Here is a 72089-nt window from a genome sequence, read left to right as displayed (position 1 = left end):
GTAGACCTTGTCCCCAGGTAGCGAACCCTGCAACCTCTCTGGACCCTGGAAGATGTCAGAGATCTGAGACCTGCTAAGGATTTAGGAGTTGCAGGCGCTCCCTGGGAATCGTGCAGAGACCTGTAGGACGTGTTTGTGGTGGTCGCACATCAGCTGAACATTCAGCGAGTGGAAGCCCTTGCAATTGATATAGTTGACTGTTTGTTGCCATGGAGATCCGAGTGCCACATGAGTGGAGTCGATGGCACCCTGCACCTGTGGGAAACCTGAGATCTGTGCAAATCCCAGTGCTCTTACATCCTGACTGTCCTGATCCCGGGTGAAATGTACAAAGTTCTGTGCCTTTGTGAAGATGGCATCCGTGACCTCCTGGACACACTTGCATGTGGAGGCCTGTGAGAGTCACCTGTGGAGCCCTGGAAGGAACCACTAGCTTAAGAATTTTGCACCACAGTCACTTTCACGGCCACTGGCAGTGGATGCCCTCCATGTCCCTGTGGTGCCAAATCCTGCAGCAGGTGGTATATGTGACTGACCAGGTCCCTAGACATACACAGTCTTCGGCGACACTGGTTCTCAGTAATCTGCAGAAATGATTGGTGCTGCCTATAGACCCTGGGTTTAGTGAGGGGCCTACGAGCGACGAGGGGCCCTGCTGCCCCTTCATCTTGAGGTTCGTGCTCCTCCCTTTACCGAGCCAGGCACCCCTGCTGCTCTCTGCTTCTTCTTCTCTGCTCCCTGTAAGCCATGAGCCATATCGCTAAATCACCAGGCTCTGTGATCCTGATGGTCTCCTCCTGCAGGGTCAAAGAGAGAGATGCATGGGTTAGCATGGGCGTACTAAGAACCTTTCTTGAAGCCCCTTCATGCACACAGGAGAGTGCTGGCCACCGTTTGGATGGCCAGTGTGTAGTGCTCTCATTGGCTGTCCAAAACCCCACCCACTTCCGCCCCACTCCACCTGACCGATTGGCGAAGGTTTGCCCATTGGACTGCATGCTGTGCTGTCAGCTCAGGCACAGGCATTCTCCTAACCCACACTGCAAGGCTGCACTGTTAGCTTGAACCATGGGGGAGACTGGTCCAAACCTTAATAACAACATTACAAGGGGCTGTGAGCACCTCCACCGGTGACTGCTCCATGGCCGCCTTTCACAAGGGGATTGTACAACCTGCCCAGTCGGCCAATTGCTCTGCTGCCCCCTAAAACACACATTGATTTGTAGTCTGCGCCCAAGGGGTGAAAGTTTCTGGAGCGTTTGGTGGCACATTGATGCTTTTGTGTTGCTTGAGTGGACAGAAATGCTTCACGGGCCTGACTCCGAACACATCAATGGAGCTGCAGCTGAACGGTCTCAGCTGTGGAAGAATGCTCACTTTTGACAAGATTTTCCAAGCGCGTGGCCATTTCCCTCACCATCCCCTCCCCGCCTCGCCCCTCCCCACCTGTGCACTTCCTTCAGTCTGTACTGCCTTGCCCCCAACCATTCCCCACTCCCAGCCTGACCCGCACTGGAAACCTTGCCTCAGCTCTGCACTGAAGGCCAGCCGGGATAAAGCGACTTGCCTGTTTCCCTCCCGAATGCAGGCGCCTCTTCCTTGATATCCTACGGGTGATGCTCGCGAGCGCTGTGCAAGGTTGTGCGCACTCACCTCTGAGTTCCCCTCGAAATTTCAGGTCGCCAGGCGTACGCCTTTTTAAGGCAGTTGTGAAGCACGTCGTTCTGAAGTCACGCCGACATGGGCGGTAAATTTGAGGTAGGGGGATGATTCCAGTGAGCAGGGCTTATCATTAGATGCAAATCCCAACGTGCAGCTGTGGGAAACGTGGCCTGCCATTGACAGATGGAGCAGATAATCGCAAGCTGGTCCCATGATGGTGTAAAACCGTTTTCTGACCTTCTTGCCATATTGTTCCCCAAGTCTCCCACCCCACCCACCCCCGTCCACCATGATGCCCGATGCCAATGGAACGGAAAGTTCCGGCTGAGGTGTTGCTTGACTGAGAGCCAATGTAGGTCAACAAGCACAAGGGGCGATGGGTGAAAGACTCTTGGTGTGAGCAAGGACGTGGACAGCAGAGTTTTGGATGACTTCAAATTTACAGAAGATAGAATGTCGGAGACCAGCCAGGAGTGTGTTAGAATCGCCAAGTCTAGAGATAACAAAGGCATGGGTGAGAGTTTCAGCAGCAGATGAACTAAGACAGGAGTGAAGTTAGGTGAGGTTATAGGTGAGGAGATAGGCAGTCATAGTGATAGCGCAGGTATGTGGTCGGAAGCAAAGTTGAGGTTCAAATACGACACCGGGGTTGCCAACAGACTGGCTTAGCCTCAGACAGTTGTCGGAAATCAGTGGAAAGGGAACAGAGTTTGGAGCGGAGACTGGAAACAATGGCTTCCATCTTCCCAATATTTAATTGGAAGAAATTTCTGCTCATCTAGTGCTGGATGTTGGACAAGCAGTCTGATAATTTAACAACAGTGGAAGAGTCGAGAGATGGAGAGAGGTGGTGGTGGAACATTGAAAGGCATGTAATGAAGAAAAGGCCTTTTGTCCTGTGAAGGCCCAGGTGAAAAGCAGATAACCAGCTCTTCAGCTTCTTCCAGATAAGACTGCTTTCTTTTAATGTTATATATAGACAGACAGAACAGTGCATATTTAATAATCATCAAGACAACAATAGGAAGTTGGCAACTCTATCAGCAGTTCAACCTTGGGCTCTTTTACCTAACAAAGACTCTTTTGTTATGCACCCAACTTCCCCTTCTCCATCCTGATGGGTGGAAGGAGTCATAACTACACCTTCCTATAGCCCAGTCTGTCAGGGTCCTTACAGCCCCATCAAACCCAATATTTCCAAAGACCATAAACAATCCACCTCCATCACCTTGTGGGAGAACGTTCTGCAGAGACGCTCCTTTTCCTAAGAGATTTCAGGAAAACTTCAGCATATTTATCGATTCCATTATTCAAATCTAGTCTACTGTCCTCAGATATCACTTGACCTCATCTCACAGTACAGGAACAGTTGTACCTGCACGTCCCCTAACATTGTCAATCTCATTTCTAACTATATATTTATCCAGTCTATTGTTGAAGGAATTGATGCAGCATGAACTGTGCATAAATTGAAAAGTCCTACCAATCTCCAGCCTCAGTTAAAGGCAGGTCCGTACCAGTGTGAAAATCAAAGTTAAATTGCTTTCACGAAGCTTAGAAACAGATTTGGAGGCTTTCTATTGGTTCAGCCATTATCATTCTTGCCTCTGAGTCAGAAAGTTGAGAGTTCAAGTCCCACTCCAGGACTTGAGTGGAAAAATCAAGGCTGACACTGCAGTGCAGTGCTGAGGGAGGGCTGCTCAGTTGGAGTTACCTTCCTTTTGGTGAGAAGTTAAGTTGAGACCTGTCTACCACCCAGATGGATGTAAAAGATCCATTTTAAAGAAAAGCAGGGAAATTACCCTTCGCGTCCTGGCCAATATTTTCTCACAGAAAACTTATCTGGTGAATATCACGTTGCTGTTTGTGGGAGGTTATTGTGCACAAATTGGCTACCACGTTTCCCACATTGCAACAGTGACCACATTTCATAAGTGCTTCATTGACTGTAAAATGCATTGAGACGCCCACTGCTTGTGCAGGGTTCTGTGTAAATGCAGGCTTTTTCCCTTTTGTCAGCGTTTTACAGGAGTCCCTGGGGTGAATTGAATGCAGTTTTGGCGCCATCTACTGGAAAGGATGTAATGTAACACTTTAAATCAATCATCACCTGGAAAAAGAGCCCAAGGTTGAACTGCTGATAGAGTTGACAACTTCTTATCGTTGATATGATGAATATGAAATACACGCTGTTCAGTCTGTCTATATATAAAATTAAAAGAAAACACGGTTGCAGTCTTATTTGGAAGAAGTTGCAGAGCTGGTTAAATTAGTTCATTTGTAGCTACGTGTAAAAGAAAGCCCTGGATTTATACAGCAGCTTTCAAAACCTTGGGACATCTCAGTGCTTTACAGCCAATAAAGTGCTTTGGAAGTGCTGAGAGATTCTCCCATCCCTCCCACAGATGAGTGTTTATCAAGGAGACCATTTGTCATCTGATGTGTGGTGTTAAATAAAGTATTGATTTCCAGATCCGATTGCAAATATTACTCATGAAATCACTGTTGGGCAGAGGGCCTGGTGAAGGCACTGGCTTTGTCGGACAGAATTTTATGTCCCGTTGGCGGGCATGCGCCCAACCTGAACGGGCATAAAATTGCACAAGCAGACGTCGGGTGAGCGTACCGACGTCATCGCGCACTCGCGCGATATTTTGTTTGGTGGGCACAAACAAAAGTTGAAAGTGTGCCCGCCGACAATTAAGAGGGCAATTAAGTCCCTTAATGGTGCAAATGACTCCAATTTTTCATTACCCGTCCAACCTTACAGTTGTCAGACAGGCAAATCGGCCAGGCGACCTTTGCATTTTTCATCAAACCTCATCCAAGGGTGGGGTGAAATTTCTGTGGTGAAATAAAATAAAATGGACAGCATTTTTATCATCTATATTTTCATGTGATTTTATTATGATGCATGGATACTTTTGTCAGCTTTTAAAACCTTTATTTTAGCTTTTTCAGGTCTCCAGCTCCCTGAGGCAGCTGTCTGCCTTCAGGGAGCTTTCACACAGCGCTCACCCGCGCCCGTGGAAACGTCATCGCCTGCCCTCTTCCCGGCAGCGCTGAGCTTTTCAGCGCGCGTTTCACGCTGGCTGCCCATTAACTGGCCAGCCAGCGTGAAATCGTGGTCGGCGGACCATTTCCTGACCGCTCCCGGGCCCGCCAATCTGGCACGCCAGTCAAAGGTAAAATTCAGGCTACCGTGTGCTGGCTTGTCCTATAGGGACCTGACTCTGTTCTCTTCAAATGTTGAGAATGCTTGAGACTTCTCCATTTTCTGTCCAGGGTTGTTTTTCTCTGATTTAGTGGGGTCCAACTTATAGGCTCTGAGAATGGCAATCAGAATTCAGTATCTGAATGTCTATGGGAAAAATGATCCCCCCCTGTTGGGGGGGGAAGTGCGGGAGCGGGCGCAAGCAAGCACACCTCCGATCGGCACCCCCAATTGAGGGCGCGCCACCATTCTAAGTGGGCGGGCCAATTAAAGCCTGCCCAGCGTGATGTCCGCCAGGAAATGCTGTGCATTCCCTGTGCAGGCGGTGGGGGGATTCCCTCAGCCGGGAGGGTGCTCTTTCGCGCATGCATGTGAAAGAGCGCACAGATCTCCCTGAGGCTAAGTGCTGCCTCAGGGAGATCGGTTCGGACTTCAAATTTTTAATAAAAACCATCCTAACATTTCCCTTCCGTGTCTCTTCATGTGACATGACCAGAACTTTTATTAAAACTCAATGTGCAAATTTTAAATCACTCATGAGACCTCATCCCACCCGTGGATAAGGTTTCATGCTTTTTCCAATGCCCGCTAGGGTTCCTGGCCTGCCCGCCAACATTAAGGTTGGACGGGCAGGTCCACTAATTATCTAAATTGGTTTTTTAATGGCCTCAATAGGCCATTGACAGGTTGGCGGGCGCACAGCTGACTTGGCTGCGCCCCCGCCGACCTGAAAATGGAAATGACACGGGGTGATGTCGGAAGTACCACCCAACGTCATCCCGCGTCATTTTACGCATCGGCAAGCGTATCCCTGCCCCCGCTCGCCAACCAGAAGATCCTGCCCTATGTCTGGGATGTCCTATGTTGCGGGTTCCATGCTCATTTGGCTGTAGAAAACAGCTTTTTTTATGCTGACCCAGCGAAGCTGAGCTCCGAAGAGCATGCTGTCAATATCAGGTATGTGGTACCTCGCAAGAACTTCTTTGCTAGGGACGTCAATTCAAGAATTCAAGAGAAGTCCTGTGAACGGATCAAGGGCTTCTACATGGTGTTCATATAGCCACAATTAAAATGTAGAAAATGCAGCAGCCAATTTGCATACAGCAAGGTCCCACAAACAGCAATGAAACAGGGATAATAACCTGTTTGATGATAATTTATTTTTGTGATGTGTTTTGAGGGATAAATATTGGCCAGGACTCCCCTACTGTAGATCGCCATAGTACCATGGGATCTTTTACGTCCACCTGAGAAGACAGACCAGGCCTTTGTTTAATGCTTATCTGAAAGACAGCACCTCTGACAGTGCAGCACCCTCTCAGTGCAGCATTGGAAGAAGCTGTAATTTATCAGACAGCAGCTGGTTAGGGCCGTAAGTTTCTGGGCAAAACATCAGGAAGGTTATAGGTCAGTCCACAGGCCCCAGAGTGGTTGCTGGAAAGTAGAGGGTTTGAGAAGTGAGCATTTAGTAATGATTGGCCTCCACACCCCTTAATTAGGAAGGGGAAAAGTCAGCCAGACACCCACCAGTGCCAGTCCATCACCGATTGCAGAATTGGGTAAGAATGGCTGCCTCTTGTTGGAAAACACCAGAGACGGTTGAGACAGTAGGTCAATATGTGAATCAGGGTTCAAAAGAAAAGAACAGACACTCCTAAGAGGTGAAAGAAGAGACCAGACACATATCCATATCAATGCAAGAGTGCGTGTACGTGGCCTTGTTGGGGGTTCCTGAGCCTCTGCTCCCTCATTGAACATGGGGTCCCTAGGACTCTGTTCCCTCTCTGAATGTGAAATTGGTTGGAGGTCTCTGCACTGTTACTAGTCCAGTAACATAGCCACTACATTACCATACAGTCCACTTTGGTTTTTCATCCTTCAGATTGGCTTAGCAACCAATCGAATTGAGTCGGCTCAGGCCCGCTGGAGGCCTCCCACTGTGTCAGTAATGCTGCAGTGCTGAGGGAGCTTTGAGCTGATGCAAGTCCAACTGTAGCTAGTCTGAAAGAATATAACAATACAATATGAGGGAGGTGAGGAGCAGGGGCCAGAGGGGCATGGAAGAGCAGGCAATAGAGGAGGCGGCAGTACCAAACACCAGTCTCTATTTTGAAGACAAAGAGGTCCCTGGGCCTCTTGCATTTGGTATCAAAGGTGGAGGGGCCAACTCTGACTGGACATATTCCTGAAGGTTTTCTCATATGACCTCTTGTCTCCAACATTTATTTCCCCTACACCTCCCAACCCATCACCAATAGTTTTAAAACTAATTAAAAAACGTGTTCAAGGAAAATGGAAAAACAAACACAATGTTTTATAATGTCCCTATGATTTTACACCAGGTTTACTGGCGGCAGCAATATCCAGGAGGTTAATCTTTAATCCTGGAGACTCCCCAACAATGTTGCAGGGTTGCCAATCCTGATTCAGAGGTGAGGTTGGTAGCTGGGGGAGACGCAGGTCTAAGGAGGTGGTGATGGTGGTGTAGAAGAAAATCTTGTGCTCACTCCTATCTCCCAGGGAAGACTTGGCCATGAGGGGAGCAATCACCACAATCTTTACGGTGGTTAAGCCCTAGACTAGCGATGAATAGTCAGCCCAGTTGAACATCACATGGACTCACGTCTGTGGCTCATGACTTTGAGCCCTTGAGAACAAGGAGAAACATTGAAGGTGGCCCACAGTCCACCCAGGACTGAGTGGGATGAGCACGTTAAATGTGATGGGGCGGTTGTGGAGTAGTATTCGTGGCAGAGGAGGGGATGAGCCAGAGGAGCAGATTTCCAGGAACTGCAGAAGGCACCTGTTGCACAGTTCGAGGGAACTTTGTTTCGGGACAGACATTGAGGATGATGAGCTTTGAAATGGGTCGGAGTAGATGAGGATAATGAGGAAGTTTACAAAAATCACTGTCAGGTAGCTTTGCCTCCTCTCACCTAACCTCTGAGTGTTATTGGAGGAAATGTGATGAGGTTACATGAGCAGCAAAAAGATTCTTAAACTCAACTCTGTCAGCTGTATTGTTACCATATGAGCAGAAGAGGGCATAAGACTGTGTCTTTGGAGTTAGACCAGTTGAGCAGCTCTAAACAACAAGCTGTGTATGACTGGGTCACTCCACTTCACCGCTATACACCATTATGTAGCACCTTTAACGTACCAGGCACTTTCTCAGATTGTTGTCTGAGAATATTTGACAACAAGCCTCATAGGAAGATATTAGATCAGATAACCAAGGGCTGTCAAACAGATAGGTTTTAAGAAGTGTCTTAAAGGAGGAGAGAGGTGGCGATGTGGAGAGGTTTAAGGAGGAGGTCCAGCCTAATGGCCCAGGCAGCTCTGCCATTTATCTCCTTATATATACCTCGGTGGGCTTAGGGTTTGTCACTGTGGTGTAATAATTTTTGAACATTCTGCCTGGGAGCTATCCTGCAAATTCCCAGTGACGGCCTTGCCACCTTCTGAAGGAAGATCTCATCTGCTCAAACGGGGGCCATCACTGTAGCAAATGATAGAGGAGAATTGCTTCATTGGAGCGCCTAAGGGAATACTTGGTTCCCAGTTGGAGTGAAGCAGGAAAAGGGACGGAGGTCAGTTATACTAGCTCCCCTCCTGCCGCTCCAACATGCCAGGGCGTTCTCGGACAGAATGGCCCCAGGGCCAGTTGGAGTTAGAAGAGGGCATTCGCAAGTCTCCTACTTCACTTGGGCATGGAACAATCCTAATGATGGGGGAAGAAAAGAGCAGATGTTGGGGAGTTCAGCGGGACCCCCACAGAGTGTGGGCACCTCAGGGGAGAGGGGTCACTGAAGATCAACACAGGAAAGTTGATTCTTCTAATTTAAGCTTAACTCCCTCCCCCAGGACCTTCCTACCAACATCCCCTCTATTTTTTTTGTGGAGAGTGAGGGTGATTTATTTAAGTGCATAGCTCCTTTAAATCTTTAAGTGTGGCCACGCTCGCACGTTTATTTAAAGGGTACAACTTGTGCGTGGCCTGCACAGGGATATTCAGCTTGTCGCATAGCTACGCAGCTTACAAAGAACATTGCTCCCCATGGCCACAAACAATCTTAAGATGGCAGTCAAGATGGCAGCTGCAAGCCTCTCGCTTTTGCTGCCAGGCTCTAGGCTCATTCAAGGGCCAGGCCTGCACCGGGACTGTGTGGCAAATGGCTCAGGACGGGAAACATGGGTGCACCTCTTTCCTTGTACCCTGTGACTGCCAAACCTAAAGAAGAAAATCTGCCCCTAATGTGTCAGTAGGTCAGATGTGGCTTGGTGGGTAGGAATCTTGCCTCCGAATCACGAGAACCTGAGTTTAAAATCAAGGCTGACACTCCAGTGCAGTCTGCGATGCTATTTTGGATGAGGCATTAAATCCAGGCCCCATCTGCCTGATGAGATGGATGTAAAAGGTCCATGGCACTATTTCAAGGTGAGTTATTCTTGATGTCTTGGCCAATATTTATCCCTCTTTCAACATCACAAAAAACAGATCGTCTGGTCATTATTACATTGTTGTGTACAAATTGGCTGCTGTGTTTCCTATATTACAACAGTTACTATATTTCAAAATGCACCTAATTGGCTGTAAAGCATTTGAGGTGTCCAGTGGTTACAAAAAGTGCTAAATAAATGCAAATTCTTTTTAAGTCAGAATGATATTAGGGATGAAAGGTTTAAATTATGAGGATAGGTTATGTAGATTCAGGTCCCTTGAACATGGGAGTTTGAAGGGTTATCCGATTGAGGTATTTAAGATGATTAAAGGATTTAATAAGATAGAGAGCAACTATTTCTTGTGGTAGAGAAGTCCCGAACAAGTGGGCAGAACCTCAAAACCTGCTCAAGGTGAAATCAGGAAGCACTTCTTCACACTAGCAATAGAGGAAACCTGGAACCCTCTCTGCCAAATGGCTGTGGACGCTGGGAGATCAGGTTATCGTAAGTGAAATCAAAATACAGATCAGACATAATTAAATGGCGGCCAGGCTAGAGGGGCTGAATGGCCTACACTTGTTCCTATATTATCCTGCATAAGACAAGGGACGGATTCATCCCAGATTTGCATTAAGTGCAATAGCGGGCGGGTAAAATGTTGGATTTTCACACTGTATCGTCCCAAACACACCGCGTTAGTTATGTATTCCAGGGAAACACGCCATTTCGATGGTGGGCAGGCTCTCATTCACCCGCCACGCCATCAGCTTGCCACTTCATCACACCGAGCGCCATATTTAAAGTCCAGGCGTGCGCACACATCTCAGTGCTTCCAGCCCAGGACTACTGCAGGAAAGGCAATAAGACGACAGCCCCCAGGTTTAGTGACGGGTCACTGGAACACCCTTTGAACACTGTGGAGGCCAGCTGCGATGTCCTCTACCACTGCTCTGGCCACAGGATGGGCAGCGGCGAGACCAACCAGGTTTGGGAGGCAGTGGCAGTGGTGGTCAGTGCCAATGCTGCACAGAAGAGGTTGGCCATCCAATGCAGATAGTGGATGAATGACCTCACCCATGCAGCCAGGGTAAGGCAACCATCTCATCACTCTAAACTCACACACTCAAGCCCATCACACATTCACTGGCATCTCACTCACTGCCAGCTCAAGGGGCATCACCACCCATTCTCATACATACCCTCACAACTCCATCTGGCCTCATCTCCACTGGAGACTGCCTCCTCAGCCCTCGCCATCTTGAGACCACTTGCACAGATCAACATGTTCCCCCACACACACCCTGGGATACCCCCCTTCCCCAGTACAGCTCTCATCCTGCAATCTCTTCCCTGGCCTGAGGCTCCTTCTCCCCCTTCACCAAGCAAAGCCCTAGCCCTGCAGCCATTGAAAAGCCACATATAGTTGATCTGGTAGGTAGAGACCTGCCCGTGTGTCCCCCTAGAAGTGATGTGCTCCTGTCTGTAAAGCCTGGTGCTGATGACTACGAGTGCTGACTGAAGCAAGGTAGGCAAACAAACCTTGAAGTCCTGAGCGAAGTGCAGCCTGCCAGGTGCACGTTGTGTATGTGCTGTTGTGAAACACGTTGGTGTGTTTTCCCTCCAACATGGGAGGACAATTCCAGCGGGTTGGCCTAATAATGATACGCAGGTATATTACAATAAGGTTCCCGACATCTGATGATATGAAACGGCCTGCCATCGATGGGTTGAGCGGACGATTGCAAACTGGTTTCATCCCATTGTGAAACCGATCGCGCCATATTGTCCGCTCATGCCACCGAACATGCCCGACGTTGGCGGGCATGGATAATCCTGGCAAAAGCTGGTCTGTGTCAGATCTGGTGATCTAAACCAGAGCTAGCCTTGACATCCCTGTGTGAAGAATGGGGGGAAAGAAAGAAAAGTAGTCCAAGTCCTGCTCTTGGTTCCTGTCCAATAAACTCTGCTGGAAAATGATATGTGCAGCCTTTAATGTTGAATTGCCTGCTGTCATCACTGCCTGGACAGGCACAAGATGAAGAACAACCTGGCTGATTGCTGCAGTCCAGGAAGCCTTCAGAAGAGGGGTGGGGAATACTGAAGGACAATTAGGCAATAAATATTGGCCTAGCTAACAACGCCCATGTCCCATGAGCGAATAAAACAAAAGGGAAAATCCACAGCAGTTCTAGAACTTTCTCTACCCCTGCTTCAGAATAAGCATTTAGTCTGCACAACTTATGCAATTGCTCTTGAAAGAATTTAGATACATAGTTAAAGGAAAAGCATTTAATTATTTTAAATCATTGAAGGTGATAGGACAGGTTAAGAGAACGGCTAATGAAACATACAGTACCCTGGACTTTATCAATAGGGGCTCAGAGTACAAAAGCAAGGAAGTTATGTTAAACCTGTATAAAACACCTAGTTTGGCCTCAACTAGAGTATTGCATCCAGTTCTGGACACCACACTTTAGGAACGGTGTGAGAACATTAGAGTGCAGAAAGATTCATGAAAATGGTTGCAGGGACGGGGAACTTCGGTTACATAGAAAGATTGGAGAAGTTGGGACTGTTCTCCTTGGGGAAGAGAAGACTGAGAGGGGATTTGATAGAGATGTTCAAAATCATGAAGGGTCTGGACAGAGTCAATAGGGAGAAAGTGTTCCCATTGATTGAAGGATTGAGAACCGGAGGGCACAGATTTAAGGTAATCGGCAGAAGAAGCAATGGCGACATGAGGAAAAGCGGTTTCAGGCAGTGAGTGGTCAAGATCTGGAGCGCACAGCCTGAGCGTGCAGTGGAGGGAGGGTCAACTGAGGCTTTCAAAAGGGAATCAGATCCTTATCTGAAAGGGAAAAATTTGCAGGGCTACAGGGAAAAGGAAGTGAGTGTCACTTGGTGAATTGCTCCTTTAAAGGCCCAACACAAAGACGACAGGCTAAATGGCCTCCTTCTGCGCTGTAATCAATCTATGATTGCAGGAAATACAGCTATTAAATTATGGTGACTCACTTTTGCGGAGTGGATTATTTTGAGACACATTTTTTATCATCAAAATGCAATGTTTTCCCCTAAATGAAAATTCATTAACCGCCCACTCAATTTCACTAGAGAAATTAAATTAACATTTAACCAGCAATTGCAGAGTACATTTCTATTTGTCCCTCTTTTTCACAATAATTAAGTTGTTTTTAAAGGTCTTTTACACACCCCCTCTAACTCTCAATGAGCAGCATTTCCAACCACACATCATTAATGTGCAAATTCATTCAGGTGAGCCTATTTGTTTGGGAAACATGATGATATTATGGGGAGGTCTTGTGGCACAGTGGGTAGTGTCCCTATATCTGGGCCAGAAGCTCTGGGTTCAAGTCCCACTTCAGGACTTCATGTCCACAGAAGTTGTTTATAATGTGACCAAACAGGTTGATCATCATCCTGTAAATCCTTCCAATATGTTTGATGGCGGGTGGTAAGAGTTTCCTGGTCAGCCATACTGCAGAAAGCAATGGTAAACCACTGCACTAGTTTGCCAAGCATAACCATGGGCCAACCCAATGGAAACCCATGGTCACCAATGCTGTCTTAGGGCATGGTACCTGGAGGAGGTGATATTAAAATCACTGGTAGACTATACGAAGGAACAACCAAAACCGGCTGACTCGTGGAAGTTTATGTTTGTCATGTACCTTGAATCACAACATATAAAATCCCTAACCAAAGCATTCAATAAAACCTGGTAGTTAGATGTAGTAAACCATGTCTGCACCATCCCCCCAACCCCCCCACCCACCAACCACTTTTTTATGTGGCTCAGTTAGTGGCACTCTCGCCTCTGAGTCGAAAGGCTGTGGGGTCATGTCCTAGTCCAGCCACTTAAGTGCAAAATCAAGGATGATACTCCAGTACAGTACTGAGGGAGTGCTGTACTGTCAGAGGTGCCCAGAACTTGAGTGGCCATAGATTCTGAAATTGTCCACACATCACTGTGTAGTTACTGCAAGTAAATAAGCCCTAATTTACTTTGACTCCTAAATGTTTATCACTAAATGTGTATGTTCTCCCAGTGGATGATGTTACCTTGTTGCTGTATTACAGTGTCTCCATCTTTTCCCTGCCAACCCCCAGACCACCTTTCTATTCCTGCTTCTTTCAATAGAACGTTAGAACACTGTTCAAAATCAAGAGTTTTCAAAAAGTCTTTTCATTTGTTAACCACATGGCATTGACCACTTCAACTGGCAGGAATCATATACTAAGCACCCTATTGTATTAAATAATCCAATAATTAATTTTGTAACTCATAGGTTGCCTATACTCAGCAACTTGGCAACATATGCAGTGCTAATCCACGATCATGAAATTGTGGTATTTAAACCTATTATCACAAATTGTTGGGAAGTGTCAGGTGTGTCAGTTCACTCTGAAGTCAAGGGCTTTCCTGTCCACCAATGCAAAAGCAAAATACTGTGCATGCTGGAAATCTCAGCATCTGTGGAAAGAAAGAGAATTAACATTTCAGTCTGTAACTTTTCATCAGAACTGGGAAAAGTTAAAAATGTACCAGGTGAAAAAAATCTCATCTCCCCTCTGGTTCTTTTGTCAGTCATCTTAAATCTGCATCTCCTGGATATGTACCTGCTTGATATGCGAAAATCCACTCTCCCTACATCAAACGTTGCCACCTGCTTTCGGTGTGTCAGTCTCACAGCAAAAAGCACCATCACGGGAAACATAGATTCTGAAAAGGGTGGAGCTTGCAGTGGAAGCACCTGGTACATAAAGAGTTAATGTGGGAGTACAGTACCAGCCTAACAGTGATGTAAGGTAGCACCTGGCCCAGAGCCAGGAGCTGTCTGGATATGGACACAGTTGGGTTAACATCTAGAATGGGGCAGCTCCATACCGTACTTGCTTCTATATGTACATAGTTATGACTTGCTGTTAACATGCTTCAGACTGGAAGCCTACTTCATGCTGTCCAAAGCATGATTCTTCAGGGATTACCCAGCTTAGAAAAACTTTGGGCTTCCTGGATACTGAATGCGATGAATCTACAAGTCGCCTTTGTTGCTGCAAGCTGAGAGAGATCCGGACATTGGAAGCTAGAAGCAAGCCCTGTGTGGCTCTTAACCAATATAACTGTGCATCACTTACAGGATTCTCTTCAGCGGCTGCAGGTTTCACCACTTTGTGTATTGACATCGTCTCTCTTGTTTTAGATTGAAGAAAACTGACAAAACAATGGCTTTATCAATATAATGCTGGAAGGGAGAAAGCAGCATAAATGCCGGGAGAGCGATGTACAGTACAGATTTCCTAGTGTCAGAAAGTACCATGCCAATACAACAATCACATCTGGGATCTGAAACACTGTAGTCCTAAATATTACATGAGGTTGTCGGCACGAACTTTCTTGCATGTTTCTAAAATAAATGTCAAAGACTTACTATTTGAAACAAGCATAATTTCTATTCAGAATGAATGGTTTATTCATTGTGTTTTTCTTTACATTAAAATAAGTACAAACAATAAATACAGAAATTGCTGGAAATACTCAGCACATTTGGCAGTTCTGATGAAAGGTCACAGACCTGAATCATTAAATCCTCTCAACACAGATGATGCCTATTTCACCACAGGTAAATTATATCAGACCAAGAGATGTTACTGCTTTCTGGTAGGTCAGTTTATTTTCATTTCTCAATCAATGGACCAAGAAAGCAGACAAACCTATATATTTACATGAATGGATAGAAGTTCAACGTTATTAGAGGTAGAATTAAATATCATGGAATATCATATTTAGTTGTGAACAGGAGTTGAATCTTCTAGCCAATGCTGATTTTTGCTACTGTATTATCTAGTTTTCATAAACCTATCACTATTTCCTTCATTACCCAAGAGGATGAGCAGTTACCATTTCCAGTATATAGTTTGTGACAAGGGTTCCAGCCCTGCTCAATATTATGCAGATTAGGTTAGTTAAGAGTCAAACAAATGGTCAGGTCAAACAAATCTGATGAGCATACAGAAATTATAATGGGTGCCAGCTGATAATGCTGCAAAGGACTCTCCTGTGGCTCAATAAATTACCACCCAGTGTTTGCTAATGTATACAAGAGAACAGTCCTAATGGTTTGTGCCAAATTATTTTAACTCAGCCAGGGTAGGTTTGTTTTTTTTTCCATTCATGGGATGTGGGCACTACTGGCTAGGCCAGCAATTATTGCCCATCCCTAATTCCCCTTGTTCAGAGGGCATTTAAGAGTCAACCACATTGCTGTGGGTCTGGAGTCACGTCAGCCAGGCCAGGCAAAGACGGTAGATTTCCTTCCCTAAAAGGACATTAGGGACCAGATGGGTAGAGATGCTACAATGATACTGGAAGAGTGAGGGGAAGAAGACATCTCCTGATCAGTATTCAATGGTCATAGGTGTGGAGAGTGCAAGGACATAATGGAGCCTAGTTGTAATGATCGTCTAGTACTTCGCTACCCGGTTTTCTCCACATTTCCACTGTCTCAGCTCACTTGTAGGGCTGCTGCTTTTGATACAAATCATTCACTTTTGGAACAGGAGGCAGTGTATACACCACTTTCAGGTACATTTTTCCTCATGGTATTCAAGAATCAGTCACAAAACAGGGTCACTGGCAATTTTTATTACATAGAATGAGAAAATTAAAGCACATTTTTGAACAAAATTTCATAAATAACTAATCAACTTTCATAGATATGCCATTATATTTACTGCTGAACACTGTGCAGATGTGTATATACAGAACTCAAATGTTTAAATATCCCTGATGACTGCATTAAATTAAAGCTACTATTTACATTGTTTTTGAACATAGGTCACAGTAATCTAACACAATTACTTGAAAAAGCACAAGAGTTCTGAGTGTATATTTGTACTGTGACTGGGTTTATAACTGAATTAGGATAAATTTTCAACATATTACCTATAGATATTCACAGAGGAAACGTTTCAGAGTTTGGCTTGTAGCAGAAAAGCTACACGCAAATGAAACAGATGCTATATGCTCACTGGGCCAGTTTCCACCACCGAAATGAAGGACCAAAGAGGATTCAGCAGCTGCAGTCATCTATAGTGCATCAGTCTTATTGATGAAAACTTGCATTCCAGTCACACCTCACATAAAACCACTGGGAAATCCACATGGATTCGCGGATGGTCCAGTTTAACCATCCCCTGCAAAAACAATAAACATAGATCAGTCAACTGAAGAGGTAAAGAGTATCCAGCCTGTGCATTTATGGATTAACACATTGCTACCAATGCTACTATATTTAATTTTGAACGAAGCAATTCCTGTGATGTTAAATGAAAATGATAAATTGCTCCAACCACTACCACCTGTCACCTTGCACATACATGGCACTAACAGTTCAAACTGAAAGAGCTATCCAACTGAGACGAAGAGCTGGCGCAATGGGCCAAATGACCTCCTGCAGTACTGTACGAAGTGTCTCAGCCTATGTTCAGAAACATTAGGGATGGGCAATAAATACTGGCCTTCCCAGCAACTCCCACGTCCTATGAATTAAAAAAATGCATCACTCAGTGGTTTAAGCACTTCACATGCAAGTACGAAACCCTACAGGTATTCTTGGAGATAATACTAATGTCTCGAGGCTGCACAGAACAAGGTCAACCAAGAAAAATGTTTCTATGACTGACTTTGTGTACTTTGATTGCTACCATGGACACAGGAAGAGCGAGAAACAAGCTTCAGAAGTTGAGAGACATGAACCTCAAAGATGCTGTCCAATCTAGCTCTTTCCACATTAATTGAAAGTGAAAATGATAAATTAAATACTTTCACTAGAAGGATGCAATTTTGAAGTTCAGACTTTTTTTTTTGGACGATTCAAACTATCCATTAAAAAAGACAGTTCTGACTGGGTCTCCACCCTAATTAGTTTCTTTCAAAAACTGGTGGGTTTCTAGTATTTTAAATTTTGATTGCAGTCCAACCATCTTTACCAAATTAGCCTGGAAGTGGTTCTGTGTTCCAAAATCTCAATCAGGGCTCACACTTCTGACCAGCAGCCAATGAATGCTGCTTTAAATTCACAGGAATTTAAATGGATGAAGGGACCACAATGGAATTTGCCTGCCACACTCACTGTCGAGACTGCACATTACAAACAGGAGGATACTATCGGCACCTTTGGAATTATATTCCAATACAAATCATAGCATGTGACACAGGCAGCAAAAGAGAGGGAAGTGTACATGTTATGGTTGGAACTGGCATGCAGACATCAGTGCTTCACCTATGGCTACTGCAGACTGTCAAAGCTCATTTCCTTCCATTTAGCTTCAGTCTCCATCTACTCAGAATTCCAAGTAATTCGAACCACCCAACATATGGCTAAAGACAGCAAAGGGATGAAAACTTCCACATTGAGCGCCACTGGCATGGAACTTTGTCTAGGAAAAAAATCCTGGCATTTGCAGAGTTCTAATTCATTTTCTCTCCTCAAGAAGTCACTGAGCCTTCCCTTGTACAGTTCTGTAGTCTAGCAGCATTCCAGTACCTCACTCAAATGGCTATGCTTCAGGTGAGACCAGATGGTTTAGTGGTCTTTTGATACTGGTAGGTAGGAGAATGAGGGATATCACACCTATGCCCAATCACACAATATGCACTCAATAGCAAGGATCACAAGATGGTGGACAGGAATTAATTTTACAGTGAGGGAAACCATGCCAGTTGTCTGAAGGAAATGTGCAGCTTAATTTCCCTTCTCCACACCTCATGCCCTTTTAAATAGATTCTGTCTCTATCACTGCTTTTGATTTGACAATCCACGCCTAACAACCTTTTGTGCAAAAATAATTTCTCAGTTCCTTCCTTTATTCAAGTTACCAACCCATCAAGCAACGGAAAGAGTTTCTCCTTACGTATCCTGGTCAAACATCTCAATCTTGAACACCTTTACAAATCACCTCCTAACCTCTGCTTCTGCAGCTTAAAAAAGTCCCAGAATATTTAGTATCTCTGCAATCTCTTATCTCTACTACACTCTTACTGAATCCCTTTTGCAGCTTTCCCATGGTCTTCACATACTTCTGTTCAATGATTCCCCATGGCCTTTACATGCTTTCGTTAGAACCTTGGTTATTTTTGTTTTCTGGTTAATTGTAGTGCCCAGGCTACCACAACAGAGAGAACTGCTAGTGCTGTTAGGGAAGGGTTTAACTAGATTGGCAGTGGGATGGGAACCTGAGGGCAGATTCAGATAAGTCAAATTCAGAGCTGGAGCAGGGAACAAAATTCACGAGTGACTCTCAGTGACAGAAGCAGCAAAAGGTTAAAAGGTTTACAACACAGGAATTTGGCAATGTTAAAAAGATATTTAAATGCAAGGAGTATAGCAAAAAAGCCAATGAGCTGAGGACGCAAATAGACAAATGGCAGCATAGTATAACTGTTATAATAGAAACTTGGCTTAAAGAAGGGTAAAAGTGGCAGCTAAACATTCCTGGATGTAGGGTTTTCAGGCAGGATAGAGGGGGGACTAAAAAGGTGGGGCTGTAGTATTATTGGTTGTGGAATCAATTACAGCTGTGAGGAGGGATGACATACTAAATGAATCATCAAATGAGGCTATATGGGTTGAGCTCAGAAATAAAAAGGGGGCAGCCACACTACTAGGAGTGTACTCTAGACCCCCAAATAGTGAGAGGGAGATAGAAGAGCAAATATGTAGGCAAATCCGAGTGCAAAAACAATGTGCAAAAACAATAGGACAATAATAGTTGCAGACTTCAACTACACTTTTTTTTTTGCCAGCACGAGTGCATTACTAGATTTAGTCTTAGGACATGGAGCTGGGCAAGTGGATGAAGTAGTAGTGAGTGACCATAATACAGTTAGATTCAGCATCATTATGGAAAAGAATAAAGGTAGAACAGGAGTAAAAGTTTTAAAATGGGGAAAAACAAATTTTACTAAGCCGAGGGGTGATCTGGCAAAAGTGGGCTGGTTACAGCTACTTTGAGGGAAATCAGTGACAGGCTAATGGGAGGCATTCAAAAGAGAGATTCTACAGGCACAGTGTAGACATGTCTCCACAAAGTAAAAGGGCAGTACTGCCAAATCTAGAGCACCCCGGTTATCTGGAAGCATACAAAGTAAGATAAAGCAGAAAAGAAAGCTTATGACAGTCACAAAAAACATAATACTGTAGAAAGCCTAGAGGAGCATAGGAAATACAGGGGTGAAATAAACAAGGTAAATCAGAAAGCAAAAAGGGTATGAAAAAATATTGGCAGGTAAAAATAAAAAACCCAAAGGTGTTTTACCAGTACATCAAGAGCAAGACAATAACTCAGGAAAGGGTGCTGATGCTGAAGATGTGGGCAGGGTTCTCAACTAGTGCTTTGTCTCTATCTTCACTAAGGAGAGGGATGATGCAGACCTTCTAGTTAAAGAGGAATGTGAAATATTAGATACAATAAGCATAGTGAGAGAGGATGTACTGGAGGGACTGGCATCCTGGAAGGTGGATAAATTGCCAGGGCCAGATGGATTGTATCCCAGGCTGTTGAAGGAAGCCAGGGCGGAAATAGCAGGTGCTCTGAGGATCATTTTCCAATCCTCACTAGATACAGGCAAAGTACCAGAGGACTGGAGGTCTGTGAACATTGTACCATTATTTAAAAAGGGTGCAAGGGATAGGCCTAATAATTATAGGTCGGTCAGTCTGACTTCGGTGGAGAAATTATTAATCAATTCTAAGACAGGATAAACTATCACTTAGAAAGGAACGGATTAATCAGGGATAGTCACATTGGTTTTGTTTTGGGGAAGGCTGTGTCCTAATTTAATCAAATTTTTTGAGGAAGTAACAAGAAGAATTGATGAGGGTAGTGCAGTGGATCTGGTCTACATGGATTTTAGTGAGGCATTTGACAAGGTCCCAAATGGCAGATTGGTCAGAAAAGTAAAAGCCCATGGGATACAGGGAAATGTGGGCAGTTGGATCCAAAATTGGTTCAGCAAAAAGAAACAAGGGTTAATGGTTGATGGATATAATTTGGGAATGGAAATCGGTTTCCAGTGCTGTTCCACAGGGCCCAGTGTTGGGTCCCTCGCTGTGTTGTAGTAGATATTAATGATTTGTACTTAAATGTAGGAGTAGGTACATGATTGGGAAATTTGCAGATGGCAAAACTTGGCCATATAGCTGATAGTGAAAAGGATAGCTATTGTCTCCAGAATGATATCACTGGTTTAGTTGAGTTGGCAAAAAAGTGGCAGATGGAATTCAATCCAGAGAAGTGTGAGGTTATGCCTTGGGGCGGGGGGGCAAATAAAGCTAGGGAACACACAATAAATGGGAGGATATTGGGCAGGGTAGAGAAAATGAGACACCTTGGAGTGCATGTCCACAGATTCCTGAAGATGGCAGGACAAGTGGGTAAGGTAAAAGAAAGCATATGGAATGCTTTCCTTTATTGGACAGGGTGTAGAATACAAAAGCAGATGTAATGCTGGAACAGTATAAAATACTGGTTAGGCCACAGCTGGAATTTTGTGCACAGTTCTGGTCACCACTTTACAGGAAGGACATAATTGCTCTGTAGAGTGCAGAGGAGATTTACAAGAATGCTGCCAGGGCTTGAAAATTACAATGAGGGAAAATTGGTTAGGTTGGAGCTGCTGTCCTTGGAACTGAAGAGACAGAGGGGGGTGACTTGGTTGAAGTGTACAAGATTACGAGGGACCTAGATAGAGTTGACAGGGATGCCATTTCCCTAGCAGAGAGGTCAATTACCAAGGGGCTCACATTTAAGGTGATTGGTAGAAGGATTAGAGGGGACATGAGGAAAAACTTCTTCACGCAGAGGGTGGTGGGCATTTGGAATTCACTGCCTGGTTTGGTGGTGGAGGCAGAAACCCTCAACTCATTTTAAAGGGACCTGGATCTGTACCTAAAGTGCTGTAACCTACAAGGCTACATACTAGGTGCTGGAAAGTGGGATTAGAATGGGCAGCTAGTTTTTTTATTTTTCTCTTTTCCAGCCAGTGCAGACACGATGTGCTGAATGGCCTCTTTCTGTGCTGTAACTTTTCTATGGTTCTAATAGCTAATCCAGAACAAATTAGAGAAATCCTTACTGATCTGTACACAGGTAAGGACTTGTTGTTGGTTCAGTACTATACAGAGCATCGCTCTCAATAAGCCTATGGGATAGCTCAAGTGCCAACTTATATCAGGATTTTAATTTGATACTTCTGCAAACTTTTGAAGAAAAACTAAAGAGTCCTCTCCTCGAGACCAATTTTCATCTCACAAATGCAAAACTGTCATGATTGGACAGTTCACTGGACAGGATATTTCTGAAGATGGATGATGATATTTGGGTATCACTCCAGCATTAACTGGGAAACAGTGGATGGTGTGAGGTCTATGTGGGGGGGGGGGGGGGGGGGGGGGGCAGTTGTGGAATCATCCATCTCCCTGCCTCCCAGAACCATGATAAGGTTTCCCCTTGTCCTCACTTTTTACCCCACCAGCCTCTATAATCAAAGACTCTTCCTCCATCATTCTGCCACTTCCAGCACGATGCGACCGAACACATTCCCTTCCACTGTCAACATTCTGAAGTGACCATTCCCTCCGCAACATCCAATATCTCTTCTTCCCAAGGCATCTTCCCATCTAATCGCAAGTGGGGTAACACCTATCCTTTTACCTCCCCTCTCCTCACTATCCAAGGCTCCAAACACTCCTTCCAGATGAAGCTGTGATTTACTTGTACTTTCAATTTAATATTCTACATTCGCTGCTCACAAAATAGATTGGGCGTTTGCTTTGCAGAACACCTCCACTTAGCCCACAAGCATGACCCCAAGCTCCCAGTTTGCCATTTCAATTCATCACCCTGTTTTCACCCTCCCATTTCTGTCCTCGGCCTGTTGCAGTGTTCCAGCGAAGCTCAATGCAAGCTCAAGGAAAACACCTCATCTTCCACTTAGGCACTTTACAACCTTCTTCTGGGCTCAACATTGAGTTGAACAATTTTAGAGCACAAACTCTGTCCTCCATTTTGATTTTGTTTTTTGCCATGTGCCTGTTTGAATCTTGTTTTTTTACTTTTGGAGAGAGCTGTTCATTGTTCTGGCATTTACACTCACTCTGGGCAAATATCGCTCCTTCTGTTCCATGAATTTATGTATTTCTCCCACCCTTCATCCCAGACCTTCCCTTTAGTTCTTCCTTCTCCTCCCTTTTGACAGCATATACCCCATCACATTTCTACCTTCCATCTGCTCTGAAGAGTCACATTCGACTCAAAACCTTAACTGTTTCTCTCTCCACAGATGCTGTCAGACCCGAAAAGTATTTTGCTTTTATATTGGGGGATTTGTGTGACAAGATTAGTACCCAAGTCTCTGCTAGCCATACACTCCAGTTTTGAATGTGGGTAAGGCTGATTGATATCCCAGTGTCATTAGCTCACTTATGCCTCCAAGCAGCTAGTGACATGTACCAGCAGGCATACACTGCTACCTCACATGAGCTGAAATAAGGGATTCGTCAGCTTCGTCTGGTATAGATAGGATACATCACCCCGCCAAGTGCATGAAGTCTGGAAGGTTGGAAGAGACAGATGATCCTAACAAGAGGACAAGGGCTCTGAAGGCAAACAGGCAAAACAGACTTGTGGCCAGTCACCTCAAAAGTTTGGGACCTTATCAAACATCATCCCCTAGTTAGTAATGAAACCTAGTCGCAAAAACGCTATTGCTTATAGTGGAAGCATCTGGCATAATACCGCATCCAATCCCTGGTGACAGGAAGGAACTTGAAGGAGGTGGTGTAGAAGAAAGCATCTCTCTCTTGGTTCCCTCACCCCCTTAAAATGGAAACAGGCTGAAAAGTTTAGTGTCAGATCTAAGTAGAGACTCCACCATCATACTAGAACTATTGTGAAATGTTACTTGTACAGAATGATCACTACACCCAACTCTAAATGCCAAGTCACTACACTGAATTAGGTTCAAAAGTTTTGAGGCATTTCAACATTGACTATATAAATATATCTAATCATCATTAGGATTGGAGTTAAGACAGTCCTCCTCTACCGTAAGGAAATGAAAGGATATGCAAATTGCAGAACCTGTCTTTCTCTCACCTGAGGTATTAAATTTTTATGAATTCTTTTCAGTTTTGCTTTTTTTCTTCCATTCTTTGTGACAAATGTTTCTTCATAGAATTCATGAGCCAAATCGCCATCTTCATCATAGTACATCGAGCTGCAAGGGCAAAAAAATATCTTAGCTAAACTCTGAACAAACATGTCTCTCTGTAGTGAAATGCAGCTACGTTATTAAAATGAGCTTTTGTTTAATAATCTACAGCTGAAAATCCAAAATTCTCCACCTGTACTCAATGATCTTTTAATTAAAAATTCTGCTATTGATAGGTCTGCTTATGAAAGCATCTTTGCATCCAAGAATGACAAGGTTCTTAGTTGTGTAGCATCCAGATATATACAATTATCAATACAGAAAACTCCTCCAGATTGCAAACTTTCCAAAATGTATAATCAGAAAATAATATTAAGAGGTATTGATCTGACTTCGGGTTTAGTGACCACTTCCAAGTACTGTCACTATACTATAGTTCATGAGCTAAGTACCCAATTAAAGTCCTCATCCCAGGGGAATATTACTAACTCTCACAGAAGCCTTTCAGAGACACCAGCTCAATAGAAAGACAATTTGCTTGCTGGGTTGTGACTTACAAAGGGAATAGATCTTTGTAACCAGATCACCCATGCATTCACATTGTGCAGCTTGGTTTACTGGCTGAACTTATGTCAAATGGAAAATTCAGAAAGGTGGTTATAAAATCTATAATATACTTCGGAATTTCTTTTCATCGTTATGATTACAAAAGACAACCTATAGAGGACTGAGTATATGTGACTCAATGTAGCATTTACATCAAGCAGAATGCCCCAGATTAGACTCCTAGTCTGTGTTGGGTTAGCTGTTTACCACTGGTGCTTTTTTAATTGGCCTAAAAGTCCTTGGTATTTGGAGGAGGGGGGGGCGCAGAAAGAGGAAAAAATATCAGCCAGATTTCAGCTCATAATTGTTATCCAGTGGTTTATGCTAACTGAATGTATGGCTACCAGATGAGAACAGGAGGCTTGCCCAGTACAACCTCCTTTACTTCAGAACCTTGCTCAGATTATACTCCAGAATTTGGAGTATAACTCCCACTTATGCTTAAAAAAAATTGGGAACCTATCAACTACACTAAGTTAATCAGGCTTAACTGCTCAATACATGACTGGGCAGGAAAGTCATTGGAGGCCCTTAAGTTTGAGACCACTGCTTACATCTGAAATCCCCAAAAAGCTCAAAAGAGACAGACTGGAAAAATGTACAGTACCTGCATTCTATATCTAAAAATATCAACTTCATTGACAACCTAGTGCACAAAGGTGCTCACACAGGCCAGAAGATCCAAATCTGCACTGAGCTCGGGTATAACACTCCAAGTACCATTCTAGGGAATTGATAGTGTTAGGCTGGCCACTCTGGATCATTATCCTGAGGAAGCATTACTGAAAAATGTGGCTATTGGGTACAACAGGGATCAAATTCAGCTTCCCTCCCTAGTCAAATTACCTGTTCAGACATTATCTAGGTGCATACATTTAGAATGTCCACTGGAGCAATGTCCCAGAAGGTCGCTAATGCCAGTGAAACCCCACCTCAGCAGGGTCTGCTCTTTCAGATAAGCAAGTCTGAAAAGAAAGGATTATCCATCACCCTATTCAAGATCACATCCTCAAATTCTATGCAAAATAAAACACCACATCCTTTAAAATATGCCAGCTGCATTATATAAAAACAAAGCACCAGCAGTAGGATAACCATGAAAAAGCATGTTGCTGTTTGATGCTCATGATTCCCCATGACAATTTATCAATCTTAGTGAAGTCATCAGGCACATGGGCCAAAGGATATTAAATACACATGTGCACAGGGGAGCCACAGGAGGTAGGAAGGTGATCAGAATTTGTTAACCACATGCAATGCTAGTAACTGGCTCAATTATAGGATTAGCATGGCTTGGCATAGGCCCTGAAACATGTCACTTTCCCAATCTCTCAGGCATGGAGTAGTGTAAATTTGTTGAAACTCAAAAAAGTTGGAGAAAAACATTTTAAAATAAGGCTGAAACCAAATGAAAATGCCAACTCTTAAAAGTTGATTAAAATCATTTGGGGAAAGTTTCTAAACGATTAGACCTCATTAATAGTACAGTATCTTGGCCTACTGCTATGTTACTCATCAGATTCAGAACACAGCACCCCAGATGGGTGAACTGTTGCCTGAGTTTCAACAGGTTCAATCCTTGCTCCATGCCAATTTAGCTCATCTATTTTAGATAGGAAAGGGGCACAACAGGTTTCTGTGCCAAATGACACGAGGAATAAATCACTTAGGGCGCCTGTTTCAGTTCGAGTCTTGAAAATTGATATGAGCTCATACTCAGGATCAAGGGCAGGCATGATTCATCACAGGCAAGTATCCAACTGACACTCACCCTCTTGCCTCGTAGATAAGGAATGACCACTTTTCTGAAGGCCAGACCTCTGTGGTCATACTTCAACATGTCAACAACTTCAGGAGAGAAATATAGAAATAGGTCAAACATGGGGAAGGAAACCTCCTGATTACCATGTACCGCCCTGCCTCAGCTGATGAGTCAGTGCTCCTCCATGTTGAACACCACTTGGAGGGAGCACTGAGGGTGGCATGAGCACAGAATGTACTCTGGGTGGGGGACTTCAATGCCCATCACCAAGGGTGGCTTGGTAGCACCACTACTGACCGAACCTTAAATGACATAGCTCCTAGACTGAGTCTGTGGCAGGTGGTGAGGGAATCAATGAAAAACATACTTGACCTCATCCTCACCAACCTGCCTGCTGCAGATGCATCTGTCCATGACAGTATCAGTAGGAGTGACCATCGCACAGTTGTTGTGGAGACGAAGTCCCACCTTCACATTGAGGATACCTTCCATCGTGTTGTGTGGTACTACCACCGTGCTAAACAGATCTAGCAACTCAAGACTGGGCATCCATGATGCACTGAGGGCCATCATCAGCAGCTGAATTGTACTCGAACACAATCTGTAACCTCATGGCCCGGCATATCTCCCACTCTACCATTACCACCAAGCCAGGAGATCAACCCTGTTTCAATGGAGAGTGCAGGAGGGCATGCCAGGAGCAACACCAGGCATATAAATGAGGTGTCAACCTGATGAAGCTATAACATAGGGCTACTTGCGTGCCAAACAGCATAAGCAGCAAGTGATAGACAGAGCTAGGCGATCCCACAACCAACAGATCAGATCGAAGCACTGCAGTCCTGCCACGTCCAGTCATGAATGGTGGTGGACAATTAAACAACTCACTGGAGGCAGCGGCTCCACAAATATCCCCATCCTTGATGATGAAGGAGCCCAGCACAGTGCAAAAGATAAGACTGAAGCATTTGCTACAATATTCAGCCAGAAGTGCCAAGTGGATGATCCATCTTGGCCTCCTTTGCAGGTTCCCAGCATCACAGATGCCAGTCTTCAGCCAATTCGATTCACTCCACGTTATTTCAAGAAATGGCTGAAGGCACTGGATACTGCAAAGGCTATGGGCCCTGACAACTTTCCGGCAATAGCACTGAAGGCTTGTGCTCCAGAACTTGCAGCACCCCTAGCCAAGCTGTTCCAGTACACTGGCATCTACCTAGCAATATGGAAAACTGCCCAGGCATGTCCTGTACACAAAAAGCAGGACAAATCCAACCCGGCCAATTACCACCCCATCAGTCTACTCTCGATCAGTAAAGTTAACACAAGGGGTCATCAACAGTGCTATCGAGCAGCACTTGCTTAGCAGTAACCTGTTCACTGATGCCCAGTTTGGGTTCCGCCAGGGTCACTCAGCTCCTGACCTCATTACAGCCTTGGTTCAAACATGGACAAGAGAGCTGAACTCCAGACGTGAGGAGAGAGTGGCTGCCCTTGACATCAAGGCAACATTTGACTGAGTGTGGCATCAAGGAGCCCTAGCAAAACTGGAGTCAATGGGAATTAGGGGGAAAACTCTCCGCTGGTTGGAGTCATACCTAGCACAAAGGAAGATGGCTGTGATTGTTGCACGTCAGTCATCGCAGCTCCAGGACATCACTGCAGGAGTTCCTCAGGGTAGTGTCCTTGGCCTAACCACCTTCAGCTGCTTTATCAATGACCTTCCTTCCATCATAAGATCAGAACTGGGAATGTTCGCTGATGATTGCACAATGTTCAGTTCTATTTGCCACTCCTCAGGTACTGAAGCAGTCCATGTCTAAATGCAGCAAGACCTGGACAATATCCAGGTTTGGGGTGACAAGTGGCAAGAAACACTCATGCCACACAAGTGTCAGGCAATGACCATCACCAACAAGAGAGAATCTAACCATCGGCCCTTGACGTTCAATGGCATTACCATCACTGAATCTCCCACTATCAACATCCTGGGGGTTACCATTGACCAGAAACTGGACTAGCTATATAAATACTATGGCTACAAGAGGTCAGAGGCTAGGAATCGTGTGACGAGTAACTCACCTCCTGACTTCCCAAAGCCTGTCCACTATCTACAAGGCACAAGTCAGGAGTGTGATGGAATGCTCCTCACTTCGTGACGAGTGCAGCTCCCACAACACTGAAGAAGCTTGACACCACCCAGGACAAAGCAGCTCACTTGATTGGCACCCCTTCCACAAACACTCACTCCCTCCACCACCGACACACAGTAGCAGTGTGTACCATCTACAAGATGCATTGCAGGAATTCACCAAGGCTGCTTTGACAGCACCTTCTAAATGGTAGTGGTCATGTGTTTGGAAGGGCTAGGGCAGCAAATAGATGGGAACACTACCATCTGGAAGTTCCCCTCCAAGTCACTCACCATCCTGATTTGGAAATATATTGCCGTTCCTTCACGGTCACTGGGTCAAAATCCTGGAACTCCCAAACAGCACTGTGGGTGTACCTGTACCACATGGGCTGCAGCAGTTCAAGGCAGCAGCTCACCACCACCTTCTCAAGGACAACTTGGGATGGGCAATAAATGCTGATCCAGCCAGTGAAGCCCACATCCCATGAATAAAAAAATGCCGGCTATTTTTGACCAAAGCTTGAGGATAATACGAAAAATCCAATAGTTAAGCCTCACACGATAAGCATTTAAGGGAACTTTGAAGTTTCTAATTTTTATGCTGAAACGTAAGAGTTAACTGACAATAATGTATGTCCCAGAGGAGCTCCACTGCAAATAATTGGGGATGTGAACTTAAACAGCCACCCAATACAAGCAAACAATTCTACTGTTGTAAATTACCAATTAGCAGTCTGATTTCTCAGTCAAATGGCCTTAGGACAATTAACAGGTGACAAAGTCTTCTGTACCTACCACCTCACTACTTGGAACACCATTAGAACAGTCCTATACCTGATATCACTGCTTGACCTGCAGAAGGCCAAGAACCTACTCTAGGGTTTCAATGATCACACTAAAATTCAGATGCCTCCAAAGACACTCATTTTCCTTAACTATCAAGCAGATTCAACATCAATACTTTCACCTCAGAATCAGGTCATGGATCCAAACTCCATCACATGTGCCAACCTTGGCTCAGCAATAGCACCAATGTCGAAGTTAAAGGGTTTGTGGAAATCAAGCCCCACTGCAGAAACTTGGTCACATGGCTGGCCGACAGTTCAGTACAGTGCTTGGGGAATGCTGCAGTGTCAGAGGGGCCATTGCCTGACAAGCAATAAAATCAGTGATGCTGAAGAAGCCAAGTCCACCTGTTCAGGTGTAAAGATGCCATGGCACTATTTGAATGAAAGCTGGGGTTCTCCTCAAGCCCTGGTCAATATTGATCCCTCAATTAACCACCAGAACAAATTCATTTATCATTTATTTCATTGCTGTTTGTGTGCACAAGTTTTCACAAATGTATAACAGTATATGAAATGGGGCATCAACATAATAACTTGACACCGTGTGCAAATTTGAAGTACCTTGCCAGCAATTCCCACAGAGATGTTGAACAATCTACACGTGCCACTCTTCTGCCACCTGCCCTGGCTGGTGTGACTGCTCTGAGCCACAGTCCCTCCAGAGCCCTTTTTGTGCAGTGAGGTATGTTTGCAGTTTCAAACAACAAAACCATAAAACCATAAAACCATTAACTGAAGCACAAGAGATGCTTTACTTCAAATGAAATGCCAAACCGTGCTGTTTGCCAGTTTGGGTAGGTGCAAAAGATCCCATAGCACTAGAGAAAGAGCAGCATAAGAGCTGTAATGATAAACTTGGCCATCTCAGCAAACATTTTTTAAACAAAAATATAATCAATACTGTGCATCAACATGCTTGTATCAGGATGAGATATAAAGCAGGACAAAGTTAAGGGCCTGCTCAATGGAACATGGATTGCCCTCTGTACCTTGGAGCTAACTTGATGGTGGAAGGGGATTTTGCCAGGTTTTTCTCAGAAGCTTTGCCTCCCTGGAGACAACATTATTGAAACTAGAGAGGATGGATACACAGCGCAGCAATGACCAACTGAAAGGACAAATGCAAAGTCTTTTGATGCCCTTTTACATATGATAAATATATAATTACCTTTTGTAATAAACAAGTACACAGCAATTAACCTGCACAAGATATTTCGCACCAAACATAAAAACTGCCAGGCTTTTTCAAAATTGTTAGATAAAAGCAGCAATCGTCCTTAATGCAATTAACCAAATATAAGCTTGCTAGCACAGCAATAATCACACTAACAAGTTGTCCAGTTGCCACAAGGTAATGGGTTGTTTCTACTGGCAACAGGGCCTCAATTATTAATAATAAAAACAAAGTGCTGGAAATACTCAGTGCACCCGACAGCATCTGTGGAGAGAGAAACAGTTGAGTCAAACGTGACTTCTTTAGAACTGGATGCCACCAGACCTGCTGAGTATTCCCAGCACTTTGTTTTTATTTCAGATTTCCAGCATTCACAGTATTTTGCTTTTACCTCAATTATTAGCCTAAGACCAAGCAAATATATGAAATAGGGCAGAAGGGCAGAAACTAGACAAGGGAACGTAAGACTTAAGCCTGGAAACAGTCCCTTCCCACTGCCACAGGCAAGCAATTGGCCGACCAACACCCACCTTCGCCCCAAGAGGCGGTGGTAAGGATTGGGCTAACTTTTTCCTTTGGAAAACACAACTTGCAGTGGCCCCCACACCCTTTGGAAATGCCCCAAACATGTGTCAATATCACTCTCAAAAGTCACACAAGATCAGTTATGAGTTATGTGTAGAGTCACCCGCAGGACAGGAGCAAGGGGGAGATCATCAGGCAGCAGTAACCACACGAGAAGTGGATCCAGATCTGAGCAGAGGAAACCCCAGGTAGGGTAGAGCCAAGAGCCAATAAAGAGGGGAAAACCCAAAGCAGCATTGGGCAAAAAGACAGGAACCCCAGCTGGTGGAAGCTTCCAGCAAGGCTTCACCTAACACAGCACAGGTGAGATAATTCTCTTTTGCTGTAAGCTAAAACACCTATAGGTGCTGACTCTTTAAACTTAATGCTGCATCATAACAGAGTTACATCACTATTGGGAAGGGGTAAAAGTACCCAGGATACATTGAGTGCTGTTCCACTAGGGGCACCTCAATGTAAAAAGGACATTCAGGTACCATCAAAATGATAAGGTTAATGGCTTCATGAAGCATAGAAGTATTCAGATTAGATGCCACCCAAATGGGGGTTGGAGCTCAGAATTGCCCTGTCCCCACTGGCCATCAATTACACCTCATCCAACTTCCTCGGTCGCTATTGCCCCTTCTTCCTTCCAATTCCTCCTTAAAAATTTACTCTCCCATCCCAAACAGCTTACTTCCTAACCTTTCCCCTCTGTCTGCGATCCAACCCACACCCTGCTTCCATTCCCCAATCTCTCCAGCACTCTCTCACTCCTGGTCCCTCCTAACTCGTGTTTGCCCAACCTCCCTAGACCCACCTGCTCCTCTTCCCTGTGCCTCCCTCCCCTTCACCCCTTGGTCTCCACCCACCCCCCCCCCAAAATCCCCCATGGTCCGTTCCCACCTTCCCCCTGGTTTCTCCACACTCCCTCCCCCCCGCCCCCGGACACACACCTGCCCCTGCTCCTCTCCTCCAGCTCTCCGGGCTCTTACCTCCTGCGGCTGAAGACGAAAGGAGTAGCCGCCAGCCGGCTACTCCTGTAGCGGGCCAGGCTCTGCTCGTTGTCGCCGTTGGCCGAGTCACTGACGGTGCCCGATCCAAAGGGCCAGAAGGTGCGGCCTTTGGAGCTGCTGCCGCCCATTGTCAGCCGGAGACCATCTCCGAGCGGCGGGGCTCGGGGGACAACAGCCCTTGGGGGGGGAGGGGGTGGGAGTGAGAACTGGGCTGAGACCCGGGGGCCGCTTCTCTCGCTACCGGCCCCAGGGCGCGGGGCCCGCGTCTCTTTCTCTCTCTCTCCAGTCGGGTAGGCCTGAAGCCTGGGGCTCGCGCCGCTTCGACCGTTAGAAGCTGCAGCGAGGACCCAACCTACAGCCAGAGTCTGTCCGCGCAGCTGCCTGACTGGGCCACTTCCGCTTAGGTGGACGGGCCAACGGATATGACGTCTGGCGGAGGCGGGGGCTTGCAACTAGACTGGCAGATCAGGTATGACAGTTGGTTTATTGACTTTTTAAAAATAATCTTTGATTTACGGATTATACTCTCCCCTCTTTATAGAGAGAATACTGTAAATAATTTACAACCCAAAAGCCCTGCAGGTCCAACCCCAACATTGTCATTTAGCCTTTGGCCAAGGAGGGCATTGTTCTCTGTTGAACAGATGCCTTTACCTTGGGGAAGGTGAACACCAAACCTCTGACACCTCCCCCAACCTCCCTCTGGACCACACTCATTCCCACCCCACCACCAAACATCAAGCTATCCTTTCCCAGACTGTCACCAACCTCATTTCCCAGACTGTCACCAACGTTCTGATGAAGAGTCATATGGACTCGAAACGTTAACTGTGTTCCTCTCTGCAGATGCTGTCAGACCTGCTGAGTTTTTCCAGCTATTTTTGTTTTTGTCACCAACGTCATCTCCTCTGCAGGTCTTCCCTCCACGACCAGCAACCTCCAGAAATGCCAACCTTCACTGCTTCGTAAATCAAATCAAAGAGCTCTTGTCTCTTTGCAAATGTGGACTAATATCGATTGACAATTGGTTTACAGACCTCATGAGTGTAACAGGTCAGAGCTCTTTATGAAGGCTGTATCACTGCACCTGAAAATGCTTTACCAAAACACCCTCTGGTACCTGAGTATGATGCTGAGGGGAATGATCCAATGCCACATTTGTGCTCTAAGGCAATGAGCCTGCACGAAAGGCACTGGCTGCAGAACTTGGGCCTCACAGTTGATGAATAAAAATATAACAACATAAGAAATAGGAACAGGAGCTGGCGATTTGGCCCTTTGAGCATGTTGCGCCAGTAAACAATATCATGGATGAATATCTCTCTCAAATCCACCCCCTGATTTATCCCGTACCCTTTAGTTCTTTACTATACAAAAGTCTATTGACCTCTGTCTTTGAATATGCTGAACAATTGAGCATCCAAAGCTCTCTGGGATAAAGAATTCCAAAGATTCACAAGCCTGCAGTGCAAAAATTTCTCTTCATCTCAGTCCTAAATGGCTGACTCCTTATTCTGAGACTGTGACATCTAGTTCTGAACTCCTCAGCTAGGAGTTCAGGTCTCAGGTTTACCCTATCATGCCCCTTAATAATTTTATATATTTCAAGTAGACCCCCTCTTACTCCTCTAAATTCTAGGCAATATAGGCCTAGTCCAGTCAATCTCTCCTCATAGGACAATCTTGTAATTTCAGGAATCAGTCCAGTAAACCTTCATTGCACTCTCTGCAAGGCTTGTGTACCCTCCCTTAAATAAGGAGACCAAAACTACATAGTTTTCCAGGTTTGATCCCACCAAGATCCCATATAATTGCTGCAGGACTTCCTTTACTCTTAAACAACAATAACTTATATTCATATAGCGCTTTTAACATAATAAAATGTTCCAAGGTGCTTCAGAGGAGCATTATAAAACAAAGTATGACACCGAGTCACACAAGGAGATATTAGGTCAAATGACCAAAAACTTGGTTCCATTCTTACCCAACTAAACATAGTCAGAGAATCACTTGCACATTGGAGGGGCAGCCCCGCTAAGATAGTACCCCCACTTTCTTCTCACCCATTTGGGAAGAAACCTGTTCATGTTCCCTCAGCATCTAAATTGCTGGTCCTATACTGCAGAGAAAGTAAATGCTTAAACTCACAAAGGGTGGGCTTGTCACATGACCATCTCTCTCTAACTGTGGTCTGATTCAAACATAGCCATGGCTAGTGTATTTCATTTGTAACTTAATTAGATCATGTCTTGGAATCCCTCTCTCAGCCAGGGACCCATTGTCCAAGTGATTAGGTTTAATGGTTCGTCTCCATCCAGCTGAGTACCCCAGGATTGTCTTGATGCTTTGCTAATGGGACAGGATATATGGTTCTGAGGCTATATTTGAATATAGTCCCCCTCTTCATCTCTTGCAGATGGAAGGATGTCAGAAAGATGCTTTCTCACCTCCCACTGGGAAAGGCTTTGTTAAGCATGCTTGTGGTGAGGGGAAAATTTCTGCATTTTGAAGTACTGAGACTCAAGATCAGGTTGGATGGTGCCATGGCTTCATGAGATTGGACTAGGACAAGGAGCAAAATGACCATCAGCAGCAGCCAAAGGCCACTGTGGAGAGACTTCCAGGTGGCCAGCAAAGAGGGGAGCGACAAAGAGGATGGTTGCAGCAGAGAGGAGCAGCAGAGAGGAAAGCAGCAGAGAAGGGAACAGCAGAGTGCTGGGGCCTCAGCTATTTACAATCTATATTAATAACATAGACAAAGAAACAAAGATTAATGTATCTAAATTTTCTGAAGATATAAAGCTAATTGGAAATGTAAGCTGGGAGGAGGACACAGTGAGGCTGCAAAGAGATATAGACAGGTTGTGAGTGGGCAACAAGGTTGCAGATGGAGTATGATGTGGAGAAGTGTGAGATTATTCACTTTGGTCATAAGAATAGAAAAGCAGAATATTTTTTAAAAGGTGCGAAACCTGTAATTCTTGATGTTCAGAGAGACTTGGATGTGCTTGCACAAGAAAGTTATCATGCAGGTGCAGCAAGCAATCAGGAAGGCAGATGGCATAGTGGCCTTTATTGCAAGAGGATTGAAGTACAAGAATAAAGAAGTCGTGCCAGAATTGTGCAGGGTTTTGGCGAGAACACATCTGGAATACTGTGTGCAGTTCTGGTCTCCATATTTAAGGAAAAATATACTTGCATTGGAGACAGTAGAGCAAAGGTTCACTCGATTAGTCTCTGGGATGAGACAGTTGTCCTTTGATGACAGGCTGAGTAAATTGGGTCCATACTCTCTGAAGTTTAGAAGAATGAGAGGTGATCTCATTGAAACTTACAAGATTCTGAAGGGACTCGACAGGGCAGATACTGAGAAGTTGTTTCCCCTGACTGGGGAATCTAAAGCACGGTGACACAGTCTCAGGGTAAGGGGTTATCATTTAGGACTGAGATGAGGAGAAATTTCTTCACTCAAAGGTTTGTGAATCATTGGAATTCTCTACCCCAGAGTTGTGGATGCTCCATCGTCAACTATATTTAAGGCTGGGATAGACAGATTTTTGGTCTCTCAGGGAATCAAGGGATATGGGAAGCAGGCGGGAAAGTGGAGTTGAAGCCCAAGATCAGCCACAATCACATTGAATAGGGAGCAGGCTCAACGGGCGGTATGGTCTACTCCTGCTTCTATTTCTTGTGTTCTGGTGTGACATTAGGATAGAACCATTTCAGTACTTTCCAGCATATGTTAGGGAGTCCCACAAGGGCAACCTTTTAATTATGGAGTGCTGTGCGGGCCATACCAAGAGCTGTTGGCAGTGCATCGCACCTCAGCAAAACGGAAATGAACTTTGCATCCCTTGGCGTCCAACAACTCGGTTGTCCTTCTTTCTTTATCGTTGGATTCCTGCCACTGGATATCATGGTTTTAGAAATTGTAAAATTGTGTGTTGTACACTTGCAGTACTGATCACTACCCACAGATGGCAAACACAGTCTTTATAAATCCAGCTGTCAATTGCTGCTGGATCGGAGCTGGTTGGCCAAACATTTTCTCTTCTGGTGTTTTATCATAAAGGTTAGGGGAAGTGTACAAAACACGGCACAAGCACCTAATTCAGGTACAGTAATACTGCACAGCACTGAGGACAACAGCACTTAATTTATTGTATTATAAAATGAGAGTTGCGGGCAACATGACATGGAGCATGGGTTTGGTTCTCAGCTTCAACCAAACTCTGCGCACATGACAATCAAGTTAGAAATGGTAAATAAAATGCAATAAATGAGGTGGAGTTGAAGCCCAATGTAAAAAAAAATCTAAAGTGGCTTTACAATTGTGTCAGCTGTGACTCAGTGGTAACATGTGTGCCCCTGAGTCAGAAAGTTGTAGGTTCGTAACCCACTCCAGAGACTTGAGTATAAAATCAAGGCTGACACTCAGAGGCAACACTTCTCAAATGAGACGTTAACTGAGGCCTCATCTACCCTCTCAGATGGATATAAAAGATCTCCTGGCTCTATTTGAAGAACCAGTGAATTCTCGATGATGTTCTAGCCAATATCTTTATCCCTAACATTAGTAATAAACTGATTGAGCTATTGTCACTGCTGTGTCAGCCAATAAGTTGGAAGCATGGTGGGACTTGCAGCTAAACAGTGCACATTTCAGCAAAGAGTAAGCAAATAACAGATTCCATTTAAAAAGAGTCTCTACGAATGCAACAAACAGAACAAATGTAAAAAAATCAACCCCAACGATTCCAGGCATGATTTTTAGCAGCATTACCCAATTATCCCCATTCTGCCAGAAATAGTGCTATCACCATAGGCAGATGCTTGTGTAATCTTGCTGTGTGGAAATTGGCTGCTGTGTTTAAATTATGTTATGACACAGCAGTTGGTAAAGGCTGAGTTGTTTAAATCTCAGAGGGAAACTTGAAACAACTGCCATAACCTATATTTTCAATTGGTATGTTTGAGATGCAACCCTGAATTCATAAATAAAACCACCAAGCCTCAGGAGGTTTTTTATACAAAACTAAATTAAACATTTATTCATTTAACAATGAAATAAACACATACACATGTCTACAAATTACTACCATAATAACTTTTAAACAAATCCCCAAGAGATAGTGTAAAATAAAGCATACTATTCTAAAGGGTGTGTGCAGGAGAAGAGAGCCTTGGGTGTATACGTACATTAGTCATTAAAGGTGGCAGGACAGGTAGAGAGAGCTTTTTCTAAAGCATACAGTATTCTAGGCTTCATTAATGGGGGCATAGAGTACAAGAGCAGGGAGGTTATGATGAACTTATATAAGACACTGGTTAGACCTCAGCTGGAGTATGGTGTCTGTTTAAAGTCTATGGGTTATTGTTGCCTTGGTGGAGATTTACCTGGGAGCAATTACAGAATCACAGAATTGTTACCGTGTAAAAGGAGGCCATTGGGCCCATTGTGTCTGCACCAGCTCTCTAAGTATGGTAATTTAGTACCAATCTCCTGCCTGTCCCCCGTAATCCTGCACATTGTTTCTATTTAGCTAATCATCCAATGGCCACTTGAATGCCTCAATTGAACTTACCTCCACCACACTTCAATTGGTATGTTTGAGATGCAACCCTGAATTCATAAATAAAACCACCAAGTCTCAGGAGGTTTTTTATACCAGTTCTGGGCATCACACTATGGGAAGGATGTGAACGCATTGGAGAGAGTGCAGAAGAGGTTTACGAGAATGGTTCCATGGAATCGACACTTCAATTACGAGGAAATATTGGAGAAGTTGGGACAGTTTTCCTCGGAGAGGAGAAGACTAAGAAGAGACTTGATAGAAGTTTTCAAAATGATGAGGGGCTTGGACAGAGTAGAGAGGGAGAAACTGTTCCCACTCATAAACGGATCAAGAACCAGAGGGCACAGTTTTAAAGTGTTTTGCAAAAGGAGCAAATGCGAGGTGAAAAAAACCTTTCTCACACAGTGAGCAGTTAGGGTTTGGAATGCACTGCCTGGAAGTGTGGTGGAGGTAGGTTCAATTGAGGCATTCAAGTGGCCATTGGATGATTAGCTAAATAGAAACAATGTGCAGGATTACAGGGGACAGGCAGGAGATTGGTACTAAGTTAAAATGCTCAGAGAGCTGGTGCAGACACAATGGGCCCATATGGCCTCCTTTTACACCGTAACAATTCTGTGATTCTGTAATCACTCCCAGGTAAATCTCCACCAAGGCAACAATAACCCATAGACATTAAACAGACACCAGGCAAAGCACATTTGACCTTACAAATTCAAAATGAGGTTCCTATGCAGACACAGTGGGAGGCTTACAGGCTGTTTAGACATTAAATGTCTCTACCTTACACACACACACACACTCCTTTCTGTTTGTACCTAGCTTTTCTTTTGAACGTAAAATTTCCATTCTATCACCAGGCTTTTAATGTTACATCTCCTAACAATAATATCCTTTCATTCCACCAATTTTATTAGTAAGCTGAAAAAAAATAAACACATTGCTTGGCATCTTCTAGCTAGGTGCAAGATTTTGCTCCCACTCTTGAATGCTTTATTCAACAAATGCAAATTTACACTTTACCTTCTATCCTTCTTACGTTTATCTAATTAACATCTCAAAACTACCATACATCAAAGCACCCAGACTCGCTGGCTTTAATCCAATTAAGACACACACAGTCAAACACATAGACACAGACCCCACTACAATTCCATTTTAAAAATAATTTCTAATAACATTATAGACATTAATTTCTCTTCATGATAATTACAACAGTGATTATGCTTCAAAAGGTATATGATTAATTGTAAGGCGCTTTGGGATGTCCTGAAATCAGGAAAAGTACAGTATTATATAAATGCAAGTTCTTGTATTTACTGCCACTGCTCCTACTCCTCATCCTTGATTCTGCCCTGCTGTGCTGTGCTGCTGCTAGCCCATCTTGCTGTTGCTGCCTAATATTGTTGTCACCATTGCTGATACAGAAGATAATTTTGCAGCCCCAAATACCCTCCATGTCGAGTGCTCTGCTTCTTTGACATTTGGGCCAAGATAGATTTAAAAATAATGAAAACTGTTCTCTCTTTTGGCAGGTTCACACCAAGCAGAAAGTGTGCTTTTTAAAACCTATCTGGCCTGTATTTAAGCATTCGAATCTCCATAACTCAAAATGGCAAAACAGTCAACCTTTGAGTCTGGGTGCTGGGTCTGGATTCGTGGCTGTAATTTGAACAGCCCTGGATTTGAGAATGGCTAATGATCCATACTCAAATAAAATTCAGCCAGCATCCTGTCTGGGAAATAAGGAGAAATTAAAACTGTAGATTTGAAATAAAAGCAGAAAATGGAGCAATACACAGCAAGCCTGTTAAACATCTAACAGGTTAACATAGAGACACTTGTGATGAAGTTGGCTTGACCTGAAAAGTTAACTTGTAATTTATTTTTCCATTTTGATGCTCACAAATATTTTCGTCATCTTACGTTTTCAATCCAAATTGCCAGGCGACACCTCTTTCTTCATCTGTACTGTGCACTTCCCTGAAGAGAAAACATTATCTGCATCTCCCACGAGGTGGTACTATGCTCACTGAATGTTTAAATACGTGTATGTTCAGTGATACACACATTCAAAATCATACATTTACACAGATGTTACAAAACAGAAACACTGCATTTGGCCCAACCAATCTGTGTCACTACTTACCCTTCACACGTGGAAATAGCTCAGCAGGACAAATCACAGAATCACACAGTGCAGAAGAGGCCCTTCGGCCCAACGAGTCTGCACCGACATGTGAGAAACACCTGACCTAGCTACCTAATCCCATTTACCAGCACTTGGCCCATAGCCTTGAATGTTATGACGTGCCAAGTGCTCATCCAGGTACTTTTTAAAAGATGTGAGGCAACCCGCCTCCACCATCCTCCCAGGCAGCGCATTCCAGACCGTCACCACCCTCTGGGTAAAAAAATTTTTCCTCACATCCCCCCTAAACCTCCTGCCCCTCACCTTGAACTTATGTCCCCTCGTGACTGACCCTTCAACTAAGGGGAACAGCTGCTCCCTATCCACCCTGTCCATGTCCCTCATAATCTTGTACACCTCGATCAGGTCGCCCCTCAGTCTTCTCTGCTCCAACGAAAACAACCCAAGTCTATCCAACCTCTCTTCATAACTTAAATGTTTCATCCCAGGTAACATCCTGGTGAATCTCCTCTGCACCCCATCCAGTGCAATCACATCCTTCCTATAATACGGCGACCAGAACTGCACACAGTACTCCAACTGTGGCCTCACCAAGGTTCTATACAACTCCAACATGATCTCCCTACTTTTGTAATCTATGCCTTGATTGATAAAGGTAAGTGTCCCATATGCCTTTTTCACCACCCCACTAACATGCCCCTCCACCTTCAGAGATCTATGGACACACACGCCAAGGTCCCTTTGTTCCTCAGAACTTCCTAGTGTCATGCCGTTCATTGAATACTTCCTTGTCAAATTACTCCTTCCAAAGTGTATCACCTCGCACTTTTCAGGGTTAAGTTCCATCTGCCACTTATCTGCCCATTTGACCATCCCATTTATATCTTCCTGTAGCCCAAGACACTCAACCTCACCGTTAACCACCCGGCCAATCTTTGTGTCATCCGCAAACTTACTAATCCTACCCCTCACATAGTCATCTATGTCGTTTATATAAATGACGAATAATAGGGGACCAGCACAGATCCCTGTGGTACGCCACTGGACACTGGCTTCCAGTCACTAAAGCATCCTTCTGTCATCACCCTCTGTCTCCTACAACTAAGCCAATTTTGAATCCACCTTTTCAAATTACCCTGTATCCCATGTGCATTTGTCTTCTTTATAAGTCTCCCATGTGAGAACTTGTCAAAGGCTTTGCTGAAATCCATATAAACTACATCAACTGCACTACCCTCATCTACACACCTGGTCACCTCCTCAAAAAATTCAATCAAATTTGTTAGGCTTGACCTCCCTCTGACAAAGCATGACAAAGGCCAAAGTGATAAATTGGAAAAAAGCTGATTTTAAGGGGATGAGAATGGAACCATGGAAAATAAACTAGAAAATTTTACTGACAAATAATGAAATAGAACAGTAGTTGGAAACATTTAAGTGGTGATCAATAGAGTCCAGGAGAAATATGATAGGAGAAGTAATGACTTATTATCCATGATGAGTGTGAACTTGTGTCCATGTACATACTTGTAAAATGTTTTCTGTGCAAACACGATGGCCAAAGCTTTGAATTCTATCTGAGGCTATTTCCATTCAGTCTTTGATGATGTTCTTGACGCAACCTGTAAGGGCCTTTCATCTCCTTCGGGAAAGGTATGTGAAAGAACCGCTCCTAACTCAACAGGTTAGGATTTCACTATTTCATCAATAGTAGTTGTGATCAACAATTCTGGGTCAACATGTGTCAAAATCCCAACTCTCTAAGGAACTGCTTCAATTGCACGAATACATCCTCTGCATCTTGTGACCTCTTATTTCTGAGTCTTTTCTAGGAGTGCAGTCAATGGCATAATTTTGTGTGCTAGATTCAGTACGTATTTCCAATGTTATGACTGGGATTGGGAGGAGTGCGCGAATGATCAAGCTCCACTTCTCCGCAGGCTGTCACCATTAATTTAAATATTTAATTTTTTCACCAAAATGGCCAATTGTGTACTTATACCTCTAGTACCCAGAAGGAAAGAGACTCTGACTAGGCTTCTTTCAAAAACTCAGGTTATTTTATTTCAAAACAAAACTTCTTTTAACAAATTGCAAGTACTGGTTAACACACAATTGTAATCGGGAAGTAAAACTATCTATCACTTCCTAAAGAATTCCCCCAGTGCACACAGAGACACACACACAGATAAACAAAGGACAAACAGATAGAGTGTCTCTGCAGAAATGGGCTTTGGAGGATGGGCATTATAAAATAAAGGATAAAGTTCCGCAGGTTCTTGACCGTCGACCTGGAGTTCTGTCATGTGCAGATGGGCCGCTGGTCCCGGTGGATGCCTGGAATTTCTCACCACTGGTCAGCTTTGCAGGTCTAAATACAGACTAGTTACACTTAGATGAGGGTTCTCTGGCTACAGGTTGCTAGACACACACAATTTTAGGCAAAGTAGAGAGGAGAAGCCAGTCAAGGTAGCCTTCCTTTCTCAGCTTGTTCTCCAACAAGACTGCTTTCAAAACAAGCAGGTTCAAAGTTTTTTTCTTCTCTCCATGTGATTGCCTTTTGTCTCCCAGCATTTCATTCATTAAAGTGCTTTTCAGTTCAACACAAACAACTCCTTCTCAAGTACCATATAGGACAGGTGATTTCTTGGAAAAGGCCTGCTTGTTGACAGTTCCAAGGTGAACATATGACCTTTTGAAAAAAAAAATCCCAGGTTAGTATCCAGATGACCAGATCATGCCAGGTTCTTCCATTGTGTAAAAGAAAACTTCAGTCTTGAGAGATGTGATTCTAACACCAATAATAATTAAGCATATCCTCGTATGACCTCAACTGAGACACATCTGTAGGTCTAGGCATGCTTTCAATTTGCTGCACCTTCTCTTCTGACTTGTGCACCCCTTGCACATCTATCCTCTGTCCTAAGAACATGACCGAGTCATGCATACATTCGTACTTCTGTTTCTTGTTCCTCCAAGCGTCTTAACATGCCGAATAGGTTTGTCATGTGTTTCTCTTGCCACCAACCTGTGCCCAAAATATCATCCAGGTATACCTGCACCTCAGGCAGTTTTTGAAGAATCTGTTCTATTGCGTCCTGCTAAGTAACTGGTACAGTAGTAATGCCATATGCCAATCTATTCTGTTGGAACAGACCATTATGGGGGGAAAGGATCAAGTACTTCTTTGTTTTTTCTTCCAGCTCTAACTGATTGTAGGCACGCAGTAAGCCTAACTTGGAAAATACTACTCGTCCACTCAAACTTGACAGTATGTCTTCAGTGTTTATGTTCAGGGCTGCCACTGCGCTCATTATTGGGTTAGTGGTCATCTTGCAATTGCCACATAGTCAAACCGCTCCATCCTCTTTTGGGACCTCGACCATGCCTGAACACCTCCTGCTGTGTGGGACTGGTGTCAAGACACCACACTTTTGGAGATGATCCAACTCCTGTTTCTCTTGCCCTTTCATTGCATAAGGAACTTTATTTGGTTTCATTCTGTCTAGAATAGCACCTTTTTTCACAGTCGCCTTTGCCTTGGCATGCAAGAGTTCACCTAACTTCCCATCAAACAACTTTAAGTACTTCTCCAAAACATGCTTATTAAGCCTATGTACTTCTCCCTAGAGAGCTCTGATCTGCTGACCTGCCTGGAAATTACTTCCAACCAATTTCTACCCAGTAATATATATAGACTACAGCTCCTCACACCCCGCTTCCTGTAAGGACTCCATCCCATTCTCTCAGTTCCTTCGCCTCCGTCGCATCTGTTCTGATGACGCTACCTTCAAAAACATCTCCTCTGACATGTCCTCCTTCTTCCTTAACCGAGGTTTTCCACCCACGGTCGTTGACAGGGCCCTCAACCGTGTCCGGCCCATCTCCCGCGCATCCGCCCTCACGCCTTCTCCTCCCTCCCAGAAACATGATAGGGTCCCCCTTGTCCTCACTTATCACCCCACCAGCCTCCGCATTCAAAGGATCATCCTCCGCCATTTCCGCCAACTCCAGCATGATGCCACCACCAAACACATCTTCCCTTCACCCCCCCGGCGGCATTCCGTAGGGATCGTTCCCTCCGGGACACCCTGGTCCACTCCTCCATCACCCCCTACTCCTCAACCCCCACCTATGGCACCTCCCCATGCCCACGCAGAAGATGCAACACCTGCCCCTTCACTTCCTCTCTCCTCACCGTCCAAGGGCCCAAACACTCCTTTCAAGTGAAGCAGCATTTCACTTGCATTTCCCCTAACTTAGTCTACTGCATTCGTTGCTCCCAATGCGGTCTCCTCTACATTGGAGAGACCAAACGTAAACTGGGCGACCGCTTTGCAGAACACCTGCGGTCTGTCCGCAAGAAAGACCCAAACCTCCCTGTCGCTTGCCATTTTAACACTCCACCCTGCTCTCTTGCCCACATGTCTGTCCTTGGCTTGCTGCATTGTTCCAGTGAAGCCCAACGCAAACTGGAGGAACAGCATCTCATCTTCCGACTAGGCACTTTACAGCCTTCCGGGCTGAATATTGAATTCAACAACTTTAGATCTTAAACTCCCCCTCCCCCCATCCCCACCCCATTTCTTCCCCCTCCCCTTTTTTTTCAATAATTTATATAGATTCTTCTTTTCCCACCTATTTCCATTATTTTTAAATCTACAACTAATACCTTGTTAGTCTTTCCACCCCACCCCCACTACAGCTGTACCTTGAGTATCCTGCCATTATTCTTAATTAGCACTTTTCTTAGATAATATCACCACTTTCAACACCTCTTTGATCCTTTTGTCTGTGACATCTTTTGATTATCTGCTCCTATCACTGCTTGCTTGTCCCCACAACCACCCCACCCTCAACTTCTCTCTCCCCCCGCCCCCCACCTTAAACCAGCTTATATTTCACCCCTCTCCTAACTATACTTCAGTTCTGTTGAAGGGTCATGTTGGACTCGAAACATCAACTCTTTTCTTCTCCACCGATGCTGCCAGACCTGCTGAGTTTTTCCAATATATATACTTTGTACACTCTACAACATACTTAGCTCACCTCTGAAGTTGGCATATCAAACCTTCATCGATCGAGTGGGCTTTATTCTGATTTCCTGTAAAACTGACAGATAACTTGTCTGCTTCTAACACAGGTAAATGAGCTAAGTTGGTTTCATAGAAGGCCAAAGATATTATTGTTACACTGGATCCAGTATCAGCTTCCATGGTAACAACCTTTCCCTCTAGCTCTATTGAAGCACCTATTGCCCCTTTGCTAAAACTTGCAATATCACACACCTTCAACTTGGTATAGGCATATTCATTGGTACCATCATTCACACTCTCACTACCACCTGTACCCAATTGGTGAATGTCTTTATTTGTACTTTGCTTACTCTGTCTTTGCCTCTGATTACTTGTGTGGTTCTGTGTGGATGTGAATCTTTTCTTGGGCCTCAACATTTCCTTTCAATGTGTCCAGCTTTTGTTTGCAAGTAGCTGATTTAACCAACAGGTTAGAGTGGTGATTATTTCAACATCAAAAGCACGATTTTTGCTTGTCACTGCTCTTCTCCTTGCTCTGTGAATACCTTTGTGGCTTTCCATACACAGTGTTCACCATGGCATCTGATTCTCCCTGCACGAGCTCAATGTCCACCAGTGGTGGTTCAGTTCTCATCGCCCATGACCCCGCCATTGTCATTTCACATGCTAGTGTGTATTCCACCTCCTCGCGAAACATCTGCCTTGGGTCTGCGCTCACTCTTTCCATCAACTTGATTAATGTGGATTCACTTACAAAACGATTCCACAGGTTTTCATCTAATTTGTCCCCATAATGTCAATTTTTAGTAGTGGCAAATTTGACATGTTTTTAACATTTTTAAATTCTTTATTTATGTTACTAAAATCTTCATCTCCCTGAGGCAGCTCTGTGCCTTCAGGAAGCTTTCAGTGCATGCACCTGTGCGCATGGGCAAACCATCTGCGCTTGCCCTCCTCCCCCCCCACCAGCCCAGCGGTGCTCAGCGTTGCAGCACGCGATTCACGCTGGCTGCCCGTTAACTGGCCAGCCAGTGTAAAATCGCAGTTGGGGCCCGATCGCAGGCCGCAGTCGGTTTCACGACCACTCCTGGGCCCGCCCGACGAGGTAAAAATCCTGCCCCAAGTGTTACACTACTCCATAGTCGTGTGGTCCTATTAATTCAGCACAATAGCCACTACCTGTGTGTTGTTTGCAATGTTATCTGCATTAGGCACCTTTGAACCATTCAATATAATAATGCCAGTCTTCATTATCACTGTAATTCACCAAAAATGGTGGCAAAAATTGATTGATTTGCACCTGCTGTGTCCTGCATTTTGTTCAGTTCATCATACTTCTATTTTGAATCCCATTCTTTGCCAATTTGTTGGCTTTGTACATTTTCAAGAAGGATACAGGACATTGGCTTTAAAGACAGTTTACTAAGAACCAACCAACCAGCTCCTACACAGACACCAGAATGAAACCTGTTTACCCAGAGAATGATTAGAACATGGAACTGGAGTAGTTTAAATGAGTAGCACAAATGCATTTAAGGGTAAGCTAGATAAACATGAGGGAGAAAGGATTGGAAGGATATGTAAATGAGGTTAGGTGATGAAAGGTGGGAGGAGGCTCATGTGGAGCATAAACATCAGCATGGACCTGTTGGGACTAATGAACTGTTTCTGTACTTTAAAATACAATACTATTCTAATGATCATCCAAGACAAAACAGTCTACTTGATTGACAGTCCATCCGCCACCTAAACATTCACTCCCTCCACCATTGATGTACTGTGGCTGCAATATGTACAAAGTGCATTACAGCAACTTGCTAAATGTTCTGCAACAACACCTCCCAAACCTGCAACCTCCACCAGCTAGAAGGACAATTGCAGGTGCGTGGGAACATCACCGCCTCCAAATCACACATCAACCTGAATTGGAAATATATCACCGTTCCTTCATTATCGCTGGGCCAAAATCCTGGAACTCACTACCCAACAGTACTGTGGGAGTACCTCCAACATACAGACTGTAGCGGCTCAAGAAGAAGGCTCAGTACCATCTTCTCAGGGCAATAAAAGCTGCCGTTGCCAGTGATACTGATTTACTGAAAACAAATTAAATGGATTTCCCATATCCCTTAAACTCCTTTTCCTTCATCAGTTTATCCAATATAATCTTGAATGTTGACATAGTTTCTCCATCAACAAGAACCCAAACAGATCAAAAACCTTAAACATTGCAACTCACAGTCAGTTTGAGCGTAAGCAGGTTAATGACAGAGAGAAGGGAAAAACATGAGAGTTCACAGATACACGAATTACTACTTAGAGATTGGCAGGAAATTAACAAAGGTGAGATGAAATGCCCCTCAGTGAACCAGCCTGCAGCTCAAATTATGTCAAATAGTCAATGCTGTATATCTGTCAAATTCAGCCTCAAAGAAACAACTATGGCACCCCACATGATCTTGAGTGCTCAGTCATGGGGGTCACATATTCGAAAAATATACATATAAAAAAAAAATCTATTTTCTCCTCCACAACATTGCTTACGTTAGCCCCTACCTCAGCCCATCTGCTGCTGAAATGCTCATAGAATCACAGAATGAAAAAGTTCCGAAGGAAACCATTTGGCCTATCTTGCCTGTGCTGGCTTTTTACTGGAGTTAACAATTAGCCCCACTCCCCTGTTCTTTCCCCTTAGCTTTTAAGTATTTTCCCTTCAAGTATTTATCAACTCCCTTTTGAAAATTACTAATGAATTGGTTTTCACCACCCTTTCAGAAATTGTGTTCCAGATCTTAACCTCCAGTCTTCTCATCTTCTACCCTCCATAAATTTGAGCTGGTGACTGTGCTTTCAGCCACTTGGGCCCTAAGTTCTGTAATTTCCTCTCTAAACCACCAATGATGGGGTGAAGGGAATGTGGGATACACAGGAGGCCAGGGTTGGCGGAATGAAGCATTGTTGGAGGGTTGGAGGGCACTGAAGTGGGAGATGCTAGAGAGAGAGGGATGTGTGAGGCCGTGGATGATAATGAACATGTAAATGAGAATTTTAAGATCAAGCTGTTACCGAACCAGTAGGTCAAAGAGCATAAGAATGATTGGTGAACAGGAGTCTTTTAAGGCCCCCCTTAAAACCTGTCTCTCTAACTAACATCATAGTCACTGATCCTAAAACCTCCTTCATTGGTTTGGTGGCCATTTTTGTCTGATTTTACTCCTTGAATTCCCATGTTAAAGGTACTATACCAATGCAAGTTGTGATTAAATAATTATGCCTGGATTGTTATAAATTCTGCCTTGGATGTTTTCTCAATCCAGGAGTGTGACCATACTGAACTGTGACAGTTAGTGAAATTTACCACATTTCAATAGAGATCCTTCCTTATAAAGAGAAATAGGAAACCATTCTTCCCTGTTCCAGTCAGCATACTAGGTACATGCTTTTGATGGCCATCTGTGAGTTAGCACTGCATATTATCAATTGCAACATTAAACACTTGGAAAGCACTAGCACTGTGCATTATCTGAACTCGGTAATGTAAGTGAGGCACTTTGCCTGAGTGTTAGTGCTGTGTATTCTCTGAACCCTAGAGCGTTTGCTATGCATTGTCTGTATTGTACTGGTTAATGTAAGCGATGCACCTAATCTGAACTCAGTATTGTTCATGTTATGCTTTCTCTGAATACAAGTGTTAGTGCTGTCTGTTCCCTGAAAGCAGCAATGTCAGTGTTTTGTGTTCTCTGAAGTCCAGAGTGGCAGCACTCTGTCTTATTTGAACTTATCCTGTCAGATAATGATTAGGTCATTGCAGAGAAGCTAAATTTCTCTATTACAAACTAACACATTCCAGGCAAAGTGTTGGATGTATATTTCCTCCCACTTCCTGCATACTGAGACTATAGCAAATGGTTTATTTGTAAAAGGGCTTAACAAATCAGTTTATTGTCGATTGCTCAGTGCTTTCCTTGTAAGCATTGCCAGCTCACAACCCACATGAAACCCTGTAGAGGGCCTTCAGTCAACTGACTCATACTTTCCCCTTTGAATAAAGAAGTCTTTCCCAATTTTGGTTTTAAATTTTTCACTACATTTTGGTTCTGATGGTTTGACCTATTTTGAATGTTTTTCTGGCTTAGTTTGTCTGCACTATTTGATACTCTCTGCTCCTCAATGAGACTCTTCCTCTGGACCCTCCTCCCCTTGGATGGTAGAACTTCCTCATCTCTAATCATTCCTCCTGGCTTTTTCCCCTATTAACATGGGGGTCATTCCCAAGGGGGAGGGGGTGGGGTGGTCTCCTGCTCTCATGCCATAATGTCAGAGGAAGCCTGGAGGAATGGCAAGATTTACTATTTTTAGCTGTTGATGTTGTTTCAGTGAGAGAGTTCCACTAGAGAACCCCACTCCCACAGAGATTCCAGGCAACTGGAGCAAATTCTTGCTGATTAATTGCGTTTATTTTTGTATTGAGTAGAAGTGAACATGGTTGTTTCTGATTATGAGCATAGCTGAGCCCAATCCAATTTAAGGAGACTGGTGAATGAGATTCCACTGTCTAACACAGTGTTGTTCATCCTGCCAAAGGGGTGGCTACTGCAATACTGTTTTAGCCATACGCACTAATTTTAGTTAAAAATGCCACACACACAATACAGGTAAACGTAATTCACACATGAATCTTTACCTAACTTCTACCACCATTCAGTAAACAAGGAAGGAAATCAGTCACAACGATCAAAAGACACTAGCACACTCCAATTTTTGTTTTACAAACACGCCAGAAGGGTTAAAATACACATGTGTTATGCGAGCAAGCATTGAGATCACATGACCAACAATCTTGTCTAATGTGCATTCTGTATTGCCTACTCAGAAATGCAGTTATAGCCCCATCTGGATTCCTAATTAGTCATATGACTAAGGTATCGGACAACAGTTGCCTATTGAGTAAGGTGAGGACTGATGGGTCTTTCTCACCCTGTTTTTCTCTATACTTATGATCCTACACCAGCTGATGTCTACATCAGGCACTTTATATGGGGAGGAGGGGTCATTGGATAATACTCAGAAGCAGCAAACCTCCTGGGCTTCTGTTCCTAAATCCAGGATCACAATCCTAATTGCTCCTCCAGCAGAGGGCAGCTAACTCAGCATAGGTCAAGTGTCAAGCTTGGGGCATTTTGATGTATGTGACTCTTACCTCTTTTAGATTGTATCATTGATAGGTGGGGGCAGGAGTTCCACTGCCAGGCAGTCCTCCACAAATGGCTCACTGCAAAAGGTTCAGAGAACAGCAACTTTGGGTTATAAGGAGAGACTCGCAGAACTGAGCTTATTTTCACTTGAAGAAAGGTTGAGAGAGGACCTGATGTAAGTTTCTAAAATAGTCATGTAACTTGGGCCAGAAATTTCCCTCTGTCGGAGGGGGTTATGCGGGGGTGGGGACGGTGGATGATGCAAACCCGATCGGCGCCCCTGATCGGGTCCATACTGCCATTTTACATGGGTGGGCCAAGAGTGACGTGCTCCTGGAAGCGCTGTGCACTCCCTGTGCAGGCGGGTGGGGGGGTGCGATTCTGAGTCGGGGCCTGCGTGCACGAAAGAGCGCCAAAATCTCCCTGAAGCACAGAGGTGCCTCAGGGAGATTTGTTTAAGTTATGGAAATTTGAATAAAGGTGGGAAAAAAATTTAAGGACATATCCCCTCATGTGAAACTGTCACATGAGCTGGGACATGTCTATTATTTATTTCAAAAATTATTTTAAATAATAAACCCTTCATGAAACCTCATCCTGCCTGTGGATGAGGTTTCATGAGAAATGCGAAGGCTGCCTGGGCTCTTTGCCTGCCTGCCAATCTTAAGGTTGGACGGGCAGCTCAGTGAATTACTTTAATTACTTTTTAACAGGCCTTAATAGGCCTTTGACAGTTCAGCGGGCGTGCCCGACGTCACCGCGCATCATTTTACGTGTTGGTGAGCAGGCCCCGCGCCTGCTCGCCAACTGGAGAATTCTGCCCGTGGGAACAGAAAAAAAGAAGAGTATAAAAAGAAACACATCTCAATAAAAGCTTGAGTTGAAAAAGACTTTGGTTTCTTAGAGGGCTGGACTTTTTTTGATTCATTCATGGGATGTGAGCTTTGCTAGCTGGGCCAGCATTTATTGCCCACCCCTAGTTGCCCGTGAGAAGGTGGTATTGAGCTGCCTTCTTGAACCGCTTCAGTCCATGTGGTGTGGGTACACCCACAGTGCTGTTAGGAAGGGAGTTCCAGGATTTTGACCCAGCAACAGTGAAGGAACAGTTATATATTGCCATGTCAGGATAGTGAGTGACTTGGAGGGGAACTTCCACGTGGTGGTGTTTTCGTCCCACTGCTGCCCTAGTCCTTCTAAATGGTAGTGGTCATTGGTTTGGAAGGTGCTGTCGAAGGAGCTTTGGTGAAATCCTGCAGTGCATCTTGTAGATGGTACACACTGCTGCTACTGTGCCTCGGTGGTGGAGGGAGTGAATGTTTGTGGATGTGATGCTAATCAAGTGGGCTGCTTTTTCCTGAATGGTGTCAAGCTTCTTGAGTGTTGTGGGAACTGCACTTATCTGGGCAAGTGTGGGGTATTCCATCACACTCCTGACTTGTGCCTTGTAGATGGTGAACAGGCTTTGGGGAGACAGGTGGTGCATTACTTGTTGCAGGATTGCTAGCCTCTGACCTGCTCTTGTAGCCATAGTATTTATATGGCTAGTCCAGCTCAGTTTCTGGTCAATGGTAACCCCCAGGATGTTGATAGTGGGGGATTCAGTGAAGGTAATGCCATTGGACATCTAGGGGAGATGGGTTGGATTTTCTCTTGCTGGAGATGGTCATTGCCTTGTGTGGCATGAATGTTACTTGTCACTTGTCAGCTCAAGCCTGGATATTGTCCAGGTTTTGCTGCATTTGGACCTGGACTGCTTCAGTATCTGAGGAATGGTGCTGAACATTGTGCAATCATCAGCGAACATCCCCACTTTTGATCTTATGATGGAAGGAAGGTCATTGATGAAGCAGCTGAAGATGGCTGGGCCGAGGACACTACCATGTGGGGCTCCTGCAGTGATGTCCTGGAGCTGAGATGACTGACTTCCAACAACCACAACCTTTTAATTTGTGCTAGGTATGACTCCAACCAGCGGAGTTTTCCCCTGATTCCCATTTACTCCAGTTTTGCTCGGGCCACACTTGGTCAAATGCAGCCTTGATATCAAGGGCTGTCACTCTCACTTCACCTCTGGACTTCAGCTCTTTTGTCCATGTTTGAACCAAGCCTGTAATGAGGTCAGGAGCTGAGTGGCCCTGGCGGAACCCAAACTGGGTGTCTGTGAGCAGGTTATTGCTAAGCAAGTGCCACTTAGTAGCACTGTTGATGACCCCTTCTATTGCTTTACTGATGATCGAGAGTAGACTGATGGGGCGTAATTGGCCGGGTTGAATTTGTCCTGCCTTTTGTGCACAGGACATACCTGGGCAATTTTCCACATAGCTGGGTAGATGCCAGTGTTGTAGCTGTACTGGAACAGCTTGGCTGGGGGCACGGCATGTTCTGCAGCACAAGTCTATTCAGTACTATTGCCAGAATATTGTCAGGCCCCATTGCCTTTGTACTATCCGGTGCCTTCAGCCGTTTCTTGATAACATGTGGAGTGAATCGAACTGGCTGAAGGCTGGCACCTGTGATGCTGGGGACCTCCAGAGGAGGCCTAGATTGATCATCCACTCAGCACTTCTGGCTGAAGATTGTAGCAAATGCTCCAACCTTATCTTTTGTACTGATCTGCTGGGCTCTCCCATTGTTGAGGATGGGGATATTTGTGGAGCCTCCTCCTCCAGTAAGTTGTTTAATTGTCCACCATCATTCACAACTGGGTGTGGCAGGACTGCAGAGCTTAGATCTGATCCGTTGGTTGTGGGATCGCTTAGCTCTATCACTTGCTGCTTATGCTGTTTGGCACGCAAGTAGTCCTGTGTTGTAGCTTCACCAGGTTGACATCTCATTTTTAGATATGCCTGGTGCTGCTCCTGGCATGCCCTCCTGCACTCTTCATTGAACCAGGGTTGATCCCCTGGCTTGATGGTAATAGTCGAGTGGGGGATACGCCGGCCATGAGGTTACAGATTCTATTTGAGTACAATTCTGCTGCTGCCGATGGCCCACAGCATCTCATGGATACCCAGTCTTGAGTTGCTAGATCTGTTTGAAATCTATCTCATTTAGCACGATGGTAGTGTCACACAACACAATGGAGGGTATCCTCAGTGTGAAGGCAGGACTTCATCTCCACAATGACCATGCAGTGGTCACTCCTACCGAAACTGTCATGGACAGATGTGTCTGTGGCAGGCAGGTTGGTAAGGACGAGGTCAAGTATGTTTTTCCCTCTTGTTGGTTCCCTCACCACCTGTTGCAGACCCAGTCTAGCAGCTATATCATTTAGGACTTGTCCAACTCAGTCAGTAGTGGTGCTACCGACCCACTCTTGATGATGGATATTGAAGACCCCACCCAGAATACATTCTGTGCCCTTGCCACCCTCAATGCTTCCTCCAAGTGGTGCTCGACATGAAGGAGCACTGCTTCATCAGCTGAGGGAGGGTGGTACATGATAATCAGCAGTTTTCCTTGCCCATGTTTGACCTGATGCCATGAGAATTCCTGGGGTCCGGAGTCGATGTTGAGGACTCCCAGGGCAACTCCCTCCCGACTGTATACACTGTGCCGCCACCTATGCTGGGTCTGTCCTGCCGGTGGGACAGGACATACCCAGGGATGGTGATGGTGGTGTCTGGGACATTATCTGTAAGGTCTGATTCCGTGGGGATGACTATGTCAGTCTGTTGCTGTTGCTTGACTAGTCTGTGAGATAGATCTCCCAATTTTGGCACTAGCCCCCAGCTGTTAGTAAGGAGGACTTTACAGGGTCGACAGGGCTGAGATTGCTGTTGTTGTTTCCGGTGTCTAGGTCGATCCCGGGTGGTCCATCCGGTTTCATTCCTTTTTTGTGACTTTGTAGCGGTTTGATATAACTGAGTGGCTTTCTAGGCCATTTCAGAGGGCATTTAAGAGTCAACCACATCACTGTGGGGTCTGGAATCATGTGCAGGCCAGACCAGGTAAGGACAACAAATTTCCTTCCCTAAAGGGCATTAGTGAACCAGATGGGTTTTTACAACAATCGACAATGGTTCCATGGTCATCATTAGACTTTTTTAATTCCAGATTTTTTATTGAATTCAAATTCCACTTTCTGCCATGGCGGGATTTGAACCTAGGTGCCCAGGGTCTCTGGATTACTATGCCATCGCCTCTGAACATGGCCTCTGGCTGTGCAGCCTCACCCTCCCGAATATTCTGAAGCTGCTCGGTGATATCCATGACCCTTGCACCAGGGAGGCCATGTACCATCCTGGAATCTCATCTGTGACCACAGAAGCGTCTGTGTGTTCCCCTAACTACAGAATGCCCTACCACTATTGCTCTCCTGTTTCTTCTCCTCCCTCCCTGCATAGCTGAGCCACCCATGGTGCTCTGTCATGACTCTTGCTGCTCTCTTCAGAGGAACCCTCTCCCCCATTGGTGCTCAGAAGTGAGTACCTGTTAGAAAGTGGGATGTCCTCAGGGGTCTGCTGCACTACCTGACTTGTCTTTCTTGTCTGTCTGACAGCCACCCAGTCCCTGCCTGCCTGCTCTTTCTTAAGCTGCGGGCTGACTACCTTCTGAAACGTTCTACCCACATAGCTCTCACCTTCATGAATGCACCTCAGTGACACCAGCTGCTCCTTGAGTTCCAAGATGTGGTGCTTGAGTTTTTCCATTTGGTAGCACTTTCTGCTCAAGTAGTTGTCGAGGACATGGGTAGCTTCTTGGAGTCCCCACATGGTACAGGTATGCACTCGACGGCTATGAGTAGCCCTGCCATGTCTTGAATTATTTATTTACTGCACCAAAATTGGAATTGAAGGAAACATAATAAAATGTTAATTAACTCTCGCTCTGTCCTCGCGCTGGTTTTTTTTAAATCCCCAACTCTCACTGGAACTCTCGCTCTGTCTTCGCGCTAGTTTATTTCACACCCCCGACAGCAAATTCTAATTCGCTGCCCATAGCCATTTTTCTTCTTTTATTTATTGTTTTAAATGTGTTGCCGTTTTAAGGCAGTAACCTTTTTTTACTCAGGCTGCAGTTGCTCGGATACAGTTGACCTCCCTCTTTTTGTTTGAATTCTTGTTGCTGGGCAGATCTTTGAAAAAAATTTGCAGGTGTTGAATTTTGCAACAAATGTATCAATGTAGGTAGAGAGTGTTTTTTGTACTGTCCTGCACTGTAGTGGGCTTGGAAGTTGGTTATGCCTCTGTTTTAGTTTGGTAGAAAACCTGCTCTCCTTATTTTAAAATGAAGTGTTTGAAGCTATTTCCTGAGTATTGCTGAAAAAAGAGACACGTCAAAACTTTTCATCTTGCAGTCATCAGGACACTATGCAAGAATACCAGTAAAAGGAGTAAACAACAACTTATGCTGTATGCGAAGAGAGTGCTGATTGGTTGGTAAGTGCACTCTGATTGGTAGAGGCGTTGCCACGGAGAATGCACCAATGATTGTGACTGACAGTTAACTGCCAAGCATTGTTTGAAATTTAAACCAGGCAACTTGACCCTGATTGGTCAAGGCATTGTCTTGAGGAATGAGTCAGCGAATGGCTGTCAGTTAATTTTGTTTACCTGAAACAGACGCAATGAGTGTACATGTTCTTTCTGTCCACAAAGAACAGGGCCCTTAGTATTAATATATGTAGCTTCCAGTACACGCAAATGTGCCACACTGCGAGTCCGACTGACACTCAAATTAATTGTCAGCGTAATTCTTAGCACAGAGGACTATTTAGCAAATGTTGTCCAATCACGGAATCACATATAATGTTGGACACTGTGTTTTGAGTTTTGCAAGCACGGGCTGTATGGATATGGTCTGTACCTTGCCCGTTGTGAACAGCAGCTGGGACATGCTGTTTGATACGATCCGCCAGTCTTTAGGACATACGGCCTACACACCTAGCATCTCACTGGCATTGAAATTCATATACCACATTACTCATTTATGTGAGAGGCAGAATGTGTTTTTTGGTTTTCACGGCAGCATCCTGTTAGTGGCAAATACCAGTTTAGGGTGCTTATAAAACTCAGATTTCAGCATTTCCAAAATGCTTAGAAGTATTGTACTCACAGCCTGTGTTGCATTTCACTGTTGTTTGTTATCTTCTGGTCCTTAAGTTTCCTTTTTTAAAAATGTTTAAAACTGCAGCAATTTCTTCAGGGGTATTGCAATGGAATTCCACTCAATCTGGTGGATTCCACAATCTCCGAGTCTGTAACGAAGCTTCTTCAACTTATTCTTTAAGTTTTCTTCTTAGGTGCACGTCACATAAGAGCTGAATTCCAGAAGCGTGGCGAGAGTGATTGCTCTTGATATCAAAGCAGCATTCAATGGTTTTAATTGTTTTACTACTAACATTAACTCTACCAAGTTGTTCAATGTAGTCAGCCATTTAACGATCTGAGGAGTGTGGTACATTCATGGGCTATGGTACACCTACAGTGATGTCAAGCGCTGAATTTTGTCCCAGGGATGAAGAAGGACTAGTATTATATACTTATTTATCTAATCATAGCCAGAAAACCACTTCCAATGGCTTATCTTCCTGCTCATGCACTGTTACCTCTGGTTGATGCCTCTGGACTGCTGGGCCCATTGAAAGCTTGTGTGCAGGAAAGCAAGTAGCCAAGGAGACAAATGGAAGGTGGAAGTTTAGAGAGATGTTGTAGAGTTTTACTTGGATTACTCCTTTGGCTGAATAGGGAGAACCTTTCCTCAGGATACTAAATTGGCCTGGATTTACAATAGAGTGGAGTGGATTGTACATGGAGCATGGATTGAACAGGCTTGATGGGGCCGAATGGCCTTTCTCATTGCATGTTTTTTTTTAAAACATCTGTAATGCTGATCTATAACCAAACATTAAAGAAAGTACTGGAGATACATTGAAAGCAGAGTCACTTCAAAGGAATTCACCAAGGCTCCTTCGACAGCATCTTCCAAACCTATGACCAGTACCATCTAGAAGGACTAGGGCAACAGATTGATGGGAACACCACCACCTGGAAGTTCCCCTCCAAGCCACACACCATCCTGACTTGGAAATATATCGCCGTTCCTTCACTGTCGCTGGGTCAAGATCATGGAACTCCCTTCCTAACAGCGCTATGGATGTACCTACACCAATGGACTATAGCGGTTCAAGAAGGCAGCTCACTACCACCTTCTCAAGTGCAAATAGGGATGGGCAATAAATGCTGGCCCAGCCAGTGACGCCCACGTCCTGCGAATTAATTTTAAAAATCTGTATTTATGTCCTAAATGCAAGATGAGAAAAATAAAATACCCACATTGAACCAAAGAAAAGTTACAGCACAGGAGGCCATTCGTCCCATCTTGTCCATGCCAGCCCGAGGACACCCAGGTGCACTTTCTAATCCCACCTTCCTGCACCCGGCCCATAGCCCTGCACTTAAGGTGCAGATCTAGGTACTTTTTAAAGAGTTTAGAGTTTCTGCCTCTACCACCAACTTGGGCAGCGAATTCCAGACACCCACTACACTCTGCGTAAAAATGTTCTCCCTCATGTCCCCCTGACACCTTCTGCCACTTATCTTGAATCTATGTCCCCTGGTTCTAGAATTCTCCACCAAGGGAAACAATTTTATCCTGACCACTCTATCTATTCCCCATATAATTTTGTACATCTCAATCAAGTCACCTCTCAGCCTTCTTTGTTCTAAGGAAAATAACCCCAACCTATCCAATCTCTCCTCGTAGCTACACTTTTCTAACCCTGGCAACATTTTTGTAAACCTCCTCTGCACTTTCTCCAGAGCTATTACGTCCTTCCTGTAATGTGGTGACCAGAACTGCTCACAATACTCCAGTTGTGGCCTCACCAGTGTTTTACACAATTCCAACATTATATCCTTACTTTTATATTCTATACCTCTGCCAATGAAGGAGAGCATTCCATATGCCTTCTTTACAACCTTGTCTACTTGAACTGCTGCCTTCAGGGACCTGTGTACTTGTACGCCAAGATCTCTCACTTCATCTACCCCTCTTAGTATATTCCCATTTATTGTGTAATCCCTGTAACTGTTTGTCCTCCCTAAATGTATGACCTCACACTTCACTATGTTAAAATCCATCTGCCACTTTACCACCCACTCCACCAAGCCATCTATATCATTTTGGAGATTATGGCTATCCTCTACACAATCCACTACTCGGCCAATCTTTGTGTCATCTGCAAATTTCCCAATCGTGCCCCCCACGTTCATGTCCAAATTGTTAATATATAACACAAACAGCAAGGGTCCCAACATCGAGCCCTGTGGAACACCACTTGAGACAACTTTCCATTCGCAAGGGCATCCATCGACCATTATCCTTTGTTTCCTGTTACAAAGCCAACCTTTTATCCAGTTTGCCACATATCCCTGAATCCCATGGGCTTTAACTTTCCTGACCAATCTGTCATGTGGGTCCTTGTCAAATGCCTTGCTAAAATCAATGTACACAACATCCACTGCACTACCTTCATCTTTGATTTTTAAATATTTTAGCCCAACTTCTGCACTGATCCAATTCTCGTTCGGCTGCTGGAGGTGTTTCAGGTTCCTTCACTCCAAGACCTAAAGGGTGGGAAGTTGGAGAATAATCTTGTTATTTATCCTGTTAAAAATACCTCAAATATCTCCATTGGTTCAAAACCCTGGTTCATGCCCCCTCCCCGTTCACTTGTCATTGTGGCATCCTTCGCTGTAAAATGAACTGAAAACACAAAGAGAACCTTTGGCCAAAAATATGATCAATCTTCAAACCAACAGAGAACGATTTTGTACCTCCCAGGGAAATACTCATGATTAGTCAGGTGTAATGGTCTGTCTTTAGCTGTGTTTTTTGTGACTGACTCAGAGAGGTTAAAGTGCCATCTCTAAAGCAAGTGAGAATAACGGGCATTACAATCAGAACATTGGCTATTAGGACTGGACCAATATGACATTACATATGAATACCTTTCAGTTGGTACTTAGTATATTTCTCAAAGCTTTGGCCCTGGTCACTCGATGCTTTTTTTCCCCTCAAGATCCAAGATAGCAGTTCAGAAATTCAACTTGCAGAATTGCTTAGTGGCCAGAGCCTGAAGCTGCATCTTGACAAATGAAACAGCAGAACGAAATGGGGTGTGTTGGTATGATCATTTACAATGGTAAATGTTGGACAGAGAAACAGAATTACAAAACTATGACAGCAGGAAGTGAGATTTGCAACAAGGAAATGACTGGCCTATGATTGCTTTCTTACTATTACTAAGATAGATTCCGTCTTCCTGGATGGTCCACAAAATTAGTAAATTTACAGAGAAATTAGAAAGGAGAGCTGAACCGAAACTTTGCCTCAATTTCCAGATTGGCGGATTTGCGCATTGGTGGCATGAAAAATTAGATCATTTGTAACACAAAATCACTAAAGGCAAAAAGGCATCCATCTCATATTTTATTGAATAAACTTAATGCAATCATAAATTATAAACTCCTTTAGTCAGGATACAAGCTTAGCTCAAGTAGTAGGGTAAGCTCAGGTTAATTTCTCTTCATATTTCCACTGCCAGTCCACATTCGTCATATTGCCACTTTCCATGATTTCATTACATTCACACAGGAATGGGGGAGGAAGGAGAGGAGTGATTGGGTAAAGACAAGAAGCTCCACATTGCCACTGCTCATGGCATTATGCCTCTTCTTCTGGGATACAGTGCCACAGGGGCCAGGCACCTCTTTGTACTGTATCTTGAGCCCCGATAGCCAGGGCCAGCAGCTCATTCGACTCTGGAGGGCATCATGGCTGAGTCTGACCCTTTTCTTAACTGATGTACACACAGGTTCACTTTCCGGCAGAAACTACTAATCTGCAGTCAGGAGCAGGGCCTCTTCTCAACATTCAACTCCCCAATTCGAATGCTGAAGCCAACCTCAGCGTCGTCAGTCAATGTGACAGAGCTAGGTTAAAACCCCAGAACCTACAATTTATGAGGCTGAACTTACAGTGTCTTAACCAACAGTTATTGGGAAAATTTTTCCATTCCATGAGACATTTCCCCAAATGGTCCAAGCCTTAAAATTCATGCCTAAAACCTCTCTGAGCAGTTAGACACAAACAGCACAACTTGTATCTGCTCAACAGCAGTCAATTGTAGTCAATCTAGTTATAGTGCACCCACACTGAACCAGGTCCACCCTGCACACACAACAAAAACAGTTTAAGTTTTTAAAACCTGTATTCTCTCCATTTAAAAAATCTCTCCTTCTCTTGATATCTCCTCAGAATCCATTCTGACTGACAAGAAGAATGAGTGGTGATCCCGGGATTTTTTATTTTTATATTTGTTCTTGGGGTGTGAGCATCACTGGCAAGGTGACTATTTACTACCTATCCTTAATTGCCCTTGAAACTGAGTGGCTTACTCAGCCAGTTCAGAGGGCAGTTAAGAGTCAACCACATTGTTTGGGTCTGGAGTCATGGGTAGACCAGAGCAGGTAAGGACAACAGATTTCCTTCCGTGAAGGGCATTAGTTTCATGATCGTTATTACTAAGAGTAGCTTTTTATTCCAGATTTATTAAATAATTGAATTTAAATCTTCCCCAGTTTCCATGGTGCGATTAGAACATGTTTCCAGAACATTAGCCATGGCTTCCTGATTACTAATCCCATAACATCGCCACTATGCCACCACCTCAGGATTCTTCTGCTGCTTTCAGTCAGAATTGTGTGCAGATGGGGAGAGTGAGTAGGTAAAGAGGGGTAAATCAGCATCTTTTACCATGCAGTAAGCACCTGGACCTTTGCTCAGTAACTCTGCCCCTTGCCCCAGCATCAGGCTTAGATGGGAATACTCTGCCGGGGGAAATCCTACAAATTCCAAAATGAAGTGTCTTTAAAACTGAATTCTAAGATATGCTAACCTCTCCACCTACCCACACTCATATCTGTGTATTATAAACTCCCGAATGATTCGTGAGAATACAATGTAGACATCTAAAAAGTTGCTATAACCACCACCCCACCAACCCACACTGTGTAGAAGCAGTGAGTGAACCATCCAGATACTTCAAGAAAAGAACAAATCAAAACACTGAGCTCTCTGTACTCTTATCCGTGTTGGTGCCTCCCAGCTAAACTTGGATCAAAACGATAAAGGGACATCCCTCTGCAGGTTGGCACTTCCCAGCTGTGGCCCCTAATCGTTCCGTTCAAATTCAGTAAAGGTCTCTCAGTCACACTCATTGTCAGGAAGAGGCTGCACACACCCCAATATCCTGCTCCACTCGCAGTAACCCCACTCGTAACTCGTATTCTCCACAGTTCATACTTTGTCCCTGGCCGGGCCAGGTAACATTGGTTTTTAGACCTTCTCACCGTTCATACATGTGCGCGTGCGCGTGTATTTTATTTCCCCCCCTTTCTCTCTCTCTCACGTCACGGGGTGGTGAGGGATCCCAGTCAGCCTGGGGAGCGGTTGGCGAGCTCCTCTTGCATCTTCTGCCTGCAGCGGGCATACTTCCCAAACATCTGTCTGACGTGCTCCTCTTCCTCACGCTGAAGGATTCGCAGGAAGTTCTGCAGCTCAGGTACAGTGAATGCATCCCACTGGAACAAAGGCAGGAATAGAGAAAAATTAACAGAAATGCTCAGGGACTTAGCTGTGCAAGACTCAATCCAGCAATCCTATTTAATTATTTAATTCTCCTGAGTTCAAGTTAGATCAGATCGGAGGCAAATACAGTACTGATAAACTTTAACGTCCCAGGTTCTTGTGCCTGGTGGTAAACATGTAACTGCCCATGTTCTCAGTGGAACAGATCAAGAGTAGGAACACAGCATTCAGATAGAATAAGTCCCCTGCTGCCAGAGTGTAGCATGTTGTGGAACTATCCTTAGAGAAAGAAATACTCCATTTCTATAGTGTCTTAATCTGACTTTAGAACGCCTAAAGTGCTTCATAACAATGAAGTATTTTTGAAGTGTAGTAACTGTTGTAAAGTAGGCAAAACGGCAGCCAGTTTATACATAACAAACTCCTACAAACAGTAATGAAATAATCACTAGCCAGTCTGTTCTGGTGATGTTGGTTGAGGGATAAATAACAGCCAGGACACTAGGGGGAACTCCCTTGTTCTTCCTCGGATTAGTACCACGGGATATTTTACTTCTATCCAAGAGACCAAGCAGGGCCTTGATTTAAAGTCTCATGCAAAAGTTGGCACCTTCAACAGTCTAGCATTCCCTCAGTACTGCACTGGATTGTCAGCCTAGATTAAGTGCTCAAATCTATAGAATGCGGTTTGAATCCCTGACCCTCTGACTCACAGACAAGAGCGTTATCACTGAGCCAAGGCTGACATGTCTTTTGATTGCCCAAGTCCCACAACACAGGGAGAATCATCTACATGACACTGTGGAGACTGTGGTAAGAAAACTTCGAAAACTGTAAATTGCATCCTGTGTGACTTAAGATGAGCTCATCAGGCTTAGCTCATTCTAGCTAAAATATGCTACATTAGTGAGCATTACTCAGATGGAAGTCAGAATTCTACCAAGAGGAAGAGGCCTGACTCTTATCCGTCTCAGCCAGAATCAAATTCTGAATTTCAGAGATCAAAGTCATGAGTTTGATTCATTCTCAAGATGGAGGCATCATTGAAATGTATTGCTGATTGTTCGTTGCCTTGTTTTGCTACAACTGAGTATTTTGCTAGGCCACTTCAGAGAGCAGTTAAAAGTTAACTATGTTGCTGTGGGACTGGAGTCGCATTTATACCAGACTGGGTAAGGAATGCAGATTTCCTATTCTCTTATTAAGGGTGACAATGCCATCTGTCAACACGGATTGAAAACTCCTCAAATGTGACTCCACAGTGGCAGTTGATACTCTCCAGGCTATCCCTCAGCAGTGTGGGTATTTCTCTCTTGTCCATAGCAGGGAAAACCCTGATATGCTTTCTCCTGAATTGCCTACTTCCTGTGACTGAGGAAATCCTCCACAGTATGGCTTTAGACCTTCCAGAGGAAGCTTCAATGTGGTCTTTGCTGCCTGAGAAATGCAAGAAAAATATTGAGAGAACTGTTCATTGCATTCATTGACCTGACCAAGTAAATTGTGAGGCTCTGTTGATTGTGCTGCAAAGATTTGGATCTCCAAGAAACTTAATCACAATCCTGCATTTGCTTCATGATATGACTACAACTGTCTTGAGTGGGAAATCTGAAACAGATGCCTTCAAATTCTGGACGAGTGTCAAGCAAGGCTGTGTGATAGCCCCCATGCTATTTACAATCTACCCAACAGTGGCTAATCACCCTGTCAAAGATCAACTGCCCTCTGATGTTAGTATTAAATACCGAGAAGGAAAACTGTAACCTCAGTCACTGTGCCAAAACTAAACTGACCACCATAGACATACATGATCTACCATTTACAAATCAGTGTAGTGTTATTGCCCACTCTGCACCAGATGTGCAAGCCACTCTCGATCTTTTCAATTCTGCATACAAGAAACTCGACCTGTTCTTGAATGTTGTCAAAACAAAACTCACGTCAACCCACAGCTGGTCAGCCAAATATTCCTCCCAGATATGTTGAAGAAGAGACTCTGGAACATGTTGAGCACTTCCCATACCTTGGTGGCCACCTGTCTCAAAAGGCCGCCATTGATGAGGAGAACCAGCACCAGATCAACTGCACCAGTCTGGCCTTCTACAAACTACAGCAGTGAGTTTTTGACAATAAAGACCTCCGTAAGTCAACAAAAAAGTACTAGTGTACAGAGCAGCTGTCGTCACCACACTCCTGTACTGCAGTGAGGGCTGGACTGTGTATCAGTGACACATAAGAACACTAGAGAAATTCTATCAGCAATGCTTCTGCCACATCATCTAGATCCAACGGAAGGATCATTGAACAAATGCTAGTGTCCTTCTTGAAGGCAGCTCCACAAATTTTCAGGCAAAACTCCTGCAACATCAACTTTGGTGGACGGACACTGTGTCCAGATGACTGAAAAGCATCTCTCCCGCCAGGTCCCGTTTTCTCAACTCTGAAATGGCCAACATTCCAGGGGAGTACAAAGAAAATACTTCAAATCCACTCTGAAGCTGTCCGTGAAGTGGGGCGGCATTGACATGAATGACAGGTTGGAGCTTGCTACCAATTGTTCAGAATGGTGACAACATGTCCATCAAGCTGCATCATGCTTTGAATCACAACGTCTTACTGATGAGGCAGAGCGGCAGCACAGAAGGAAAGAAAAGGAAGCAAATCCTGCACTCCAGATCCCACTACCCCATGGAACATCCTGCCGCACGTGCCCAAAGATCTACAGGTCAAGAATCAGTCTGGTCAGTCACATGAAGACCCAGGACAAAAACTTGCAACCCTGAGTAGCTGCCATCCTCGAATCAAGGGCAGGCTGCCGATGACGAATGAACCAGTTGGGTTTTTAATGAATCCAATGGTCATTTTTACCATTACCAGCTTTTTACTTCTAGATTATAAAAATCTGAATTCAAATTCCTTAGACTGACTTGGGTGGGATTTGAACTCACCCCCTTGGGATTAGGAGGCTAGGCCAACTGGATTAGTTGGTCAGTAACATAGCCACTGCATAATTGAATGACCACCCAGTGTGAACAGGACAGGTTTGAGGCAGACAGCTATATTACACCGTGTCCAACTTTACTCAGAGGGAGCTTTGCTCTCCATCTCAAATTACACTCAAGTTACACTCAAATCAACAGGCGGCCGCTCAGTAATATTCCTACTTACATTCACTTCTCCTGTCTCATTCTCTTTGAGCACAAGGCTCAACATCTTCTCATCCGGCCCAGCCAGCAGTCGCAGATATAAGGGGTGCTCATCATCGGAAAGCTTCCGAGTGTAAACTGCGAAGGAAAGAAAAAGCTTGAATTTCATTATGCTTAACCCAGTTTTATATTTCTAGGATCAGACGCAGGGGGACAAGCCTGGAATGCACCCAGAAGCCCTCGATGAACCCTCTCTTCAATGGTGAGCAGCACTAGAGTCTGAACCCATATCCTCTGATTAAGGAGTCAATGCTCTGAAGCAGTTCCTGGTTACTATGTTTTAATAAGATTAAGTATGAAGACCTCCCCATGACAGATTTTTCAGAACATTATCAGCAGTAAATGTTTTGCCAAATCAGAGATGGTCATATTTTAACCTCATCATTCTCCCAGTACCCCCATCAACAATCATCGCAGAGACCCGCCTCTTTGGAGATTCCGCACACTCGTATTTTTCTCTGCTCATCAGCAACCGTTAGTAAATTCTCAATATCATCGAGTTGGGAGACGCAGGTTCAATTTCCACAGCTCAGTGTCCCAGAATTGGGAATGTAGCTTCAATCGCCACAGTTTGGGAGATGCAAATTTCATCTCCATAGCTGAGTGTCACAGTATTGGGAGACGCAGGTGTGATCCCCACTCATCTCGGTGTCACCGACTTGGGACATACAGGTTTTATTCTTCAGAGTTCAGTATCCTGGAATTGATTCCCCACTCAGCTCAATGTCACTGAGATGGGAGACATAGGCTGAAACACTAAGCTGAAGTTGTGATGTCTCTCAGCAGTAATGAGTTAAATTGAACAGGGGAGTCAGGCTTAGGTTGTAGCTCAGGGCATAGCTGCTTATAAGGGGCACTGGCAAATGTCAGTCTATGAAGGCCATACTGACTTAAAAAGGTTAAAAGAAAATTGCCAGAGCATTGTTTGCATAAATTAACCATAAATAAACTTACTCGTCTAGCACATTTTTAATGCAACTTCATGAAAAAAAGTCCTACAAATTCTTCCTGTAATACAGTGAACTGAATGATTTGGCAGAGATAGATGTCAACCCGCTGAGAAAGTACAAGGCGCAAACTTCCTGAGTCTGGCTGTGCTTCTTTTAACAAACGCCATTTACAAGGGAGGGGACAGGAAGCACAACCCAGCCAAGTCCCAAGAGAGGCAACAGATGGGCCAAAAATTCACATCCTCACATCAGGGAGTTGGCAGCACGCTGGTAAAGTGGATTTGTTTATCTCAGGATTTCCTCACAATGGAAGTGACTGTGAGAGTCTCATCAGATTGGCAAACTGGATGTGGTCTATCAACTTCTGCATTATAGAATGTAAGCATTTTTAGGAACAGGAAAAGGCCATTAGGCCTCCAAACAGGCCTGTCCCTTCTTCTCTAATTGCCTCCAGCTGTCCTTCCCAGTTAACTTACTATGCAAGTTTTAATTTAAAAAATTGCTCACCTAGTCCATGTCACATTGGGTGGAATTTTATGCTGGTGGGATTTTACAGTCCTGCCAAAGTCAATGGACTTTTGAATGGCTCGTCACATTTTATGGCCCTGACCCATCGCGATGGGGCTGTAAAATTCCGCCGATAGTCTCTTACATTAGAGTCCCCAAAATCTCAACAGTCCTCAGTTCCCTCATGCAGATCCCTTGGTCATGGGAACATGAGTCAGGGAATCGGTTGCCAAGGTCAGAACACCTGAATTTCTGGCCAATGGGTGGAAAACGCGGTGTGATTCATGCATATTAACCTCTGCACACAGTTCTCTGATTGGCTCACCCAGCTAGTGGAAATCTATGCCAGGAACTGGCTGATTGCAATTTTGGGCCTCTAACTCTCTATTTTTTTTTGTTTCTAACTGGTCCGTGCTCCTTGAACATTTACATTTTTCCATGGTAGATAATTTGCCTGCATTTCAAGTCCTGGCCATTCAAACCTCATTCCATTTGATTGGCTGGGTCTGAGGGTTAGCTGTGGCTCAATGGGCAGCACTCCTTCCTTTGAGTCCAAAGACTGCAGGCAGAGTTTTACGAGTCGGCAAGCGGGGGCGGGGCCCGCTCGCCGATGTGTAAAATGACGAGCGGTGACGTCAGGGGGAACTCCCGAAGTCACCGCGCCCAATTTAAATTTTCAGGAAGGCGGGAGCGCAGCAAAATCAGCTGCGCACCCGCCGACCTGTTAATGGTCAATTGAGGCCATTGACAGGGTCAATTAAGTAATTAAAGGACCTGCCCGTCCAACCTTAAGGTTGGCGGGCAGGCCAGGAGCCCCGGCGGAAAGTAGAAAAAACATGAAACCTCATCCACGGGTGGGATGAGGTTTCATGTAGGCTTTAAAAAGTTTTAATAAAGATTTTGTAAAAATTATGGACATGTCCCAACTCATGTGACTTTGTAAGGGGATATGTTAGGGAAATTTTATTTTTCTATTTTTACTTTTTTTACATGTACAGCCGATCTCCCTGAAGCTGCACTTAGCCTCAGGGAGATGTGTGCACTCTTTTGTGCGCATGTGCGAAAGAGCACAATCTCGATTTTGGGATTCCTCCCCGCCTGCACAGCGCATAGGCCTTAATTGGCCCGCCCACATAAAACGGCGCCGCGCCTCTGATCGGGGGCGCCGATCGGAAGCGCGCCTATATGCGCCCGCCCGTCAACTTCCCCCCCGATGGGGGGAAAATTCAGCCCTGTGGGTTTAAGTCCCACTCCTGAAACCTGAGCACATGGTCTCCGCAGGCACTCTAATTCAGTACTGAGGGAGTACTGCATTGTTGGAGGTGGTGTCTTTTGGATGAGACATCAAACTGTGGCCCCATGTGCCTTCTCAGGTGAATGTAAACGATCCCATTGCACTATTTGAAAAAGAGCAGGGGAGTTTTCCCCAATGTCTTGGCTAATACTTATTCCTCAACCAACATCTAAAACTGATTTTCTGTTCATTATCATGTTGCTGTTTGTGGCAGCTTGTTGTGTGCAAATTGGCTGCTACATTTCCTACGCTCCGACTGTGAATGCATTTCAAAAGTACCTTATTAGCTGTAAAGTACTCTGTGTTGTCCTGAACCATGGAAGGCATGTAAGCTATATAAATGCAAGTTCTTTCTTTCTGACCTAAGAGCAGCTGTATTTTTTCATTGGATGTACCTTGATTGTCTTTCTCGATCCGTTCAAACAGAGCAAACTTGCGGGGATTGTCCACCACCATGAACTTGTTGAGCAGCGCTTTGATCACCTCGCTGGCCTTCGTGTGGCTGCTGATGTGCAAATGCTTCACAGTGTCCTTCGGGAGGTAGAAGGACGTGCGGCGTTTTATCGTTTGCGGGCGTGTCAGTCCAGTCGCTTTCTTGGTGTCGTAAATCGATTGAGGCTTCATGTTAGCAGAGACGGAGATAGGCCTCACCAATTTCAGCTGAACCTTAATAAACCCGGTGTATGTTCCGTCATTGTTCTGTGGAGATGGGGGGATGGATCAAGTGAGAGTTGGCATTGGCAGTCATTTTAAACTACATTTACACCAGCAAATTGATCGCAGAGTCAGAAGAGGCACAAGAATAAATTGTAAACAAAGTGAAAGCAAGGAGTGTGGAATATGGATTTTAAATTAATGTAAAGAAGACCAAGATAATGGTGATAAGCAGAGACCTCACTCCAGAAGTGAAAACTGAAGTAAATGGGCAAGTCCTGCAACAAAGTGAAAAGGTTCACATGGGGCAGTTTACCACAGACAATGAGAAATGTGATTGTGAGATCCAAAGGAGAATTGAAATAACCAAGACCAGCTTTATCAAAATGAGGGACATGTTTACATCAAAGAAACTGAACCTGAATCTTAGGAAAAGAATGCTGAGGTGTTGCATGCTGTCATCTGTTTTAAACGCCTCGGAGACACTGACAATAAACAGAGTCTTTTGATAAGCTGAATGCATTTGAGATGTGGACACAGAGGAGGATGTTCCGTAAATGCTACACAGACAGCAAGTCTAATGAGAAAGTACTGGGAATGGTTAGAGAAGAGGCAATTACTGCATAACATGAAAGAGAGGATGATGCAATATTTTGGTGACATCATTAGAATAGCTGGTAGACAGAGAGTTATTGGAAGGAAAGATTGATGGAAAACGTAGAAGAGGGAAGCAGAGGAGAAAATGGATGATGGATATAATGGACTGGATGCAGCTCACTTATGCTGGATGTGTAAGGGCAGCACAGGACAGACAGAGGTGGAGATCCATGGCAGTCAACCTTCTGGGAAGAAGGTAACACCAATGAACAAACAAACACCAGCAAAGGTAGGTCCGATCTGCCCCAAGGGCTTCCATCGGCTGCTCAATAAGGGCCCTGCACATAGCAGCTTTTCGTAGGTGACCCTTGTGCTGCTGTATGCAACACCATGATTGAATCTACCTCCATTATACTCTCAGGCACTGCAATTCAGATCCTAACTCCTCGCTGCGTAAAGATGTTTTTCCTCAAGTTGCTGCCACTGTGTGCTAGTGGTGCAGGAAGTGAATGGTTACGATGGTGGATAGGGTGCCAATCAAGCAGGCCACTTTGTCCTGGATGGAATCAAGCTTCTTGAATAATTTATTTTTGAATAAATGCAGTTTTTTAGTAAGCTGTTAATGAAAGGGTCCATTACTGTAACCCTCCGCTACATCAGCATTTAGACTTGTTACTTACCAGTGTCATTAAGAGATCACTGTTGATCTGCGAGTTGTATTCTCGAATCTTGGATTCGATTTCATCTCGTGAAAGAACTTGCTTCTTCCAATCAATGTGCTCATCCTGTGGAGCAACAAAAAATTTTATAAGTTATACTCCTATCAACAGGCCACAGGGTTTCTATTAATATGTGTTGGGATGATGAGGGACAGGAGACACAGACAGCATGGGGTGGGAGACAGATATTTCTTTATTTCACTTCACAATTCCAATTTTTTCCCATGGCTACTTGGTTCTGTTGGTTCAAAGTCTATATATTGCACTGTATTGGCACATTGCTCAGGTAGCCAATTCCAAATATACAAATCCAGCAGAGAGTCAACAGTCTGATTGGCTTTGAGTGGAATCAAAGCCAAGACCAATCCTGTTCGTATCCAGCAAGTATCACTGCATGGTGATCAGGAGCAACAGCACTGGTTGATTCTCTCCCCTTACTGAAATCAGTTCATTCAAAACAGAGAGGGGATTAATTCTGGGCTTCTGTGTTTTCTGACTCTGCACCTGACCAGGAAATACCTTTCATGGAACTCTCTTTTTCTCATCCTTAACATGCATATGCACTTTGGGAGGTCATCAGTGATCAATGCAGTTATCTATTCAAATTCAATATTTACTAAAGGATTTTTGCTCATCTTTTCCATCCACTGACAACAAAAACTTGCAGTTATATAGTGCCTTTAATATAATAAAACATCCCAAGGGGCTTCACAGCATCGTTATCAGACAAAAACTGATACTGAGCCAAAGAACAAGACCTTAGGACATGTGACCAAAAGCTTGGTCAAACAGCTAAATCTTAAAGGAGAAGAGAGGTGAAAAGTCAAAGAGGTTTGGCTGAGAATTCTAGAGCTTCTTCAGCTTCTCTCGGACTGTCACAGAAAGATTTGCACACAGGCTTCTCGTAACTGCTGTCAATATTTCCCTATAGTTGACTCATAGGGGTGGGGTGGGGGTTTCATGAGAGGTCACTACCTTCATGAAGACTCCATTGGCCTTTACCTAAGGAACACTCATTCATGGAGGGGAGACGATGGCATAGTAGTAATGTCACTGGACTATTAATCCAGAGGCCCACGCTAATGAACTAGGGACACAGGTTCAAATGGCAGCTGGTCGAATTTAACTTGAATTAATAATCTTGAATTGAAACCATTGTTGTAAAAACCCATCCATAGGGGAGGAAATTTGCCTCTTACCTGTCTGGCCTACATGTGACTCCACAGCAATGTGGTTGACTCTTAACTGCCCTCTGAAACAGCCTAGCAAGTCACTTAGTTCAAGGATAATTAGAGATGGGCAGCAAATGCTGACCTTGGCAGTGATGCCCACATCACAAAAAAGAATAAAAGGAAAAAAAGTGTGTCATTGGATCCTCCACATGGCTAGTGGATTAACAACATTTGATCAAAAAAAAGCTAAGGTGCTTTCCAGTTGTTTTTCTTGCACTGCGGGGAAGCCCGATTTATACCATCTGTGCTCATGCTCAAATTGACCCAACAGCTGCTGAAGGATTCAGGAAGGAAAAGAGGTGCTTGATGGTTTCTGTCAACATCTTCAAGCTATGTCAAACATCTCTCAGAGGGACCATCACTGACAGGAAAAGTTACGTCCTGTTCATCTAATATAGCCATCACGAGATTGCTTATCCCTACTCCCATCACCCTTACAAAGCAAATTAACTGAATGTATTTTTGTTCTATGGCACTGGAAGCCTGAAGGCACATCTTAGTCCAGAGACCATGCTATGAGCACATGAAACTTGGATCTCCCAAAATGTCACAAAAGGAGCCATTTTTCCACCTCTCCCTGTCACATATTCCCTGGAAGAGCTGTTCGTACAGAAGCTGAGAGTGATGGATTGTGGCTGGAATCCATAATGTCACAGCAGGAGTTAGTTTCATGCAAAATATCTTTTCCCAGGCTTTCTTTAAGCACCAACAATTTGCATTCATATAGTGCCTTTAACATAGTAAAAGGTCCAAAAGTACTTCACAGCAGGGTTATCAAACAAAATTTGACACTGATCCATATAGACATCAGGACAGGTGACAAGAGCTAGGTTTTAAGGAATGTCTAAAAGGAGGAAGAAGACTAGAGAGGCAGAGAGGGAGTTCCAGAGCTTGGGGCCTAGGAAGGCACAACCATTAATGGTAAAGCAATTAAAATTGGGGATGCTCAAAGGGTCAATTCTTAAATGTAAAATACTGAGGCAACTGAAGCTCCAGTAGGCAGCTACCTCCTATTATTATACTTTGAATTCTGTAGAATACATTTCTTTAATAAGTACCATGTTATAGATTCTGCCTTATTTTCACTCTCTTCACAACATCCACTATGCATCAGGAATCCTATTCCTCCACTGTAACAGGCCAACTGGTCTTTTTTCATTTTGGCTTTTCTTATATTTTCCTTCTATAGTGCCGCTGCAGAGCAAATTATCAACAGAACATCAGAAAGGCCCAGAATAAGAGAAGGCCATGCTGCCCATCAGGTCTGCCCCACCTGGATTCCAGCTCTGACTATTCCATTATGGAATCCCCTCAACACCACATCTTGGTCGTATATTTTAAGGTACAGTACCAGCTGGAGCAAGTCATGTTTAAAGAGTAAGGTGCTCTAGGCATAGCAATTTCTATCCTTTGGTTTAGTCTGAGTTAAATAGTTAGCAAGTGAATTTCCATAAGGTGAGTTGGTGCTCCTGATCGTTTGCTCCCACTTTGACAAGTGTGAATGAGGTCAGTCGGAGCTCAACAGGCAGATTACAGGAACTCAGGAGAAGCATTTTGATGGCAGAAATAGGGCAGCTGCCACCCGGTTTACCTGCCTAGAAAAATCTCCTGCACCATTTATACACTGCTAGTGTGCTGAATATGGTGAGGAAAACTTGAATTTATATATAGAGCTGCTGTTTCATTAGGTACAAAATGGTGAACCAGAACCTATGAC

General features: G+C 44.4%; 2 protein-coding genes across 5 annotated transcripts in view; both read right to left on the bottom strand.

Annotated features, from left to right (window-relative positions):
- Nucleotides 1-15966: 15966 nt before the first annotated feature.
- Nucleotides 15967-32047, bottom strand: LOC144681792 (tumor suppressor candidate 2-like). Its single transcript, XM_078543798.1, has 3 exons — nucleotides 31639-32047; nucleotides 23501-23621; nucleotides 15967-16537 (listed from the first exon to the last, which is right to left on the bottom strand). The coding sequence occupies exons 1-3, from the start codon at nucleotides 31785-31787 to the stop codon at nucleotides 16472-16474; spliced, it is 336 nt and encodes a 111-aa protein (XP_078399924.1). The 5' UTR covers nucleotides 31788-32047; the 3' UTR covers nucleotides 15967-16471.
- Nucleotides 32048-59036: 26989 nt separating this feature from the next.
- Nucleotides 59037-72089, bottom strand: part of rassf1 (Ras association domain family member 1) — a 91959-nt gene continuing 78906 nt past the window's right edge. For all 4 annotated transcript variants that reach the window (XM_078543795.1, XM_078543794.1, XM_078543796.1 and 1 more), the window contains 4 exons: nucleotides 69102-69206; nucleotides 67566-67869; nucleotides 64382-64497; nucleotides 59037-61206 (listed from right to left, as the gene is read on the bottom strand). In XM_078543795.1, the coding sequence (XP_078399921.1) occupies nucleotides 61060-61206; nucleotides 64382-64497; nucleotides 67566-67869; nucleotides 69102-69206 (672 nt within the window). In that variant the 3' untranslated portion in view covers nucleotides 59037-61059. The remainder of the gene's footprint in view (nucleotides 61207-64381; nucleotides 64498-67565; nucleotides 67870-69101; nucleotides 69207-72089) is intronic.

The sequence above is a fragment of the Cetorhinus maximus genome, chromosome 6 (genome assembly GCF_964194155.1).
Source record: "Cetorhinus maximus chromosome 6, sCetMax3.hap1.1, whole genome shotgun sequence".
In the NCBI taxonomy this organism is placed as follows: Eukaryota; Metazoa; Chordata; class Chondrichthyes; order Lamniformes; family Cetorhinidae; genus Cetorhinus; species Cetorhinus maximus.
This window is presented reverse-complemented; position numbering and strand designations above follow the sequence as displayed.

Bases quoted from the DNA above. Each gene is read 5' to 3' on its own strand.
- LOC144681792 (XM_078543798.1), bottom strand. From the start codon at position 31,787: ATGGGCGGCAGCAGCTCCAAAGGCCGCACCTTCTGGCCCTTTGGATCG. The intron at 23,622-31,638 runs GTAAGAGCCCGG...TTGCCCTTGCAG, and splicing joins TTCGTCTTCAGCCGCAGGAG to CTCGATGTACTATGATGAAG. The intron at 16,538-23,500 runs GTGAGAGAAAGA...TTGTTTTTGCAG, and splicing joins ATAAAAATTTAATACCTCAG to GGGATGGTTAAACTGGACCA.